Raw genomic sequence first — 72,089 nt, 5'->3', positions numbered from 1 at the left:
TTATGTGTTAGGATGCTCAACATGCAAATGAGCTGAGAAATCACAGAAGGAGCAAATATTTTACACCAGGCTTCCTCAACCTTGGCCCTTCAGATGTTTTGAGACTACAATTCCCATCATCCCTGACCACTGGCCCTGCTAGCTAGGGATCATGGGAGTTGTAAGCTAAAAACATCTGGAGGGCCGAGGTTGAGGAAGCCTGTTTTACACCATGCATAAATGTTTCTATGGGGGAAAGTTGCAAAGAAAAAACACACTGAAGCTTATCACAAGAGCAAAAAGTAAATCCTCCTGGACATGTCTCGGTACAGTCATTTTGATGTAATATTTATGTATGCAATTTGCCATCCTACCATCCTCTAGGCTAGCATGCAGTGAATGAACACACTCTCGATGGAAACTGGCAGGGCAGCTCCATGAACTATACCTGAGGCACACCTCAGACGGCATCCTTCAGCTTTGCCCTTCTGAACCTCTTGCTTCTTAAAAAAGTATAGGGAGAACAGTGCACATTCCAGCTGCAGAGAAAAGGAAGAAAACAAATAATAGTTAGAATTATAAGCCCAAACTTTTGTTCACTGTTCAGAAAACCCACCACTTCAAAAATAATCAGTATATATGGCAAAGGATGCCGACATCTCTTATTAATGGAACAGACTGGCTGCAACAATTTGATGACATAATGGAGCCATACTAATAAAACCCTAGATACTTTGTTGTGGGTGCAAATTAAGATACAGGAAGTAGCATTAATAGAATACTCATTGTTTGATTGGTGCATAGCTTCCAATTTGTCGGTGTTAATTTTGTGTATAATACTTTTCCATGTGTGCTCAGATGCTTTACATGAAGCTGATAATGTGTTACAATATTTAAAAACCAGCCCAGAAAAAAACAGTCTGCAATAATGCAATAGTTACAGCACAACAAATACTTAATATGATGCATAACTAATACAAGTGTTAGATAAAATTCCACTAAACAATTCATCAAAAAATATTAGAGCACCATTCAAAAATGGTTTGCAAATACAAAAGAGAAACAAAAATATTCCAACAGGAAGAGAAATACCTAATTAATACAGGTTATAGCAAAATCAATAATCATTAAACAAATTCACAGGACAAAGTGCATAATTAAGAACCATCAAGACTACATTAAAATCCAATATTGACTTGTCCCTTTCACAAACTCCATTCATATGCTCCACCTGACTATACCATCATATTATCATATTTTTATTGCTTTCACCAGGGAAAAATACAACTAACTTTCCTTGTCCGCTCACAGGAGGTTAACAAATTGGGAGATTAAATTTTCCATTTAGCACAAAACCAGGGTCCGGTTTGTGCTAAATGGAAAACCTATGATGTACAATGTGTAGCTGACACAAGTCTCAGGACTCTAGTCTGGGAAATCTGAAAAGCATTACTTATTCCATTCACACTGCTGGACAATTTTCTGTCTGTATGGCATCTTTTCCAAAAATTATTTCAGTACACTTCCGATCAGTTTTAACCTTCTGAAGTCTTAGTTGAGCAAAAGCGTGAGCATTATAGCTTCAAGCTTTTAAAATCTGATTTAAGGGCTGTTTATTTAAATCTGCCACCTCAAAAAAACCCAATCCTGTAGGAAATTTTGCAGAGGCATTTTAATCCAAGGACTGGAGGGGTATTGCAGAGATTCCACAGTCCCTATTGGGTTGCCATTAAACTCATATTCTGAGTGCTCTTCATTTTTTTCCCAGTTCACCTCAAAACCCATATCTGTCTAGGCACCAAAAGGTCTAAACCGCAGAGTTAAATACAGGAAGACTGTATACAACAAGGAGCGGCAACAAAGAAATAGACCCAGAGAGTCAGATGATGCAAGTCCATCAGTAATTGTTCCCACATGAGCCTTACTAGGTGTGTCTGCAGGTGTTTATTTTGAAGCTTCCCTTCGAGCAAAGGTGAAACAGTGTTTCCAGCCACCCTTGTTTTCCACGTTCCAGAACAGAAGTCTTTCAGCACCAGTATGTTTTGAAATGGGTTCACACCTCAAGTGCAGAGAAATCAAGCGGTGAATATGCATGTACGCATGCCAACTATAAGGCTTAACCTACCATGTGGCCAGAGGCTATATATATCCGGCGATCTGCACTACTGATAAATTGTACATTAAAAAATATTGATTCTCAGAAATACAACAGGAAGCTCTTCAATGTCATTCTAGTCCTCACATCTGAGAGTCCTCCACATATGAAACACAGTGAAATGGCAGAATGCACTAAACCAGAGCTAGCCAATTTGGTATCTTCATATGCTGGTAGACTACAACTCCCACCATCCACTGTCCAGGCTGATGGGAGTTGTAGTCCACAACCATTGGAAGGGCTCCACATTGGCTACCCCTTGAATAAACCATTTCAGAGTAAAGGTGTCCCTGCAAACAGAAAGCAAGTACTGCAACAAAAGGACTGAGCTAGAATCCTTATACTTAAGTTTCCTTCATACCAAGTTTTGTTTGTGTTTCATGTGGGGAAACATTCAAAAACTGTGCCCCTCACTGGAAGGTTTATACTTCAACCTATCTCCTCTGAAAATCTATCACTTCATTTTATTTTATATGTAGACCAAGACTAACAGGAGCTAGCAAAGAGAAAAGCAGAGCTGACAACTTCAAACGTTGTGAATCCAAGTTATTTTTCACCTTTCAGAAGGGATTGTTGTCTGAGAGATGAGGTGGTCTCACTCTACTTATTTACACCATAATTGTGCAGCCCCCACCATCAATCACACCATCACTTTCATCATTCTATTAGACATAATAATGTGTTTATGCTCCATATCAGATGCAAATGGGTTCTGCCCCAAAATCAGCATTTTGCACTATGTGCCAGCAGTTTTAAAACCGAGAAAGTTCACAGAGGCACTACCTTCAGGGTTGCACTCTATTGATAATGTCAGCACGACCAGCAATTACTGTTTTAATAAGCCCAAGCATTCCCATGTAGAATATTTGATTCCAGCTGCTTTGATCTACTACACAGCAGTGAGCAAACACTGCCCTGGAAAGGGTGGGCTGACTTGAAAAGCACATTCTGCTCCAGGAAGGACGTTATGACCAGATTAAAGCTACAAACCCACAGGCACAGCACATCCCATGAAACAAAAACACTGAGCAATTTCAATATTTCAAAACCACTAGGAGCTATAGTGTAACTGATTTGTTAGAAAGCGCAAATATTCCTTCCTTATTTGCTTTAGAGAGAGAAAACAAACAAAATACCTTTCGATTTTTTAAAACCTTTGTTTTAATAATTTTATTGCTGAAAGTCATACAGGTGACAGGCATTGTATATTTTCAGCAACAACACAGGAAAGATTTAAAAGAACAGTGGGGAGAACTAGAAAGCTTATACTTTTTTGTGTTATTTTTAAGTGCATAGTCAGTGCTGGAGGGTGATAAGTATGTTAAGATTCATACCATACACAACTGAAATAGAATTTAAACCTCGTGAATTTAAACATTTGCAACAGTTCCAGTTGGATTCACTTGCTCATTTTATTGCCAAGAGTTAGAAAAAGCCAGGAATCTGTCTACATTTATTCAGTATAAAGCACACAGTGATGGGAAATGTTTTAGACGTAATAAGGACACCAACCTGCCCACTAATGTTATGAATTCTTTTTATATAATGTCCAACAAGTTAACAGTTGTTTGACTATAAGTTTCAGAAATGTATTACTGCACGCAAGAACTAGGAATCACCGAGCGGTCTTCAAAAGTGGAAATAAGAGTAGCTAAAGCAAACATCATTTTTGTGCTTTTGTGAATTTGCTGCCAAACAGGATCTCAGGTGCAGGAAGACAGCTAAAGGTCTATTTCCATCTTCCCAACTTCAGATAACCCCACAAAGCCAATGAAATTTATGGTTAAACATAGTACTGACAATTGCTTTTTTGGGTGGGTGGGGGTGGTGTTTAGAGAGTATGTCCTGTTCATCGCCTATGAAAAGTGAAGGGAAATCTCATACATACTATCCTTTATTATCAAATGCCAAGAGAGTTTACAAAATATATTACGTAAAGGTAAAGGGACCCCTGACCATTAGGTCCAGTCGTGACCAACTCTAGGGTGTACAGCTTCCAGGTCATGTGGCCAGCATGACAAAGCCGCTTCTGGTGAAGTAGAGCAGCATACGGAAACGCCGTTTACCTTCCCGCTGTAGCAGTACCTATTTATCTACTTGCACTTTGATGTGCTTTCAAACTGCTAGGTTGACAACAGCATATATTCAAAGCAACAGTAACTCAAAACATCAATGCAATAACCGCAGTAGGAAAACTAACCAAATAATCATTAGAATTTCCACTTAAATTACAAAGATGTATTCTCCACCCCCACATACAGAGGACTGCTACTTCCTCCCCACTTTTTAAAACAACAAATCTTGCTCCTGTGCATTTAATGGTACCTGAACACATATGCTTAGCAGGCGATGCCTTTTTCCTAGCCCCTTATCTTCATGGCAAGAAAAGCATTGTGTGCTACATTTCTGTATGTCTAGGTACTGTTAAAGGAATCAGAGGAAGAACAGTAAAAAAATATGGCAGGCCAAGTAATGTTAGCAATCATGTATGGAAGACAGTGCACTACTATGGGAGCTGCCTGTCCGCAGATGGAAGCAGGGCACAGAGAATAAAAAAGGAGGTGAAGGACACAGAACAGAGTAAGGGGAGGGTGTCAACAGCACTTAGATGGCTGCTCTAATTCATCTTATTGTCAAAAATATAGAGGTTGCTTAATATCTTCACCTCAAAATGTAGCAGGTAATGGGAAAGACCTCTGTCTAAGATCCTAAAGAACCAGTGTCAGCCAAAGTAAATAAATACGGTACTAGGCTACATGAAAAATTAGGGAGTGATCTTCCTGTCTCGGTGTGGATGGAACAGGAGTATGACTTCCCCCTATTCATGTGCTACTCATTCAGAGTTATCAAATCACAGCAAGCACCACCACAACCACAACTCCAAGGTGCCACTGCTCAACACAGAGAACACACCAGTTGCCTGGAAAGAGGTTGGGAAATGTACCTCTGCGTACAGTGTTTTGAACAATACAGAACTAAGGCAATAACCCCTGAGAAGAAGCAAGTATCGCCGCCTGACTTCATTTACAGGAATCTGCCTTATTCCATGTCAGACTATTTGCCTACCTTGGCCACTATTTATTGTCTAGTCTGTCTGGCAACAGCTCCCCTGGATCTCTGGCAGAGGGAAATATTTTCTGTCACTAGCTATCTGATTCTTTTAACTCTTGAGCCATCAACACGTTGCCAATGGATGCCTCACGGCAATGTTAGGGTGATTGCCAGGCTCCCCTCCATGCCCAGTTGCTGAACAAAATGAGCTCTGTGGCTGCAATGATGTTTGCTTAGACCTTTATGTTGGGCCTACTCTGTCTGCATGGGTCTTCTTTCCAATAGCAATTGTGACCCCTCTCCAAGTTCTCTTTTGGCCAGTCAGGTTTATGTCTGGTATTGGGAATTCTGCCAAAGGGGGGGCATTGGAAGTGGGCTGTGGGTGGGAAAGGGTTAATAATAATAATAATTTATTATTTATACCCCGCCCATCTGGCTGGGTTTCCCCAGCCACTCTGGGCAGCTTCCAACAGAAAAATGAAATAAAATAATCTATTAAACATTAAAAGCCTCCCTAAACAGGGCTGCCTTCAGGTGTCTTCTAAAAATCTGGTAGCTGTTTTTCTCTTTGACATCTGATGGGAGGGCGTTCCACAGGACGGACGCCACCACCGAGAAGACCCTCTGCCTGGTTCCCTGCAACTTGGCTTCTCGCAACGAGGGAACCGCCAGAAGGCCCTCGGTACTGGACCTCAGTGTCCGGGCAGAACAATGAGGGTGAAGACACTCCTTCAGGTATACTGGACCAAGGCCATTTAGGGCTTTAAAGGTCAGCACCAACACTTTGAACTGTGCTCGCAAACATACTGGGAGCCAATGTACTGGGAGTTTGGCACTGTGTGCCTCTTTCGCTGTTAAAAATAAGACATGCACCCTACTTTCTCCCTCTATGTGATTTGAAACATATCCATGTTTATGTAGCAGAACATTTACTTTATTTGATATTTTGAATTGGGCAGGAAAAAGAAAATACATTACTGATGATTAGAGGAGCCTTCGGTGACAGGTCAGAGACAGGTTATAATGAGAGTATATAGCAGTGTCTCAACTCAAGGTATATCTGGATGAAACCAATTTGGCCTGGTTTGGAGGCTGAAACTCTGGTGGATGACCCATGCTGGAATACGAACAAGGGGAGTATCGCAGGTGGAGCCTCATCAACTTTAGATACCAAACACCTTCTGGGTTCTCTAGTCATGGTTGGACTGGAATGCAGGTTGGCAGCAACTACAGTTCTTCCTGAAGCAGAACGGTTGCTTTTCTTTTTAAGGAAAAAAAAATAGTGCTGGTACTCACCATGAAGTTGTTACAGTAAGTGCCACACTTTTAACATTTGGAGGGGGAAAGGTGTCAGTATTGCGTACCCTTGAGCACCCCTAGAGAAAGGCACTGTCCTGATGAGTCATTCCCTGAAGGTGCTGAACTGGGAACTTCTGTTCCACCTTGTGCCTTTTTATTTACTGAGTGCTAAACAGATTCAAATTGGATCCTGTTCCCTATCGCAGAGCAAAGGCATCCTGCTTATGGCAGGGATCCTCCTCCAATGAGAAATCTTTGTAATTGCTAAATTTAAAATATTCCTAGAAAAGGGTAAAACATGTCCTAGACAGGCAACTTTCAGGAGAGAACTACTGTACAGGGCCAGGTTGCTGATTTTCTCTCCATACCCAGGAGAGAAACCTAGGGCCCATCCAGACGGTCTATTTATTGAGCATATTTTATATCCAGTATTTACTGGGCAATAATTGTTATATGGGACCATGGGAAAGCAAAGCAACTGCTAAAAGAATGACATTCTTAACACCTTTATTCTTAATTAGGGTTGCCATATTGTGAAGATCAAAAAAGAGGTCGCATTTGTCGACTTGTAACTATGGATCGCTATGATGACTCTACCCATGAAAAAGAGGGTGTGTTCCTGGAAAAAGAGGACATATGGCAACCATATTCTTAATGTATTCCCCAGGAACTGTCACAGCGGAAACAAAGCAAGTTGACAGTTTTTTGGGGGGGGGGGACAGGGTACTTTCTTATCAAGACTTAATTCTAGTTCAGTAATTACTTTATCCTGCCAACCTAGCAGTTCGAAAGCACATCAAAATGCAAGTAGATAAATATAGCGGGAAGGTAAACTGTGTTTCCATGTGCTGCTCTGGTTTGCCAGAAGCGGCTTTGTCATGCTGGCCACATGACCTGGAAGCTATACGCCGGCTCCCTCGGCCAATAATGCGAGATGAGTGCGCAACCCCAGAGTCGGTCACGACTGGACCTAATGGTCAGGAGTCCCATTACCTTTACCTAATTACTTTGGGCATCTGTAAAATTAAAGTGTCAGCTTTTAGTCTCCATGCAACTAACCACGGCCGATATGAGGCTCAGCTTTCAATTCAGTATAGTACGCTTAATTCCCTTGTACAATAATAAAACTAAATTACATTTTTAATCGGTGTTATCATCAAATATATTTGTCAGAATTCTCATAATTAATTGCTGGTACTCTGAGTCCCTTTGCCTTTTTACTCTGGGTCCTTAGGGACCCTATGACAACATGGAGATATAAGTCGTCATTGCCATCTGATTTCACTGAAAGGGAACGAAATCAGCTTTATGGAGATTGGATAGCTACAGAAGGCTAAACAATTAGCACAGCACACTCTCATAGAAACTTTTTCCCTTGGGATCTTAAATGCTACCTACTTAAAAAGCTAAGGCTGGTATTCTAAACACCCTTACTAACATATAACCTCTACTGAACACAATGGGATTTATTACCAAATAAACAGCCATATAATTATACTGCAAGGATTGAGATTACTATATTCCTGCATATAAGACTACATTTTAACCCAGGGAAATCTTCTCAAAAGTCAGGGGTAGTCTTATATGCCAGGTCGTATTTCTTATATGGCGAGTATATCCCAAACTCTATATTTCAACTGGAAAAGTTGGGGGTTGTCTTATATGCCCAGTCATCTTATACGTCGGAATATACGGTATATATTTCAATGCCAGTAACATTGGGTATTATTTGCACTGAAATAATAATCTTAAAAAGATTAAATGAGATCTTTTACACACCAAGTAATATTTTTTAAAACCTCCCCGGTAACAATTTAAACTTTGCTCAGACGCTAATATAATAGCAAGGTAACAGCCTAGTTTCAAATGACCAAGTGAAGTATAACTATAGAAAACATTAAATTCAGTCCTGTACAGTTTTCAAGTAATCACAAAAAGAAACACAAGTCAAAAAACAGTTCATATAAGGTTGGCACATTTTCCAGCAGGTCTGCTGTGTTCTTTAATGGTTCTATGAAAGACAAAAATTCATAAAATTAAACTTTGTCCACCACACAAGGATGAACGGCATCACCTGACCATTTATGCACTGAAAGGTATTGAGACGCAAAGGTTCATAAATCACCTAGCAATGTTGTCCATTTTCCTGTTAAGCAACCTGAAGGTTGGAAAGTACAGAGCACACACTCCCCGAAAGCAGACGAATAATCTGAAACAGTGAAGGGGAATCTGTCCAGATGTTCTTCACTAGGACTCCCATCACTCTCAGGCAGCACAGCCAACAGCCACCGATGATGGGAGTTGTAGTCAGACAGCACCCCCATCCCTCATCTAGAGGATTTCAGAGAAACGTGGCAAAACCACTTGTGGATTGAACCCCTCCCCCGAAGCATTTCTGCTCCCCGCTATTATGCAGTGAGCAAACGCTAAGAGGCGGCCTTTGTGCCTTCAATAGTCGTGCAGAACGGAAAACGGCGGCATTTCCTCACTCTTGCTCAACAGGACAAGCAGCACCTGCCAAACCCCCCCCCACCCTTTTGCATGGCACAAAAACAACAAGAAAAGCAACGCTGCCATCCCAAATACGTTTGCTCCGGCGTAACTCTCCCCGAGTCCCCACCCCCACCCCGGCCCGTTCCCTCAGTGGCGCTGCTGTGCTTCCCACCGAGCCCGCGCTCCCCAACAGGCTCCGCAGAAACCGGCCGCCTGCAAGTCAACTTGAAACCGCACGCCAGGACTGCAGCAGTGGAGCCGGCCTCTCTAAGGCGCTGTTTGAGGTTGCCCTGGCAACCGGGCAGCACAAACGGGGCGGGTGGGGGGGGGAGAGAAAAAGAGAGAGAGAGCCCTTCGTTATTGGCTGAGGGGCAGCCCAGAAAGCTCCGCTTCACTAGCCGCAGAACTCAAGTAGACGTGGGGTGTTTTTTTTGCCTGCTGCACTGGGGCAATTAGCTCGGCTGAGGCGCTGCAGCTGCTGCCGCCTCTTGCTAAGCAGGGCCCGCCGTCCCCTCCGCCCCGTGCCCTCCCGACCAACGTCACCAGCAAAAATTATTAGAACATTATACCTATATTTGCACGGGGACCCCCTCACCCCCCTTGAGCCGGTGGTTCAGAGAGCAGCTGCCCCAGCGAGCGAGCGAGTGAGCGCCGCGTCCTAATCCCGCCGGGCTTCCCCCGCGCGCTCACCTCTCAAGGAGACGCCGCGTCCCGCTTTGTCCCCGGGCTGCTCTGAGGAGGAGCGGCGGCGGAGGAGGGAGAGAGGCGCACTTCTTCTGGCAGCGGGACGACCTCGACTGCGCTCCACTCGCTGGTACGCTGCGGCGGCGGCGGCGGCGGCAGGAGGAGCAGGAGGAGGCGCCACTCTTTCTCCCACGCTCTCCTTGCCTTCCCCGCCTCCCGTTCTCCTTCCAGGCGGGTCTCCTCCTTGCCAGTGCGCAGAAGCAGCGGCAGCGGCAGCGGCAGCGGCGGCCACTCATTGTGAGCGAGCGGCGAAGCCGGAGGACGCGAGAGCAACACACCTGGGGCGGATTAAGGAGGCGGACAGGGAAGGGAGTCCCGCCCGCGCTCCCGCGTTCAGCGCCGTAGCTTAAGCGTCGCTGCAGGCGCCTCGGAGGGAAGAGCAGGGCAGGCTGGAGCCCCACGCAGCTCACGGGCCTTTCCAACGGATCCAACCATAGCAACCCATTCCTAGGGGCAGAGGGGGTCTTCGGGCCACCCAAAATATTGAGGGCCCACGTTCCAAGTTGATGGGCATTGCCAATCAAGTGGGGTGCGCGCGCCGCATCATGGCCCCTCCCCAATATTTTATTCAAGTTGGCACTGCTGAGTCCAACGCAGACTTCCCCACCCCTCTGTTGGGCTCAAGATATTTTGTCCCAAGGGAAGAGGGCGCCCCCTTCAAGCCTGTGTGCTGGAGTTAAAGCTTCCAAGTGACCCTCATTGTCACTACGTACTGTATTTGGCAGCAAGTGACTTTTCAAATTGCTTTCTGTTATGCTGCCCATTAGAACCCATTAGCTGCTGCATTGCAAAGTGAGTAGATTTAAGTATGCAACTCACATGTGTGTGCGTGTGTTGCTTTACTCCAATTTGCTCCGGAACATCACTGATGGAGTGGGTGAAAACCCTGTCACTGCCCCCAAAAGTGATAGGGTGCAATGTAGAACCAAGGATCAAACGCCACCATTTTCCTCTTGTAAAGTTGCCACTGTATGCAGTGTTGCCAACTGAAGAGGACAAAAACAGTACCGTTTTGATCCTGTACTTTATCTCCATTTATTAATGGAATCCTATCAATTTTGAGACATGCTTGGGGATGACTTAATTATAACCTAGGCAAAGTTCATCTGCTCTCACAACTCTTGCTGCTCACAAAGAATAAAGTTAAGGTGCTGAATATTATCAGATGCATCACTTGACACAGCATATATGATATATGTTACCAGTCAGGGATTCATAATGAGTTTAGCTAGAATAATGAGCCCAAGAGAACACTGGAAATGTTCATGAGAAGAAGAGAAATTAAGCAAAAGATTTAATTGCCTTAGACCAGGCATCCCCAAACTGCAGCCCTCCAGATGTTTTGGCCCACAACTCCCATGATTCCTAGCTAACAGGACCAGTGGTTGGGGAAGATGGGAATTGTAGTCCAAAACATCTGGAGCGCCGAAGTTTGGGGATGCCTGCCTTAGACCATGTATAAAGTCACTGGGGCAGTACTGCAAAAGGAGAACTTAAAGGGAAGATGATTTATTTGCATTTTCTGTTTGTCACCCTTTGAACTTCAAGGTAGCTTGTAGCCTACTTTAGTATTCACGTTGGGCACATGGCAAGCCAGTGACCTCGTGTTGATTGATAAAACATCTCCCATCTTCATCTACTCACTGCAGAGGAAATTGAGTAGCAGTGAGAAAAATATTCCAAGTGGGTCGCCTCACATTACCAATCTTCTTTCTTCTTTCTTCTTCTTCTTCTTCTTCTTCTTCTTCTTCTTCTTCTTCTTCTTCTTCTTCTTCTTCTTCTTCTTCTTCTTCTTGTTTTTTGTGGTACCTCTGCTATCTAGTAAGCAATGTGAGGTGTTGTGTCTCCCATGTTGTTAATTGGCACAACGTGGAGAATAAAAAGGGTTCAACAGAGCTCAAACTTAAATGGATTGCTGTGGGGCAGACATCCTAAAAGGAATCTCTTCTTCAAGAATAGAAAAATGTCTGATTAACAGGTGTACAATCAAAACTTTGGTTGGTTAATCCCATCACTTAAAATCTGTAGCTGTAGCAATGAGTAATTATCAGCTGCCTGGCTAGCATTTTACCTCTGGAAGAATGTGTGGCTATACAGTAAGATGCATGGTGATAGAACACAAACAAATTGTCAGTACTTCTTCCTAGGATTAAAAAAAAGGTGGACAAACCTTCAGTAGCAGCTTCAAAAGCCACCTGCAATCACCTACACTAGTTGTGAACATCATGCCAAATAAGGATGATCTGTTAACCAGCATGGGAGAGAGAGAAAATAGCTGTCATGTGGCTAGCATCTGCTTCAAGGTCTGACACAACTGACACTGCTATAAAAGGAAAACATATTGCAAACCAATAAATGTGTTTGCTATCACCTCTTAAATAAGTAAAGATTGTAAACTCAGAGCTAAAAAGACAGATGGCACTTTGTTGGGCTCACAGTTAAATTCTCTCCGTCCTTTATTAATTACTTCCTACTCACACCTCTGAAGAACAATATTAATGGTGCAATGCACCATCTGGGAAAGTTAGAATGTAGCATGCCTCCCCTACCCGAAACTGAAATGGCCTTAAGCCAGTGTAAATTACTTATCCCAGCATACATCTCTGCTTACTCTGGGGTGACAAAAAGCCCTGCTAGTGTGAGTTACATCAAGTATAAAGGGCAAAAAGAGGACGAGGAGTGAGTGTTATTGGGGCAGGAAGAAGGATAAACAATCCTCCAATTATGCTATACAATATTCTAACTATTTTCATTTACTGGTCAGAGTTCATTGGCCACAGAGTAACTTACACCACCCCATGTGTATTTATAATTCACTCTGTATGAGTCAATGGGAAGGCACAAAATGAAGGCTGATATTGTGTGCGCCTGCACACACACATGACACCACCTGGCCAGAAGCAGTTAAGACACAACTTAACTTGCACAGGAGATACCCCAGCATATCTGCCTGAATAGCATTGCTCTTTCCATTGTTCTCCATTATTATTATTATTATTATTATTATTATTATTATTATTATTATTATTATTATTATTATTAGAATACAGCCCAGTACACCAGAGGGTTAACCTGTGGTCCTCTGGAAGTTGCTAGACTCTAATGTCCATCAACTCCAGCCAATATGGCCAGAAGTCAGGGATGATGAGAATTATAGCCCAGCAACATATGGAGGGCCAAAGATTCCCCTTACCCGCCCTAGGCTGTGTTCAGGATTGCAGTCCAAAATTAGCATTTTCATAAACTGTTTCACAGCCTGTCATCACTAGAATTCACAACTTTCAAACTGCTACTTCCTCTTTTAAGAGCTCTGGAAGTTGAGGGCTGTTTGTTTTCATACTAAGTGAACCAAAATAAGAGTGAGCATCTGGGGAAGAAGAAGACAAACACGATTATTTTTGATATAGGGAGGGAATAGCAATTCTGTTTCTTGTTTTTGTAGTATTGTACTGATTGTGAAGAATCAAGAAACCAACAAATTAGCAGAAAAACAATAGAAGTCTTTTTAAGATAGATAATAAATAACAAATACATAGCAACATCTGGTGTGTGTGTGTGTGTGTGTAGGAGATAGTTCATACAGTCATTTCTTTCTTTTGTGAAAAGTAACCACAGATTAATTTGGTTGTGAATAGTGACCATCATGGATGAACTAATACAGACAGAACTTCATATTGCACATATTGGACAAACACAGGAGGCTTCGGTGAGACATACTGGTTATGCGATAGCATGATTCCTTAATAATTTACAGCTTCTGCTGATCCTCCAGCTCTGAATACAGGTATGTTTTATTTAATACGAAACTTGATACCATTTAAACCAAAGAGTAGGAATCACTGTTTCAAAAAAATAGCCAAGTTCCTGAAAGGATGGCCTTTGCCTGTTTTGCTTCACATTGTTAGATCAGCCAGACATACATAAGACCCACCCCAATGTTATTGCACATTTTATGTCTCCTGCCACTGCCCCCCCCCCAAAAAATCCTTGGCTTTCCTGTAATTTTTTTTAAAAAGTATTTTTATTAAAGATTTCTTGGTTTACAAAAGTATGTGAAATGTCTCTTTTTTCAAGTTACATTTTCTACAGGTCAGTTTCATTTGTTGAGACATTGGTGTTACATTAGGAAGAAAAAGGGGGAAGAGGTGGAGGGGGCCATAGTGGGGGTGGGGTGGCAATGTTTCTATTTTACTTAATGTACGGTATGTATGGGGTTTTGTGTCAGCCTCGTTTGTGTAGGTACTCTTTGCTATTCACTTGTGTTCCTTTGGTGGTGAGAGAAGTAGGGGTTGGCCTAGGGTGAGGTTGCTTGTTTGTGATTGGCTGTGGTGAACTTTGTTTTCATGAGTGAGTGGGGTGGGCGGGCGCTTTGAATCAGGTAAGCCAATATTGATTCATATGCTTTTGCTGGATTCTTGTCATCTTGTTGGGCTGTGTTTGTGATAAAGGGGAGCCATACCAGGGCGAAGGCATCTTCTTCTCTTTGACCCCGTGTCATTTTCAGTTTATTGGTTAATTTTTCTAGTAAAGCTGTTTTCCATACTATCTGGTACCACTGGTCCATGCTTACTCCTGACAGGTCTCTCCAGTGTCTGGTTATGATGTTTCTGGTTGCTGAAAGTAGGTGGGTTATGAGTTCTTTGTGATGTAAGTGGGCATTATTGTCTTGGAAGATGTTTAGTAGAGCCAATTCTGGGGTGATTTCTAATACTTGCTTAGTTATTTTACATATTTCTTGTATGGCTGTTGTCCAGAATAGTTGGATTTTGGGGCATTCCCACCACTGAGCAGAGAAGTTCTGCAGGGGGCTTCTCCTGTTTGCTTGAACACCAGTGGAACACTTTGTGCAATTGGAGGGTCATGCTTTATCTGTGTCTCCAACCACACAGGGGGTTCTGTCTGCATTCAGATGAACATGAGGAGATGTCCTCTGCAGATATTCTCCATGGCCAGGGACTGAGTGCCCAAAGCAACGTAGGAGTGGATATTGCATGCACACCCTTGCCCATGTGTATGTTCAGACAGACACCTTATGGCAGATCATGCCCAGCATGAGGAGTCTCTAGAATGTAACTTTTTATCTAGAAAGCCATAAGCTTCTGGTAACAAAGGACAGTAGGCTCCCCTGTATAGCTGTCTCCCAGCTAAGGAATTTTTGCAGGTGTGAATTAGACACACAGAAATATTTATGTACCAGGAACAACCTGCTGAGACAAAGTCAAGTTGAATTACATCACTTCACTAGCAAAATATGAATCATGTTACAGAACAAAAACTTAAGATGAGTAGAATAGCTGTTTACACTCCGTGACCTTGAACAAGGAACGCTTCGTATACATTTTAAAATAGCAAACCTGGGCTTCCTGATAAAAGAATGGCTAGAATCAGAGACACAAACCTAACATCTGCTATAAGCAAGGTTAACAAGCTGTAGAGCAAATAAACTAAAATATTTGGCTCACTGCAGAGCCAAATACATTATTACAATATGAGAATATAAAATTGTTGCAATTTTGAGAATGCTGTATTTTGTTTCAAAATCTGCCTTTCAAAGTTGTAATTCTTTGTATGATGTTTGAAACAATTATTTTTGCTTTGAAGTAGTTTTGAATGTTAGCTCTTTTATTGTATAAACTGCAACTAATTTAGGGAATGAAACAAATCAATCATGTAATGATTTGACTATATATTTAAAGAGCTAAAAGGCACGTTGCTAGTATTAGTTTGAGGGTTGTTTGAAAACCCTCTACTAGTGCGAAATAAATCTGGTAAGCTGCAATTATCATGAGCCATGCTATGATTTTTTATATTCGCTGTGCAACGATGAACACTGGGTTTTGTTAGGTGTAGAAAATTCTCTTATTTATGTAAACTACTTAGAGATTGTTGCCTTCTGTTAAGTCGTTTATAAATTTTGTTAAAATAAATTTCAGTTGATTTCCACATTGAATTTGAGGCAATCAATAATTGTGCAGCCTAGATGTGCAAGAGAATCTGTGAATAAGATACTATTTGTGACTAAGAATTAAGACTAATGCACAATAATCCATTTAACTCCTCCTTTCCTCTGCTCTTACTAACAGTAGCCATTCCATCTGGTTACAATAGAGGGGCAGATTGAAGCAGAGCCTGCTTCATGTACCATTTAAAATACTGTACCTACTCCCAGGGCTTTTTTTCAGGGGGAACTCGCTAGGACTCAGTTCCATCACCTCTCAGCTAGACGCCATTGCCATTCAAAGAGAACAAAGGAGGTGCTCTTGGTGAGTTTCAGCACCTGTTTTTCTAGAAAAAGAGCACTCCCTACTTCATTTGGTTCCTCCTCTTCCTGAACTGTTCCCACTCAGGAAGGCCATTGCAAGAACTCTGTGACTTTAAGAAATGGTGGCCAACAGCACAATCCTAGCCATGTCTACACACCAGAAATAAATCCTTTTGAATTCAATGAGGCTTATGCCCAGGAATGTAGGATTAGGGTTGCAACTGAGTTTGCTTGTTACAACCTCATCCCTTTCTCCTTTTCTGTCAAGTCTTTTATATTTAAAAACCTGCTGGCATGTGCTGTTGATAGGGATCTTATAGAAGCTACCAGGGCCGTCTTAAGCACCACTGGCGCCCTGGGGCCATGGTGTGATGGATCCCTCCGGCGCCCCCCCCGCCCCATTTCCCAGCGCGGCGGGCGGGCAGGCGCATTGCGGCTGCCGAGGGTGCTGCTGCACGATGGGCAGGCGGGCTCAGCGCGCAGCGTTACTGCCGAGGGCGCTGCTGCGCAGAAGAGCAGCCGGTGAGTGGGCGGTCGCAGCTGCGATGCGCCCCCTGGAGGGCCAGTGCTGTGGCACCCTGCGCCACCCAGCCTGGCCGTAGGGCCGGCCCTGGAAGCTACTGTGGCCATGTTTCAATTAACAGTAATTTGGAAATATTTGGGGAAAGTGGCACACTAAATAGCTTTTAAATGTAAACATGTATAGGGTCTATGAGAATTTGGAAGAGCCAAAAGACAAGACAGTATTGACATTTATTTCATTTAAGAGTTCTCGGCTTCAGATAGCTATGGTTCTTTCCATAAGGATAAGAGACAAAGCAGTTTCACCCTCAAGCTGTGGATACAAACAGAAAGAAGTTTCTTTCAGATTGAATCTAATTCAGGAGGTGGGAAATTGTATATCAACATGACCCCTCTACTGCAATGTCAGTGGTCCCAGAGGGTTTTTGTTGTTGTTGCTAGCACCACTGTCTATTTTGTGCTTAAAATGGCACTTAATTACATCACCTAGTCAGTTAAAGCTTGCAGCTCTAGAAACAGCAAACAAATAATAGAAAATGTGAAGTTCCTTTTAGTTTTCAGAAATAGCTTTATTTGTGTATTTTTCATTACAGAGTTGGTGTGCTTCTTTCTGTACCATTGGCAATATTAGAATAAGTAATTAAAACAGATCTGAGTGGGAAAATGTGGCTGATAATAATAACAATGTCTGGATGTATGATATGCAGATCTTATTTCCTAAATGAATTAATAATACATTATTTAGAGATGGATCAGAACTAATAAAAATGCATCTGAGGCAAATGAATAGATACCAGGTAGTGAGCACTATTAAAAGAATTGCTTTAAGAGCAGTCCTAACATTAGGACTGACAGATTTTATGCCACAATTGCTTTATACCAGTGCTAGCACTCCCCAAAGTGCAAGTAGATAAATAGGTACCGCTCTGGCAGGAAGGTAAACGGCGTTTCCGTGCACTGCTCTGGTTTCGGTGTTCCGTTGCACCAGAAGCAGCTTAGTCATTCTGGCCACATGACCCAGAAAAACTGTCTGCGGACAAATGCTGGCTCCCTCAGCCTGTAAAGCGAGATGAGTGCCGCAACCCCAGAGTCATCTGCGACTGGACTTAACTGTCAGGGGTCCTTTACCTTATAGCAATGGGACAGCATGAGTTGCTATTGTGAAAGCTGATAATATTCTATATGTTTACATGTTTATTTCAATAAATGAAACCACAGCCAGACTGTGGCTGTTTTTTGCCTTAATGGGGAAACCTTTGACCATTGATGGACTCTGTGCCAGTAGCGGGTGGCATGGTGGCAACACTCAACTGGTCTCCCGTCAATCACAGTGCTGCTGCTTACCAAGATGTAGAAGAGGATGGGCAAGGCAGTGGGTGAGAGCAGCACCGTGCAAATGCACTGGCAGAGCCAATCCAGTACATTTGCACTGTGCCAATCTTTCAACCGCCTTGCCCCTCCCCCCTCTGCCTTCTGGTAAACAAGAGTGGTGAAACCATATGGAGGTCAAGGGAGCACTGTCCGCTGCTGCTCTGCACATGTGTTTAGACTCAAAGCTGATTCTCCTGCACATCTACAAAGTGTGCTGTTTTATTTACACCCTGAATCATTGATGTGCTACTACATAAATGCATTTGAAGTCTTCTGATACAAAAATATTCATTCCTGAAATTTCTGCTCTGTCGACATATCTGCAGTGACAGGCTGAGTTCCATGCTGAGATGAACAGCACACCATTAAAGTCCTATCAGCTGTGAAGTCAACAGGGAGTTAGTTGTGAGCTTTGGATTGCACATCAGTTTCAGCAGTTCTGATCTACCTGTGAAATGAAGCCCTCAGGGAATCATTCTGTGAATTTCCTGTATCTTTTGAGAAATCGGTGTCTGTTCAGCAATGAAACCATTTGCCTGAGTAGACTTTTTTCTGCAACAATATACTGTTCTGTTTTACTCACTTAGGCAGCAGTTCTGTGCACACTTATGTGGCAGTGAACTCAATGGGACTTACCTCTGGAAGATCACATCCTTTTAACTAGAGGTACTTGATACTGAATTTGGGGCTACTTGCATACAGAACTTGCATACAGAACATGTGTTCTGCCATTGAGTTATAGCCCCTATCCTTTTGGGATACCCCCTTTCTCTATTAGATTGTATTTATTTAGACTTATGTAATTTCTTGAAGTATAGTTCTAATTGTGAACACACACATATATATTCATATGATACTGCTGCCTATATACAGTAATGCCAAGCCATTCATCTCTCTATCCTGATTGGCAGAAGTTCTTGAGGTTTCCAGGCAAAAATGTTTCTCTGTATAACTAGGCCTTTAGCTGATTAACATTCTATGGCTTTTTAATGTTTGTGGGAGGAAGGTTATTGGTTTCTTTTCATTCTTGTTTTATGATGTACTGCATGTTATCATTTTGATTTGTGTGTGAGTGTGTGTGAACTGTCCTGTAATCTTTGGATAAAGGGCAGTATACTAAAACAAACGAACAATCTTTCGTACCCCTGCTAACAAGGGCTCTTTTAACTGGCTTAAACTTGGACTTGTATCTAGGGTTTTTTGTATGCAAAGCATGAACTCTACAATTAAGCTATAGCTTCTTTCATTGTGACCCAGCTGGTTCATCTGCAAAAAGAATGATCTGAAAGTCCCCTGGGCATGTAAGCATACTTGGAATGATGGATTCATCATTTCTGGTATCGTCAGAGAACATTCCATGAGAGCCAGTGTGGTGTAGTGGTTAAGAGCGGTAGACTCGTAATCTGGGGAACCGGGTTCGTGTCTCCGCTCCTCCACATGCAGCTGCTGGGTGACCTTGGGCTAGTCACACTTCTCTGAAGTCTCTCAGCCCCGCCCACCTCACAGGGTGTCTATTGTGGGGGAGGAGGGGAAAGGAGATTGTTAGCCGCTTTGAGGCTCCTTAGGGTAGTGATAAAGTGGGATATCAAATCCAAACTCTTCCACTGATTACCATGGATCCTGAATGCAGTTACAGATCAATGATTTCCTAATACAAGAATGAAATGGTTGTGTGTGGGGCGCGGGGGGGGGGGGGGAGTGAAATAAAAATATGTGTTGAGGAGTCTGAGAGCTCAGAGTATATACAGCACATCTTCCTAAAGACCACACTCCTGACATGGGATGTACAATGCAGCAACCAACAACAAACATCCCTGACAGATGGCAGCCCAGTCTCTCCTTAAATAATACCGTAATAAGCAGTTGATTATGATCCTTTCAAAGATATGTGACATTCGGTACTTGAAATCTCCATAATGGGGTATAATATAACTAGCCTTTAAAGTAAAAGAGGAATAAAACTACGGCATTTGAATGTATTCTTATGAAGCTATGGTGGTAAATGCCAGAATATAGCTGGCTTGTTGCCTGTAAAACATAAGCAGAAAGCTGGTCATTTTTGATAAGTTGTTGTGTCAGTCTATTCACATGGGACAGATGGCCTCCAGCAGATTCCAAGGCCAAGTTATATAACCATGCATCTATAAAGAAAATAACTGTTCTCTTTGAGGAATGGTCCACGTGGGAAACCTCCAGTGGCAAGAGGGAAGTTGGCTGGGGAATAAGAAATGAGTGTGTAGCACTCAGAAGCCTCAACGGCAGTTAGATGCTCAAGGCTATATGTTAGTACAACAGCAGCCTATTGCATATGAAGTGATATCTGAAGTCACTGTGTTTTCTGGGAATTCAGTTAAGCGCAGCAACCTTGGAAATAATGTCTCTGGCCACAGCCCAACTACTCATAATGAAATTCTCTGCATATATAAACCACCGATATATAGCAAGGATTTAGCTGCCTATTCAGATCACTAATCAAGGATTCTGTGCTTTGCTTAACTACTGAATGACTGTGGGGCTTACTTCTGAGCAAACATGCATAGGATCATGGCTCTGTACAAAATAGCCATAACAGTTTGAATGGGCAGAATGATGTCATCTCAGGTGGCAGATGCTGGGGTGCTATTCACCTTGAGCCCCCCCTAACCATTCCTTCCCATCGATGGGCAAAGCAGTGTGTGTCACATGGCCTTACCTGCAGCCCTAAACTAGCCTGCTGCCCTCAGGTACAGGAGAGGACACTCTTTTCAATAAGGCTGAAGAAAGAATCAGCTGTCAATCCAGTCAACGTCCCTATAGGAAACTGCCTTTGGCAGCTAAATGTCGACTTCCAGCCCTGTGTACAATCTGTGTTAGGAGAACACAATCTGTATTAGGGGTGGGCATGTTGCTGGACTCTCCACTTTAGTGAGTCTATTGTTTTAATGATACAAAACAGCATATAAAGAATCCTATTCATATTAATTGCAGTTGAGGGGGAATGGTCCTTCAGATCAGGACCATGATGCTGTGGAGGAAAGAGGCTCACTTACACAATATGGTACTATAGGCTACCTGTATTTATTTATTTATTTATTTATTTATTTATTTATTTATTTGCAATTCTCCTTGCGGACATTTGCGTATGTTTTCAATAAAATAAAGTTACCATCCTATATAAGGTAAAGGTAAAGGGACCCCTGACCATTAGGTCCAGTCGTGACCGACTCTGGGGTTGCGCACTCATCTCGCATTATTGGCCGAGGGAGCCGGCGTATAGCTTCCAGGTCATGTGGCCAGCATGACAAAGCCACTTCTGGTGAACCAGAGCAGCACACGGAAACGCCGTTTACCTTCCCGCTATAGCGGTTCCTATTTATCTACTTGCTTTTTGATGTGCTTTCGAACTGCTAGGTTGGCAGGAGCTGGGACCAAGCAACGGGAGCTCACCCCGTCACAGGGATTCGAACCGCCGACCTTCTGATCAGCAAGCCCTAGGCTCAGTGATTTAGCCCACAGCGCCACCTGGGTCCCACCATCCTATATATGTCTACTCAAAAGTAAGTCTCATTGAGCAGGTGTGGAGTAGGACCTGACTCAACCATGAAGCTTACCGGGCAACCAGTCAGTCTCAGCCTAACCTGCACAAGCAGTTTCTGAGCTCTGGGTGCAGTACTGCGCCTAAACTTTCAGATTAAAACTGCAGAGTGGAAGAAAAGGGAGGGCCTTTTTCTGCATGCCCACTTCCAGCCACACTCTGAAGACTGGAGAAGATACCCTCTTAAGAATAGTTACAGGTAGGTAGCCGTGTTGGTCTGATGCAATCAAAACAAAATAAAAAAATCCTTCCAGTAGCACCTTAGAGACCAACTAAGTTTGTCATAGGTATGAGCTTTCGTGTGCATGCACACTTCTTCAGATACCCTGAAGAAGAAGAAGAAGTGTGCATGCACACGAAAGCTCATACCTGTGACAAACTTAGTTGGTCTCTAAGGTGCTACTGGAAGGAATTTTTAAATTTTGTTTCCTCTTAAGAAGGCAGTCTTGAGAAGAGGACTAGACCATGTGAAAAATGAACATAAGATTTTAGCTGCAGGTCATTCATTTTCAGCTGTGCATTCTTGTTATAAAAAAAGCACACCTAGATGTTCCATTGTTGCGCCCATAACCTCTGTGTTTAAGGTGCCATTTACCGTAGCTCCTAGCTTTCATATCTATTTCTAACACTGCTGTTATAGTTCTTGTTTTTCCTATATATAGGGAAACCTCACTTACCTATGTATTTTTATTGATTTTTTTTATTGATTAAGGGGGTACAGCTGCCCCTCCCTGTCTCGTCCCGTCCTTGGGTAAGCTGATGTTCACACGTCCTTCCAATGCGTGCAAAACGAACTGCAACCTCGCCGCCCTAACTATGCGTCTGGCCGCCGGTCTACCCACAGCGCGGCCTCCCGCCCGCCATGGGGCGCTCTGTTTCTCCCTGCTTCTCGGCGCGCATGCCCGAACAGGACGCGTCTCCGCCTTGCTTTCGGAAGTGGAAGTCGGCCGCGCGCCGGGATGATGGGCGCCAGGGTGACCCGCGTGTTCAGCAAGTTCAACCTGGAGAGCCGAGCCCACCGGGAAATCGCCAAAGCCAAGCCCGTTCCAGCCCCGCGGCACCCGCAGCCTGCAGACCGTGAGTTAGCCTGAGCTGCCCTGTGGCGACTTTGCTCGGATGTAGCAAACGGGGGGTCCTTTTCTTTGCTGGGGGCCCTCCTTGCAAAGGGCGCGGCGGCCCTGGTGACATTGGGAGCGCCGTCTCCTTGGAAGCGGCCCTTTCTTCTTTCCAGCTGTGTTCCCGCGCCCTTCGCGCGGCCTACCGGCTTGATTTGCAAGCTGGGAGCTGTAGTCTCCCTGGACGGGTGGAGGAAACCAGCAGGATGTTTTCTTAATGTTTGCCAGCCTACAATTCCCATCAGCCCCAGCCGCCACGGCCAGCAATCGGGGAGTGATGGGAGCTGTAGTACATGGACGTCTGCAGAGCCAGGCAGTAAGCAAGGCAACTGGGAAGGCAAATGTACAGTAGACGTCTGTCAGGGGTTTTGATGGGTTTCTTGACCATCTTTCTGTTCACTATTAACTTAAATTAAAACAACGGGGGTGCAGATCAAATAGCTGCCGGTTTTGCAATAAATCCTGGTCTGCTATCAGATATTTATTTGATTCCATTTCTAACATGGCAAACTCTTAGTGTCTATGAGAATATCCGTGGGTACTAGATTACTTAGCCAGGATGCATGCCCCTTTCCTGAGAGCCCCTTAAAACAATAAATTGTGATTGCTGGAGATGCCTCCCTATTTGCTAGTGTGGGATAGTGGATAGAGTGTCAGATGGGGGAAATCCAGGTTCATATCCCCACCTAGCATAAATAGATGTTTCTTCAGATGCTGTTGGCCTATTCCAGGCATCCCCAAACTTTGGCCCTCCAGATGTTTTGGCCTACAACTCCCATGATCCCTAGCTAACAGGACCAGTGGTCAGGGATGATGGGAACTGTAGTTCAAAACATCTGGAGGGCTGAAGTTTGGGGGTGCCTGGCCTATTCAGTGTGGCCAACGTCCAGGGATTATGGGAGTTGTAGTCTTGACGATCACACATTCCTCACCCTTACTGTAGACAACAGAACACTGGCCTGGATGAACTGTTAATAATCTTGCACATTAGTGAGGAGAAATGGGAGCTTCAAAGCTAGTGCCAAAGCATTTTTCCTGAAGTGTACAGGAATATATATGTGTGTGTGTTGTGAAAGGAGGAGTGTATTAATTCAGGAGTATCCTTACATGCATTATGAACTATTCTCCTGAGGGTTGTAATGTTTTGCTTAAGCTGGGGTGGAGGGGAATTGAAATATATAACTTTAGAATGTGTTCTGTAATCTCTCCTTAGACACCGACAGATTCCAAGAAGAGATTAAGAGAAAAGATGACCACCTCCACACATTATTAAAGGATGTCTATGTTGAGTCCAAAGATCCAGTTATGCATGTGAGTCAGGCTATCTTGGAATATGCAGGTGCCAGTTAAGCACTTTAACACACCAGTGACAAGCATAGTCATAGTTTTAGTCCATGTAAAGTTAGGTCTCGTTTGCTCTCTTGGATTGTGTGTGTACATATTTTAAACTCTTTATGCAAACAAATTACAGTATAGTTATTATAAAAATGCAGGAAACACATTTACATCTATCTAGATATATTCCATGGGCCTCCTGAATAGCTCCCTATTTTACTGAATTAGCTGTTATTTGTGTTTTACAGTTTCCTTTGCCGTTCATTTTGTGTTCCTTTAAAAAAGTCTCTTGCATGCTAAGCGTAGGTATAAACCAGATATTATTTAATATTCTCCAGTGTACCGGTATTTTAGGATAGAGAGCAGAATCCTGTGCTATTTCCATGGGAAGAAGGTACTCTGGTTCTGAATTTTCTGGTTTGCAATGATACACTTAATGATACAATACCAATTGATATTTAATGGGCCTTATTTTTGATTTAACATGCATAAGATGGCACTGTCAATATGCCATTAGTTCCTAGACAAATCTATCTGAGATTTCTCAGGCTGCAATCCCAAACATACTTAATAGGAAGTGGGTTCCATTGAACTTGGAAGACTTAATTGCAAGTGAGCATGTTTAGGTAATGGACGAGTATCACGATCCTGTCCATGTTTATTCAGTGGCAAGTCATTCTGTGTTCAGTAGAACAAGTGTGTATTGGTTGGAAGGCTTGGGCTTGCATGTAAAACAAGAAGAGAAATTGTGTGGAGGAAGGAATCACATGCTTTTAGGCTTATTTTAATAGTGTGCTTAGTGCGAATAATTTTGTTTCAGGGTCTATAGTGGAGATAGGGAAACAGTGTCCTCCAAAGTTGGTGGGATCCAGCTCCATAAATTCAAGCCAGCATGGGCAACGGTCAGGGATTATAATAATTGTGGTCCCTCCAGATGTTATTGGGCCACAGGTGGGTTAGCCACCCCTGGTTGAGACTGACAGGTTGAGACGAACTCTGCAGGGTTTCAGGCATTCTGCCTGAGATAATCAGTAAAAACCATATCCTCTTGTCACAGCATTTTTTCATAGCAGCGTAGTGGGGTTGGAGAGCTGAAAATAATGCAGATACATTTCACATCTGGCAACCAATGCACCCCTTTGGTTTCAGATAATACATGGGTAGACGAGTCTAAAAAGCCCAGGACACAAATTTTCATGGCCCTCATTTACCAGAAGTAATGTTATTTAGCATTAACTTTGGAAGTGTACCCTCAATTCTGACCAAACTAAGCCTCCTAGAGCAAAATGTTTCCTATGAGCTAACAGAATCCTGAGCCAGCCGTTTAAAGCTATTAAAATCTGAAGAAAACAGTCCTTTCTGCCTGGCCCATGAAGGTCATCGAATCAGGCACCAGGCAAGCAAATAGAGAAGGTTAATTCCACAATTAAGTCTTGCTTTCAGAAAAGAAATGGGTTTAGAATGTTTTAGTTACATTCTGTTGAAAGGGGGAGTGTTAAAAGGCAGGGGTAGGCCACGTGGGGGCTTCCAGATAAGGACTGCAACTCTCATCAGTCCCAGCCAGCATTGCCAGTGACCAGGGATGATGGGAGTTGTAGTCCAACACTTTCTGGAAGTTCCCATGTTGTCTACCCCTGCCTTAACGGATGGAGCATGTGTAGCATGTACACTAAAACCTAACTTTTTAAAATAATTTCCCCCGCTGTAGGTAAAAAACAAAGGAGAAAGCCTTCCTTCTAAGCGAGAGGAACGCAGACCTACAAAAGTAGGCAATCTTGGACCCCTGGATATTCAGTCTGTTCCTAGAGGCAAAATCTCTGTAGTTGAAGTCTTGACCCTTCTCCATAATCATCTCCAGTCTCCGGAAACCTGGACTGCAGAGAAAATAGCAAAGGAATACTCATTAGAATTGAAGGATGTGACTGATCTCTTAACATTCTTCATCCCGTTTGCTGTGGAGATCTTTCCTCCTCAAGACAAAAAGCAGCTAAAGCCTAGATAAGAATGTCTGCCAAATCTTGACTGACCAAGCCGGTGTCTTCTTAATACTTCACATCTGATTCCCTCGCCACACATACACGCACACACATATACCTGTAAACTGTGTCTTATTTAAACGGTAACTGCATGCCGTTGTGAAGTAGGAGGCAAAATCTCAACAAAATCTGCAAATACACCCTAAGAATTCAAAAATCGGAAAATGTTGGCTGCGTGGGAGATCATCTGTTCTGAAGCAATTGTCTGTTACGCAGACCCCAGACAACAAAAATGCATTTTATCTGGATCTGATCTTCTTTGGTCTGAGCTCTGCAGAATCTCTTGCCCTCATCACATTCTGTAAATAGTTATAATTAAAGCAAAGCAGAGTTACAATGTCTTCTGAGAAATGAGTGTGTGTCTAGTTCCTGTGTCTGGTCAAAAGGGGAGGGGCAAAAGAGCAAATGGGGGAAATTGAGTTAGGGTAGGCATTCTTTTAATTTTGGCATAATTACGGAAGTTAGAAACAAATGGGTTTGGAACCAAAAACAATTTTGCTGTGTGTTACTGGCTGCAATTCTTTGTATTGAAGCCCTTGATAGCTGCTGCTGCTGCCCTTTGAATTCATGCCTTTTTGTTATTGGCCACATACCCATGAAGATCTGTATTGTCTGAACTTCTGTATTTTGTTCTATGCTTTACTGGAAATCTATATTGATTCAGATGGAATTGCATTAGTTCCTGTTTTGTTGCCTGGCTCTATTTCCTTTGTTTGACTGTGGGTTGCTAAGTATATTTAATATGCACCAGAAAATTGGCACTAAAATGACCAACAGCCTTCCCTGTGCATAATTTTCCTTTAGATGCTAAAAAAATAATAATGACATGCCCCCTAGACCTTTTCACAATTTCCTTATTAAAAAAAAAGTAAAAGGAATACCAGCAGTTACATCTTGGAAAGGCCCCTCTTCTGCAAAAGTATTAAAGGGAGAGGAAGCCTGTGTTCTGTATGGTGTTTGCTTGTAAGTAAACATCATGGTTCCCAGCCAGGGCATTTTCATTGGTTTTACCTCTCCTTTACGAATGTGTTTCAATGATACCACTCATATTGAGAATATCCAGGCTGTTGAGGAAGAAAGGAGATTTATGCTTCAGAGGAGACGGGAATAAAGGCAACTATAAAATGGGACAGGGGAAAGGAATGGGCGTTAGAGTGGAACAGCAGCTGTTGCAATATGGTAAGAACTGAAGAGGTAGCTTAAAAGACAGTGAAATAGGCAAGGGGAGAAAGAAGCCCACAGTCCTCCTGGCTAACTGCAGGGTATTTTTAAATGTGGCCATTAGCCTATAAGAAGAGTGGGGAACCCATTGTCCTTTAGAAGAAGCCGGCATGGCCAATGGTCAGATGTGGCGGAAGTTGTAGTCTAGTAACATCTGGAAGAGCTACCAGGTTCCCTATCCCTAGAGTTTGGGCTGAGGGAGTTTCTCAGGGAAGGTGGGCTTGCACAGGTAATATTAAAGGCCTCAAGTTATATGGGAGAGTCCCAACACAGCTCCTTCACACAGTTCGGTTGCACTGTGGGCTTCTCCCACATCACTTCTGTGACATGGGCAAGAAGCAAAGGCTACAGCAACTTGAAGCGTCACAAAGGTTTAGTTTAGAAGAAGCCCTAAGATGGCTGCCTCCAGGCAGCAGATCTTGGCTGACAAATTCACAAGACAGGAATTATTTATTTCCTATTGGGAAATGGGAGCTGGGGGTATTGCTTTTTGGATTTTCTGACTCATAGCAAAACATCTGCAACCGTCACTATATGGAGCATGCTGTTTTTCACTGCCAAAAATAGTTTTTTTGCCCCTCTTTGGAAATTGAAAACATTCAGCACCTTATATCTAAAATTAGCATCTCCAAAGAGATGAGGTGAGATCTGAAATTTGCAGAGCTAAACAATGTGAGAAAGAAAGCGCTCCTGTTTTTTCTCCCCTTGGTAGAGCGGAAGAGAGACTCCAGAAGCTGCAGTGAGCTGCAAATTGTGTTGGCGATAGCTGGACACCTTCCCTGTGAACGGCTATAATTGGCATTGTGAAAAAGAAAGTGGTAGCAGCTGGAATCTGCTCACACATAATGCAGGCCACACTCTAGAGAAGATAAAGAGCTGCTTTTTTAAAACAAAGGTTTGATGCCGGGGCTCTGATCCAATACACATTTACCTGGGAGTAAAGCCCATGGAATATAATGCTATGTTGCTTCTGAGTGTGCCATAGGTGTCTGAACTGAAGTGATAAAAGCCAAGGCTGTGAAACAGAATGAATATTACTCAAACCATACATTGCTCTTCCTAAAAAATGTTATTGCACAGGAAGCTGTCTTATATGGAGTCATACTTTGGTCCACCTAGCTCAATATTGTCTACAGTGATGGGAAGCAGTTCTCCAGGGTTTCAGGAAAGTGTCTCTCCCAGCTGTACCTGGAGATACCAGGAACTGAGCCTGGGATTTTCTGCATGCAAACCAGGTTCTATCCCACTGAGCCCCACCACCATCCCTTAATGTCAAATTAATCACACAAAGAATTGTGTTACAGGAGAGAGGACTAATTTGCCCTTCAGCACAGGCCTAACGAGATTGTGCAGTTTGTTTGTTTAAGAAAGTTGGGTAGCAATTGAATGCTTCTTAATTCCCCAGGCCCATGAAGTCTATAGAATAACCACAGTATTGCTGAAATGATATCTGTGGTTGTATTTACATACAGTGTTTGCTGCCTATGAGGTCTCAAACTGAATACACTTTCCTCAGGATGAATGTTAACACCATGTTTCAGACTTGGGTTATGTAGATAATGCATTCTGCTAATGCATTCAAGGACAGCCGCGTTTTCTGAAAGTCGAGAAAGTCAGAAGATCTATGATGATGGAAGGCAAAAGCTACAGACCCTTTTCTCTCCATGCTTATCTCCTTTCGTAGCTGAAAAATGTTTGTTGGGGGTCCACATGCAAACTTTCATTTAACTGAGGAATCAATAATGTGTGAGCAACCAAGTTCTGCCACAAAATATTTCTTGACTGAAATATAGCTTTGGCACCATTCCCCTTGCCTCTGACTGGAGGGGGACAAAAGGAGAACAATCTATTCTGACAGGAATCCATCTGGACTTCATTTATTTATTAAATTTACACCCAATACTTCCCAAAGGAGCCCAGAGCGTCTGGAGTACTTTCCATTTCCAGATTTTGGATACAAGACCACAATATTCAAGTATCTTAAAAATTGGTGTGGGCTACTTGTTATGGCTGCTTGTTATAGGTCAGGCATAGGCAATCTCGACCCTCCAGATGTTTTGGGACTACAACTCCCATCATCCCTAGCTAACAGGTCAGGGATGATGGGAGTTGTAGTCCCAAAACATCTGGAGGGCAGAGTTTACCTATGCCTGTTATAGGTCATGGGGGGGAAAAACTATAAGCAAAATGAAAATAGATGAATAGCTCTGTTCCACAAGAATTCACTGAGTAAGTTATATCAGTCCCTATGCTTCGTATTTGAGCAAAAGAACATAACTGGCTTGGTTTCCCTTATTCTTGTTCAATGCTCAGAGGAGAAACTGCAGCCTTCAGATTAATACCATGCAGTTAAGGGGCAGCTGGAGCGGGGGAGTTGGGAAACTCGGGAAAGCTCTGATCCTCCAGGACACCTGGCTGGTCCCCTTTTCTCTGGCATGGGAAGCCATGTGGGTGTCGTAAGCGTTGGAGAGACACACACACACCGATTCAGGAAAGGAGGTTCATTCTGTGATTTCCGAAAGCCCTTTCACATTTAATAGGTAAAGGTAATGGGACTCCTGACCATTAGGTCCAGTCGTGACCGAATCTGGGGTTGCGGTGCTCATCTCACGTTATTGGCCAAGGGAGCTGGCGTATAGCTTCCAGGTCATGTGGCCAGCATGACTAAGCCGCTTCTGGTGAACCAGAGCAGCACACGGATACGCCGTTTACCTTCCCGCTTGGAGCGGTACCTATTTATCTACTTGCACTTTGAGGTGCTTTCTAACTGCTAGGTTGGCAGGAGCTGGGACCGAGCAACGGGAGCTCACCCCGTTGCAGGGATTCGAACCACCGACCTTCTGATCGGCAAGCCCCTAGGCTCTGTGGTTTAACCCATTTAATACTTAATACATTTTTCTGAAATGACACCTAACCAAATCCAAACGTGCTTGCATCAGAGATTTTTGAAATGGCTTTCAATTACCTAACTTTAATTCTGTTTTTAAACATACAGATACAATATCAATGGCAAGTTTGCATGCCAGTATGGTGATGATTTCATCCTTAATCAAGCAATGCAGACAGGAATTTGTTGTTGTTGTTGTTATTATTATTATTATTATTATTATTATTATTACCCCACCCATTGGGCTGGGTTCCCCCAGCCACTCATAGACTACAGAAGCATGATGTCCATGCCATCCTACCATGTGGCTGATTGCTAGGAAGCATGTGCTGGGAGTCTGGGTTTTGGCTTGAAAGCAATGCTGCTGACCTGGAAGATGGAGCCTTCTGAATCTGAACATGCTGGGGATAGTTTGCATTTGGGAGCATGGGGAAATGGAACACGGACAATAGGATATTACCAATGGATCTGTCTGACTCTGAAGTACTGAAAAGTATCGGGGGGGGGGGTGTAATCCAAAAACCTTCTGAGGTAGGATAGGGATGAAGTCCGATCCTAATCTAAGTAGATTGTTACCAACCATCAGATTTCATAACCCACAGTATTACATAGAGAAGCTTTCCCAAATCAAAACTCTTCTCAGCAGGTTGCTTTTGGAAGCATGTGCTCTTGTTCAAAGCAATTCAGTGTCACATTTTGTGGAGCGAGGAAGAGCTGCACAAAGGAAAACAGCACACGTAGGTGGATTTTGTTGCATTGTGACACCAGCAATTAAGTTCAAATTTGCGTCGGTGCTGGGGTTTTCCCCCAAATAAAATACAACAGCCGAAATCAACTCGCAGGTGTATAAGGAAACCCAGAAGTCACAACTGTAAGAAACACTGCTCAGTCCTCCTTCGGGCTTCTGAAGCTTATTTTTGAACCTATTTTACATCTTTAAGGGTTAGAAAGTTGCTCTATTTTAAATAGACACTGAAGATGCTAAATTCTGGAGCCAACTCACCTGAATACTGCTCTGGCAATGTGTTAAGAAGTTAAAAGAGAAGTAGTGGGAAAATATATGAGGAATAGGGTGTACTGCTCCATTCTGCAAGTATTTATGTGACATTAGAGTGACTAATGGATGTAGGACTTTCCTTAACTGAAGAAAATGACATTTAAATAAACTAGTGCAGCCGAGTTCTCTGTTCACCACTACTATTCATGCAGGGATCCATGCTAGTGTGCTGGCTAAAGCTGGTTTGCAATCTATTTCTGTTTATGTGCAGTTTGCACTATAGATCAGCCTTAACAACCGGGGGGGTTGTCACCCCCTGTACTATCAAAGCAGAAAGGAAAAGGAAGCAGTTTTACAACAAATAGATACAGTTACAGATAGGTAGCCGTGCTGGTCTGAGTTGAAACAAAATAAAAAAAATCTTTCAGTAGCACCTTAAAGACCAACTAAGTTTTTATTTTGGTATGAGCTTTCGTGTGCATGCACACTTCTTCAGATACACTGAAACAGAAGTGACCAGACCCTTATGTATATTCAGAGGGTGGGGGGTGGGGGTGATGGGAATGGGTGATGGGCTGATAGGAGTGGTAAACCTGTTGATGACTGTTAACGACTGTTAATGACTGCAATTGGTCTTGCTGGGGGAGCAAGGGCTGAGGTGCTAAGGAAAACTTGATCATGTATAATGAGATAAGAATCCTATGTCTCTGTTCATTCCAGGTGGCTCCATGGTTTTAAGCTTGCTAATGAGTTGCAATTCAGCAACTTCTCTTTCCAGTCTGTTTCTGAAATTTTTCTGTAATAAAACAGCTGCTTTGAGATCTTGTATAGAATGTCCTGGGAGACTGAAGTGTTCTCCTACTGGTTTCTCTGTCTTGTGATTCCTGATGTCAGATTTATGTCCATTTATCCTTTGGTGTAGGGTTTGGCCTGTTTGTCCAATATAGAGAGCTGAAGGGCACTGTTGGCATTTGATGGCATACACAATGTTAGAAGATGAGCAATTAAATAGTCCTGAAATGGTATGTTGGATGTTGTTGGGGCCAGTAATGATGTTGTCCGGGTGTATGTGGCAGCAAAGTTGGCATCTGGGTTTATTGCAGGCTCTGGTACCAGTGTCCATGTTAAGTCTGGTGGTTGTATTATTGTGGGTGAGGAGTTGTTTAAGATTCGGTGGCTGTCTGTAGGCAATGAAAGGTCTTATCATACCATTATTATAAGCCATTATTTCCATGGAGACAATAAGTCGCCAACAGTCTACCATGCTCCAAAGCAAACAGAATGGTATTTATCTTGCTTTGCAGTTGTACGAGTGTGTGCCATCTGCCAGCTTTTTAAATACTATTTTATAGACGTTTTATTGAGTTGTGAACAAAGGTAGGAAGGTTGATTTATTGTGCAGCTCAGGTTTGGATGAAAATAATGTACAGTACATGAGTAGGAAGTTCATTGAAAGGTAATAAATTAGAACAAAGCACATGACAATGCCTTAAGAGAGTGGATAATGGTTCTTGCTTCAAAGGGATTGTTGTTGTATGTTCTGCTCATTTTTACAATGAAAATTAAGGAAGCGGCATGCAAACCTTTCCTCTTCTACCTTCCCTTTTGCTGCACGTGTTATCTAACTAATTGGTGCACACATGCCGCTAGCTCAGAAGCTGGTTCAAATCATCCACCAGTGAAGATCAGAAGCATCTTGAAGCTCCTCCTGTTTAAACTGCATCAGGGCAATACAGTATGTGCTTGGATCAGCAGTTCAGCCAAGGTGAAAAGAGGAAAGCAAGGAATCTCACCCTATCTTGAGATCAGCACTGGCTGTTGGTAGGGTAGAGGGCACAGAGACCATTTTGATGCTGTCAAAATGAAGCTCTGCTTATTGAAAGTACATGGGGGTAAAAAATGTAAGTATACAATTTCTGATATTGCATTAGTGACAGGATTTCTTTCGTCTTTCAAGATGATCAAAAGTGCAGGCTCCACATTAATACTTCTTTAACCTTCAAATTTCTGGAATATAATTGCAACGAGAGGCAAAGGTTAAAGTGTACATCTGTAACATATATTCACTGAATGAAGAAAACCAGACAAAACATTTTTGTCAGTTCCTGAAAATTCTGTGTTCTTAAGGGCAGGTTCACAAATATCTGGTGGTTCATCACTTGATGACCAGCAATGCCTTGAATGCATAAACAAGCCCTTATAGAAGAAACACCCAAGAATAGGTTTTCCATTTCATTTCACAAGACCTTCAACCAAGTGTGTTTACATACTGTACATAAACAGGTGTGAACTGGGTGGTGTTTTTATGAAGGGCAAGATAAAAATCCCCAAATAAAGGAATAAAATAAATAAATTAAATGCTATTTATTTATAGAACCAAGCAGCTACAATTGAATGTTTTGCTTTGCTTTTGATTCCAAGGATATCTAAAAGCCCACCTTGCTAGAAGACTGCAGTCTGTCCCTCATTCATTCATTTTGTGTCATTAGTTGGCTCAGTGATCAACTAAGCACCATTCAAAGTGCTCTTGGTAGGACTACCTACATTTGGAGTTCATGCTTTTTGGCAAATGTTTCTGCATTCTTTTTCAATGGATGGCACAGACTTGCATACGCTTCCATCTTAATAGTTTAAACAGAGAAGTCTGCCTTTGAGGCACTACTGTGATAATTAATTCACAATGCAACTAAGGATGCTGAGTTGCTCTGCCTATAAATACATATGCTTATTTAATGGATTCCATTCCTGCTGCCAGGTAATCTAGTTCTCCTTTCTATATTCCCAGGGTTGAATGCAGCTAAGTGTTTTGACTGTTGGCATGCATTTTAATGCATGTGATATCTTCTCCACGACCTTAGTGTTAATGCAAGCTATTTTAGCACATTATTATAAACGTGCTGCTATTTATAGTTAAAGCAAAACACATATTCTTGTAGAATCTCTCATTTAATTAAAATGGTATAAATGATTCACTCTCACAGTTAGTCATCCCTTTGACAAAGCTAAGAAAAACTGAAGGAGGATAGCATTCACCAAAATGTTAAGTATATTTGGCAAAATCTACACTTCCGACCTTGGTTGCCTTACGTCCTGATTTTCCTGGCCATAAAGTGGTTTCCACCCAGGCGCTTTTTCCAACTGCCGAATCCCAGCTATGTCCGTGAAATTCCGGACGTATGGCAACCCTAGTGGTGACAAGATATTAAGTTATACTCACTGCTTACAAATTAAAAATGAGCCAATAAGTTGGATCAGTTGGTATCCACCAAAGAGTTCAAATATGGATTTGCCTCCATGCTTCTAAGATATCAGAGCTTCACTAATATAAGAGGTAGAAAGTGGAGGTGCTTGAAATTTGGCTCTCAAGCCTAGGAGCATATCCTGCTTCTTTTTCAACATGCCACAGAATTATGGGATATACACATGCCCAGCCTGTTCCAATCTGAATCAAAGTGAACATCCAGCATGCTACGTGGGAAACAGGAAAGAACCACAGCAACGCATGGCCGGGGTCAGCTAGTGAATCATAAAGTTCCAAATCTCTCTCACGGGGGGTGGGGGTGGGTTTGGGGGTTTAGATCAAAGCTTTATATTATACCAAGCTCTGTATAAAATTATCATTTTGAATCCCTGTCTACTAAGAAGGTTCTTTATGAAAGATGCTGCTTCTCTTAAATAAGAAGTGTACTTTTGTGGCATGGGGCAAGAAAGGCAACTGCCTTGGGTGCATAGAATGCTGTCTTTGAACTCCAGCTGGCAAGGCTTTGTTGTTTAGAGCTGTGCCTACTCTACATTCACTGTTATCACTCAGGAAATAGGTACCAGCATATGCTGTCCCAGTTACCATGGTTTCCATGCAGACACAGTGCTGCTCAGAAAGGAAACAATTAAGCTTAATTTTATATTCACTACTTAAAACACTTTAGGCTTCACAATCTCCCCCATCTCTCCCCCCCCCACCTCGCAACCATCCCTCCACACAGGATTGCAATCTCTGTTACATATAGAAACATTGCCATGACTTGCTTGAATTTTCTACTTTTTCAAACAACAACCGCACAAACTTAATTCCCTGCCTTCTTCTCCAACAATCCCGAATGCAAAAAAAAAAAATGCTGTCACAAAGATTCCTTTATGAAGGATGGCTGAGTATTAGGAGCTGAAGCTTTAGAAAATTACAGGTTTCGACTCCCTGTGAAAGCTGATGGGATGCGTATTTCAGAGTGAGAGCTCAACAATATCTCCTAATCAGCAATAGGCTGCAATTGGCTCACAGGCAAGACAAAATTGCACGAAACTTCCATTAGCTCCAGGTCAAAACTGTAGCAAATTTACATTTAAAAGGCCGGTTTCCATTTCAGTTAGTAACAAAGCTATCCAGTATTCACACTAGCTGGTGCAGTGCAGTGTTTGCACGCTTCACAACAATTGTTGTCAGTGCTGAGATAATGCTGGTGCTTAGGACCAAGATAACTGGTAACAGGTTACACCTCTTCTAAGCATATTGCAGATGCTTAGAATGATTCCCAAAGTAGAAAATTGTAAAGCATTTTCTCCAAAGAATCAATATGCAGGCATGGGGTATGGCTGACACAGCGCCTAGAAAGATCAGGTAGCTTGGACTGTTTCGCAAAGCCCCACATCATACAAAACCATCTTCACACTGCTTCCCCCCCCCACTCCCACCCAATTTGGTAGATTGTGGATTAATGACTGTGGAAATAATGCTCACAGCTTTTCCATTGAAAGGATCCAATACAAATTTGCAAGGGAAACATCCCTATATCTTGGTCCTTGCCCTAAAAAGCAGTGAGGAAACCCTTGAATACAAGAGAACTGCATGCACACATGTGAAATCCTGGAAAACCACAATCTGAAGAAATGCACAATAAAAGCAATGCAAACATGGTTAAGATTTTAAAAAATGGGCAAAAAGCACCTTTAGAGCTAGGCATCATTCTAAGAATTTTGGCTATACCTAGGGCATCGTCCTTTTCATTATGACTGGAGGCAGTGGCAGAATATTGCTACACGGTAATTTAAGAGTTGTATTTTTCTCTCTGGGAGAGAGGGAAAGAAATATTATCTTGGCCATAGCAAAGGCATTTTCTTCTCACCTTGGTTGCCTGTAGGTTACTTCTAGAGGCACACCGAACAACAGTGTGAAAGAATTATCTCACCTTGGATGCCCACTGTAGTTTATTTTAAAAGGGCTAGTGTTTAGATCTTTCCCTAGGCTTCTGGTTCTCTCTATTAGGCAGAGCTTCTTCAAAAGGTACTAACAGGTGCCCAGGGGACCAGTGGCTTTTCTCTAAGATTTTCACACAGGAGTAGGCAAGGCAAAGCACACTTGTTTGGCATCCTGCAGGGACAACCCTGCAGACTACAGGAAATGAGGTAGCAAATGGAAATGGTAGGATTCTGAACTGTGCAACTTCAGACTGCCAGGGGGAAGATTCCAAGTGCTAAAAAGTTCTACGCATGTAATGGAACTAAAGCATCCGAGGGTGGGGGAATTTTTTGCTTAAACAGTTTCCCTCTGATATGCTAGCATTCCTTCCTCAGCATGAAAACATTAAAAAGAAAAGAAAATAGCATCCCGCTTATGGCTTAAAGCAATAGTCCTCTGCAATATGCAGGAACAGCTTCGTCCAAACTGAATGCCCTGAAGATGCTGCTGGACTACAACCAGCCCAATCATCATGAGGTCATTGGAGTTATAGTCTAACAGCACCTGAAGGCCACCAGGATTGGGGAAAGCTGATGTAGAATCTCTCAGAGGTTACCAGGTAGACATGCATTGGCTCAAGCAGTGGCATGCGGTCAGTGGACTAGGGTTCCCCTGGAACATGCTTCCCAAAGCTCGGGAAGCCTCTGCCCGGCTTAGTGAGGGAGATGTGATGCTTGGACAGCCCCCACCTTCCCAAAGCCTGCCAGTAGGGTCATGGGAGTTATAGTTCCATGATCCCATGCCCAGCTTTGGGAAGGAGGCTAGAGGGCTCCAACATCCTGTCAGAGCCCTGAACCCTCCTTTCCAAAGCCCGTGAAACTTCTACCCAGCTTAGGGAGGTGTGATGCTCTAGCGCCCAACATCAGAATGTCAAGATGTCACACATGTGACTCCCCCCCCCCAATAGTCCTCACAAGTTTGCATCTCTGGGCCTAACTTCCCCTACAAATAATTTCACTGCATGCAACTGACCTCAGGCATGAAAAGGGAGCTGCCACCTTTGGCCACAGTTGCCGTCTATTTTGTAAGTGGAGCTTCCTGAATTCAGAACCCACACCAGGAAAGTGGGGGAAGAAAACCAGGCTAACCTTATAACATTAACTTCAACATGCCCTCCATGCAGTGCAGTGCTCAAGCATGTCCTTTCACATCTCAAAGCATCAAACAGGATTTGGTGGTGGGTGGCCCCCGCAGGATATTGTGGAAGGGATTTGTGCACTTTTGTGCTCCTCCCTGGCCTGCTTTCTTGCTACCTACATTTGCATTGACATACACTTGGCCTGGTTTCTTCTGTTGCTATGGTGCCTAACTTTTTAAGGGCAGAAACCAACAAAACTTCATTGGGAAAAAGAGGCCGAGTTGTCAGAAGTTGATTAATAGGTCTTTTTCTGTGAGGACACTGCAAAGCGTTTGTACTCAGGCTTTCTGGCCATAATGAAAGCGAGTGCCTAATTCCCAGGGTACCGTGTTTGATTCTAGCACGGCAATTCCATTTAATTCACACTGCCTTGCTAAATTCATCTAATTTGAGGATTTGTTCCAATGTACTACAGAGCTCTTCCATCTACATTTCTGCCCAGTGTCGGTAAGGAGCATTCTGGTCTGAAGTTTAAATTTTCTGATTCACAGAGCAGTCGGTTGAACTCTTCCTGACAGCAAACTACTTGCTTGATTTACTGGAATGCATTCAAGCTATTATAAGAAAGCAGTTGCACAAATTTTTATCATCTCAAGAATCCTCCTGTTGCTATCTGAGAATTGTCACTACATCCGCAATATATTTTGAGATGCATGAATGTGCTGTAGGACACGCAATGGCAAAGCATCCGCAAAAGGTCTCAAGCTCAATCCCGGGCATATCCAGGTAATTCAAGTGTAGCTCATAAGGAGCAAGGTGGGCAACTGGTATGGTGCAATGTGAGGCGGCTGCCTACATATTATAAAGCCTTCTAGGAAAAGTTGACACCTGCAATAAAACCCACATCTTCTAGCATGAATGTTACTGTTCAGGATTCATGTAGCCAACAATGTCATCCTCTAGGATAGTATGATTTTAAGGACATATGAAAGAGCTACGGTACTGTATAGAAGTCTAGTACCAATACATGGATAAAGGCACAAGAAAAGGAAAACCTGTATCCAAAAATGATGCCAAGTCCTTAACTACACTGATATCCCACAGGAAGCCTATGAGGTCAGACACAGGTCAGACTTAGTCAAGCAAGTGAGCTAAATAATAATATTATGGTGGATGGGAGAGATACACATAGATAGGGCAAGTTCACTTGACTTCATGAACTCTATGGAGGAAAGAAGCATTACTTCTGCTTGGCTGATCCTGGACCAGCGGTCAGCAAACTTTTTCAGCAGGGGGCTGGTCCACTGTCCCTCAGACCTTGTGGGGGGCCGGACTATATTTTGAAAAAATATATGAACAAATTCATATGCCCCACAAATAACCCAGAGATGCATTTTAAATAAAAGGACACATTCTACTCATGTAAAAACATGCTGATTCCCAGACTGTCCGCGGGCCAGATTTAGAAGGTGATTGGGCCGCATCCGGCCCCCGAGCCTTAGTTTGGGGACCCCGGACCATTGTAACTTTTCTAAGTGTACATGCATTTATTAAACATGCTAATGGTCAATGATTGTTGATATCTTATCTGCAAGTCTAGAGCAAATCAGACCTGCCTACCATAATTTTATAAATAAAAATAGGAAAATAAGGCAGATAAAGATATATCAGATAGTTGAAGGTGGTATGATAGAAGGGTCACTTCTCTATGCTATACTGTCATCACCCGCAGTTCACATATTTTGTTCTGAACCTAGTTCAGGCTTCCTCAACCTTGGCCCTCCAGATGTTTTGAGACTTTAATTCCCATCATTCCTGACCACTGGCTAGGGATCATGGGAGTTGTAGGCCAAAAACATCTGGAGGGCTGAGGTTGAAGAAGCCTGACTTAGTTGCTAGAGTCATTATTTGTGATCACATTCACTTCCCTGTCTCGAGTGATCTCTGGAGTTGGGAGAGATCAGTCACTTACTTTATGCACACCTTTGGCAACATTTGGTGGCATCTATAAACACTTCTGCTAATTTCTGAGATTGCCCCAAACCTGGAGTGAAATAAGACTAACGTCTCCCTTTCCTCTAATTTTCTATGCATCCCAAAGAGAATGGCCATTTATCTCTTTCTCAAGCAGGACTGCGGGTTTTTCCAGACATCCTTTTTAGTGCACATTCATGATGATTTGCACTCTTGCTGCTATCAGGGTATCTTCAATACTACTGGTACCTGCAAGTGATTTGGGGAGGATGCACCACTTACTTTCCAATAGTGTATATCCTGTAATTTACTTACACAGAAAAAGATGTTGGTTCACTACATGCCTTTATGCCAATCTTTGTAATGTTTCAAGTGAAAGTTTAAGGGGTGTTTCTGAGTGGCTTTCCTTTATCAGTGGGTGACCCAATGGCATTATTGGAAGGATTCTAAGGTTGACTTTTGTTTTCTTTGTTTTCTAATCTCTGATTAGGTGCCATCTGGGCCAGTGAGGGGCAACCTTTTGAGCTTGGTGTGTCAAAATTCACCAAAACACCGAGCATAACTCGGGTGGTGTGTCACTTCGAGAAAAAAACTATAATTTTGTGATATTTATAGTTTAAATAACAAAAATGTATAATTGTAATATATAACTGTATTTAATAAACCAAAAACTAATTATTTAACCAAACCAAACCCAAAACCCCTTATTTATCACAAAGTGCCCAAAGTTGTTGAGCTTTTGCGGGGGAGCTGCTGACTGGGGGTGTGTGCAAAAGTTGTTTTGCTTTTGGGGGGGATGCCCCAAAGCTGCTGCACTTTGGGGGGGGGGAGAACAGAAATGAATGATGAATAATACCTTTGCTGGAACTAACACGCAGCACCGACATAGTCTGCCAAAGCGCAAAAAACCCCAGCACAGAACGGGTTAAAAAACGAACGCTGTTACACCCAAACATCGGCTGCCAAAGCACCAGAAAAAACAGCACAGAAAGGGTTAAAAACCAATCTCTGGCTACCAGCAGCAGCAGCAACAACAACAATAAAAGGATCCGGGTTTTAACAGCGGAGACAAGCTGTAGCGGGAGAAGGTGCGGGAGAACAAATGGGGGGGGGGGACAACAACAGCGCGAATGGGCCGATGGGGTGTGTGCCAGCAGTGAGGGCTCTGTGTGTCACATCTGACACGCGTGTCATAGGTTCGCCATCACTGATCTAGACAAACCGCAGATGGCGCTGTGGGTTAAACCACAGAGCCTAGGGCTTGCCGATCAGAAGGTTGGCGGTTCAAATCCCCGCGACAGGGTGAGCTCCCGTTGCTCGGTCCCAGCTCCTGCCAACCTAGCAGTTCGAAAGCACATCAAAGTGCAAGTAGATAAATAAGTACCACTCCGGTGGGAAGGTAAACGGCGTTTCTGTGTGCTGCTCTGGTTCGCCAGAAGCGCCTTTGTCATGCTGGCCACATGACCTGGAAGCTGTATGCTGGCTCCCTCGGCCAACAACGCGAGATGAGCGCTGCAACCCCAGAGTCGGTCACGACTGGACCTAATGGTCAGGGGTCCCTTTATCATTAGACAAACCAAATGCAGGGCATGATAACACATTATAAAATGCACAACCATTATTACTTTAGAATGTATTTTGCACACTTCAGCATACAAAGTGCTGTGTAATTCTTCTTTCATTCAAGGCCATGTTTTTAGATATTTGTTTCTCATTGGATTCTTCAGTTGTGAGAGGATCACAGCTGATTTTTCTGAAACGTTAACCATGAAATGCTTTAGAATAAACAGGGCAGTATTTAACTGCTCTTCTTAGACTTGCAAGTACCCTTCACGCTTTTAGAGTACTTTGGGAATAACAACAGATTTGCTACTCTGTGTGCATCATAACAACGTACATTGTGGGGAAGTTCCTCTTATCTGCTTCTTACTATTTAGCTGAGTGTTAGAACAACTTGAGAAAATGCCCTTCCTATTTGTGAAAGGCTCAGTTATTTCCATTTTCCTTTCTAGTATTACAAATTGAAAGCAGGACAAGGTCTTGAGTAGATTTCAGTTACAATAGGTTGGCCCAACAGAAGCCTTCATATAACTGCTATACTGTATGCTAATCAACAGGTTGATGATGGATCATCACTTTGTTGTGGTGAGTGGGCTTGCACATTGCGATGATCCTTGTGAGCAAAGCCATTGAGACTCTTGTACTCCCAGCAGGGTCACTTTGTCGAAGGGGAACTCCCCACCAGAGTAGAAATTATACTGTATATTGAACAGATGGAAAGCTCTTTCATCTGAGTAGGTTGAAAGCAAAGAGTTACCATAACTTTTGTCATAGAGCTTCAATATGCTGATGACAATGTAGTGTGTGCACACTCAGAGAATGACCTCCAAACCATCCTAAATAACTTCACAGAAATTTATGAAAAGCTTGGCCTATCACACAACACCCAAAAAAACAAGCACAAAATAACCCCTCTGCAGCACCACAAATCCAACTCAATGGTGTACCTTTGGAAAGTGTTGATCACTTCTCCTACCTGGGCAGTTATCTTTCCACAAGGGCCAACAATGATGCCAAAATTCATCATCGCCTGAGCTCTGCAAGTGCAGCTTTCTCCCGACTGAAGTGCAGAGTGTTTGAGGACCGGAACATTCACAGGGGAAACAAAATGCTTGTTTACAAAGCTATTATGCTACTAACCTTATTGTATGCTTGTGAAACATGAACCACTTATAAAAGCCATTTCCAATTCCTTGAAATATTCCATCAACAATGTCTCTGAAAAACTTTACACATCACTTGGGAAGAAAGGCGAACTAATGCCAGTGTACTGGAAGAAGCAAAGATTACCAGTGTCAAAGCAATGATTTTTCAACATCAACTTTGTTGGACTGGTCATGTTGTTCGGATGCTTGATTATTGTCTTCCAAAGCAACTACTCTATTCCAAACTTAAAAATGGAAAGTGTAACACTGGTGGTCAACAAAAAGAGGTTTAAAAACTTTCTGAAGGGAAATCTAAAAAAAATGTAGTATAAACACTGACAACTGGGAAACACTGGCCTGCGAGCGCTCCAATTGGAGAACAGTCTTTAGCAAAGATGTCATGGACTTTGAAGATGCTCAAACTCAGGACAAAAGGGAGAAATGTGCTAAGAGGAAAGCACGTTTGGCAAACCCTCACTGTGATCAACTTCCAGCCGGAAACCTATGTCCCCACTGTGGAAAGACGTGTGGATTCAGAATTGACCTACACAGTCACTTACAGACTCACTGTTAAGACCATGTTCGTAGAAGACAATCTTACTTTGGGTGATCACAAAAGAAGAGAAGCAGCAGCTAAACATGTGTTGGGCTACCCTGTCTGCTGGCAAGCTCTTCCTAATACTGTTGCATGATGCAACAATATCATTGGGCAGTTGTTTTATGCCATAATAAGCATAACCTTATATTAATACATTATGTTCAGGGAACAGGGAAAAACTAAAAATGAAAGGCCGTGATCTATAAATGTCCATGGGCAACAAAGCATAGTTCTAGAACCACTGCTTTGAAGAGAAGCGGCTGGAGAAGTGGAATTAAATCTATATTGCAACACCACATCGTGCAGAGAGTAGGGCTACTGAGCACACTGCAGAACACACTGCATTATTTTAACACCAGTCAGTATTATTAAAGGATATCTGAAAGCCATCAGAATAGCACAGTAGGTAGAGCATGAGACTCTTGATCTAATGGGTCATGGGTTTGAGCCCTGTGTTGGGCAAAAGATTCCTGCATTGCAGCGAGTTGGACTTGATGATCCCCTTCCAACCATAGGAGCCAACTTCTAGGGGCCAATGTCCCGTCGCCAGCCCCCCACCCCAATTGATAAGCACTGCCATTCAAATATTGGGTGGCAGCCACATCTTGTGATCAATATTTTATTCAAGTTGGCACCCCTGCTTCCAACTTTCCAATTCTATGCTTCTGTGATTCTGCGGCCCTGTCTGGGTTGTGTGTCCCTTTACTACCATGCATAGATGCCAACTCTCTAGGGGCCTGGGAGCACCCACAAAATTCCCCATGAAGGGGCCGGACACCCACAAATTTTGGTGCCAGGGCCATGCACACTGCAATCACAGGGCCAAGTAGGCACTCCTGCTACCATGCCCTATTTTTAACTCACAACTGAGATACTGAGATCCCTTCCTATCTTGGCCATATCGCTACTGGGTTAGTGGGCAAAGCTATGACCATAAGGCCAGTTCTTCTGAGCGAGAAAATTACAATTAACAACTTTTTAAAAAAACGTTTATGTACTTCCAAAAACACTGGCTGGTTTTTTTGTTTTGTTTTGTTCGCTAAGCCATGATAGAAACCACCCCAGGCCCCAGCAGTCAGGTGGGAGCCTCCACCACGCTTGGGGTTTCTCTGGCTGCCGACAGGCAAGAGACCCTTCGTCGTCCTTCCTTCCTTCCGATGGCTGTTCTCTCTTGGGCACCTTCCTTCCCCCTCCCCTCCACGGCAGAAAAAGCCAGCGGGGCTCCGGCTCCGCTTCTCGCGACACCGAGCCGGCCGCTCTTCTGCGCCAGAGGCAGCTTTTACAGCTGCGGCAAGAAGAGGCCCGCACGCCTCGGAAAGAGCCTCGCGCCGTCCAGAGAAGACGCTCGCTCCCCTCGGAGAGAGAGAGAGAGCCAAAGAGCGCCGGCTCGCTTGCGCGCGACGCTCGAGCGCCCCGCCAGCCTCCGCCCACCCGGGCCCTTGGCTCCTCCCCGGGAGCTGGCGACGCCGGCGGCTCGTTCATCTCGCCCAGGAGCGAGGCTGGGGCGGGCGGGGGAGCGGGCAGGTTCCTTCTGCCTTCCGCGAGCAGCTGTCTCGGCCGGATAGGCTCGCGGAGCGAATGGGGCGGCTGCGCTGAGATGGGGTCGGCGGCTGCGTGGGTGGATGGGAGTGGGGGGAAAGGCGGGCTGGGCTGAGGGGTAAAGCCAGCCAGAGAGAGAGAGAGAGAGAGAGAGAGGGAGACCCCGCTTCAGCTTGCAGGCGATGCTCCTCACTTGCTGCCTTGGCCGTCTCCTCCTCCCCGAGGCTTGGAAGCTTTTGTTCTTCTCTCCACTTTGGGGCAGAGGCGAAGTGCCGCAGCCGCCGACACCTTTGTCGTCCGCCAGGAAAGTTCCCGGAGGCAGCCCTCGACTCGTGCGTCCGCCTGCCCAGGACCGGGGCTTGTTATTGTTGTTTTGAGGTGAGGTTAAATCTCAGAGGGAAGAGGAGGAGGAGGTTGGATGGGCAGGAGCAGATGGAGCCGCGTGTGGCTCCCTGGAGTGGGGCTGCAAACGGAGCGAGTGCGAGGGGCTCAAGGCTGCGAAACCTCGCCGCGATTCGGAGAGCCTCTGGAGATGCCGGACTTGGGATCTAGTCCTCCTCCCCCTCCTCGCTCCCGACTTCATCTCTAAGAGCACATGCTGCTAGGGGGTAGTGGAGGGGAGGTTGGATGTGATCTAGATACTCCTTCATCACCTTAAAGGGTGGATCTCTCCCCGCAGCTCTTTCAGTGCATTCCTGAGAGGGGGGGGAGTAGAGATGGGGATGCACGTTGGTGATGGTGAGTGTGAAATGAAGGGACCGTTGGATTTACCAGTGTGTGTGTATGCACACACAGGGTGCCAACTTGAATAGAATTTGTGTGTTGGGGGGGGGGTAAGCCCTGCTTTGCATAATTACAAGACGTGGTGCATGCACACCGGTTGAATGGCAATGCCCATCAACTTGGGGTGGTGGTGGCCCCCTCTAATATTTTATTGGGGGGGCGGTGCGTGAAGAGATCTCAGCCCTTAGGAGTTGGCTCCTATGTGTGTGTGTGTGTGTGTGTGTGTGTGTGTGTGTGTGTGTGTGTGTGTGGTGCTATATGGATGAATGCATGTTGTTTTGCAAGGTGCCAGAGCACTTTTTAAAAACCAGGAACCCAAATTAGGACCAGATGGGATTCCATTGCCTTAATTTATAAAATTAGAGGTCTGCAGTAAATCCTAGATGTATTGAGGACTGACGCCTCAGACTTCAGCTTTGGCCGTTAATTAATTAATTCCTGCTAAACCCTCCCTGTCTCAAATTAAACTCTGCCTAAAACTCCAAGGGCAACTGCAACATCCTTGGCAGTGATTAAAGAATTGGTGTGTTTAAGTTCTATTCTAGAAGTCATTTGGGCATAGTAGTTGTTCCTTAATACACTTTTACTATCTTCTGTTGCTACAGTCAGAGTTATTAGAACCAGAGTGGTAGGAAATTGCATGATTCAGATTTAAACTACACAACCCCCCCCCCCAGTGTGTCCTCCATGTTGGTATTCTGATTACAGAACCAAGGTATTTAGAAGTGAAATACAAACTTACTGTATGTGGTGGGTTAATAAGGGCTTTCAAACTTCACATACTTATGCTGGCTTTCCTGAAGTGGTGAAATATTGAATCCTGGTTAAAAGGAGAGGAAGTCCTTCACTTCTGAACAGATGAGGTCCCTTAACCACATTTTAAAAAGCTGTTAAAAAGAGCTATAACAGAACAGTTTTATATTATATTATATTACACACACATACAGCATACCGGTATGTATGTTGCACCATAACCTGAAGTTCTTTGGGCAGCTACCGGTACAATAAATAAGGAGCAGGGTTTTTTTATTGAACAGTGTTCAGTGGGAATTACTCCAGTGTAAGTGTGTAACCTGGGAGTAAGTCTCACTGAGGTTATGCATGTATGGACATTAATATGTGTTAAGTTGATCTTGTTTTTCTCCCTTTCAGTTTCTGACAGTTAATTCTGGGTTGTCTTTCTAGATTATGGCCATGCAATCTGATTATTGAAAGGGGTCTGTTTTTGTAGTCATTTGTCGGTAAATGTGAGGGGGGGTTGGCAACTGCTTATACGGGTGAAATATGTATATTTTAGGAGTGCTGTAATTCAGGTAGGTGGTGAAGGCTCCCTGCCATCTTGTAAGGGAAAGTAAATTCACAGCTAAAATGTAAATGGTTGATTTGCTGGTAACTTCAGAACCAGGGTACTTCAGCTGAATTCAACAGGACATAGAATTTGATGTGCTTCAGTCTAACCTCATGAATGTTTACTTGCGAGCCCTATTTAGACCCATGGGATGTATGTTTCCTGGAAGTATGTCTTGCAGTGTAGCTCTAGCTGGTGTCCATGCTACTGTATGTAATATTAGGACATTTGAATTGTTCTATATTTCCTTATTGCAAAGCTCTTTTCTGGTGCCAGAGTGGTTTGTGATGCCAGAATGAATGGAGTTCAAATGTACACTACTTGCATTTCACCACCTGTACGTTAGTTATTTCTTAGAGCATGTTTCTGCCTGAATTCATCCTTGGAGAGTTGAAATTCTACTGCAGCTTACTAATGCTGTAAATTCTGCAACGACTAAGGCTACATTTAACAGGTAGGCTCTTTGATTAGGCAAACTAGTGAGCTCTGTATAGTATACCTTTTCTGCCTTAATGCTTTTGTATGGGTAATAACTTTTAGGAAAAGAGTTTACTCGCATTCTTAGTACTGAGATACTACATGGAGATAAATAAAAGGCAACTTGTGAAAGCTTGCAACTTGTGACAATATTACTTTTTGCAGAACTGTATTTTAATTTAAAGCATCCCACCAGAGTTTCTAACTCACCAAATCAGGTGCAGCTTACTAGCCATGTGACCTCAGGGAGGCAACAAAACATGGTGGGTTTTATCAAGCACTTGGTAGGATGCCTGTGTGGCTGCTAGGCTGCACTAGGCCTTGTGGATTGCTTTGTCCTGAAGACTGCAGTGTGCATTCCCAAGAGGAATGTGGAAAGGTTATTCTCTTCAACTTTTTTAAAATTGTTTTCTTAAGTTTCCAGGCTGCAGAGTTCATGACAAACTTGTGTACCGTAGTAAAGAGAGAATAAGGCACTGATATAGTGTAGATTACTGCATTAAAACCACTTTTGAAGTGCTCTCTGGATGGGATTACTTCCAAACAAATAGCTATGGAATTACAGCCTTTTTTTTTCATAGATTGGGGAGGCTGTGTCTGGATCTCTCTTTAATAAATGAGATAGATATTTCCAACGTTACTTTGAAAAGCCATGTAGTGTCCCTACAGCATAATATATCTTTCCCTGTTGCACACATTCCAAATAATGCTTGTTGCTCTGAGAGATGCAGGGGCGTACGAAGTGGGAGGCGGAGGGGGTGGGCCACCCCGGGTTTGTGTGTGTGTGTGTGTGTGACAAGATGCCCCCTGCCTCCTCCCAGCTGTAGAGCGGCCGAGGGCACGCACAGTCAGTACGGGCGCTGCTCTCGCGGCGTCCGTACGGGCTGCTGCTCTTGTGCGCCATCTATATGGGCTGCCTCTTGCATGGCGACCGTATGGGCTGCCACGCGCGTGCACCCTGTATGGGATGCTACACATGCACAGTCCATACGGATGTCACACATTTGTCACCGGGCGGTTCCTCCGGCACTGGACAGATGGGCAAGTTACTAAAGTGCATGACAGCATTTCATCCTATGTACAAGTGCCAGTAGAACATTGTTAAATTTGGAAATGTTACTTCTTTAAATCATTCAGTAGCACTTTTATATATCACGGTTATTTTAGCAACGTGAGCAAGAATCTGAAATCTTAAGTGGGACCTTACTCCCATGTGAGGTGTTTTGGATTGAGATATGAAGATCTAGTTCAGCTGAATGCTTGTCCCAGTTGCCATGACTTCATTGTAGGTTGTTCAGTGAGTTGTTTCTGACTTGATGATGCAGTATTAAAACGGTTAATTTTAACTGGTAGAAGGACAGGGCTAGCATGATCCCAGTCTGTGTTACTGTGCTATTAGAGTAGCCTTAGGTAAAGATCCCATGAACTAGCAATCTTAAACTAAAAACTGTGGCTAAGATTTCAGTCCATATACTTTTACTGCAGTAAATGATTTGTCAATACTGTATATAACATGGACATAAATATCCCAGGTTTCCCATTGTTCAGTTCGGAGAAGTAGAAGAACTGTTGTTGCTTAAGTATTGTCTTTGTTAATGCTCCACTTTAGCCTCTCTGCTGATCAAAAGAATGCAATTGGGGTTCAGATGAGCTGCACTATATCAATGGTGCGTTTACTGACTGTAGCAATGTTGTGATGTATGGGTATGACCAAATCAGTGGCTTTTCAGAAATCAGAATTCTGCACATCAATCTGTAGTCTGTCCAGAGTTAGCATTCAAAGAATGGCCTGGGGGCTTATGGCACTGTCACAAAATTAAAGTTAAGCACATCTGTGCTGGTCAGTGGTTTGGGTGGGAGTCAGCACAGAACATGAAAGAGATATAGATCTACAATAAATGAGTCCTGTAATTTTCTAGGGATCTCTTTTCCATGAGAGTTTATACTTCGGTAAAGAAGTGCAAACATTCCTACAATAAGTCTGGCTACGAGTCTCAAAGTATATTCCTTGCTAGTGTTTAACAAGCCATTTGCTTTTCATCACTATTTTCTCCTGAAAATTATAGGATCCCTCACCTCGTACAGATATATGTAAGGTAGTCATAACTTTGCCCCCACTTTGGGGCTGTGTCGCTGCAATAAAATAAAAATAAACTCTTGGTTTCCCAATACCAAAAAAGAGGAAGCTTACACACACAGGAGATGCACAAAAACATTTCGGGCAACATTTAAACCAGAAATGGGAACCCATGGCCTCCTGGCATTCTTGGACTCTAACTTGCATCACCCTGACTTTTTGGCAAGTGGGCTGGCATTGTTGGAGTTAGAGTCCAACAGCCTTAGGCGCTAACATCTAAAAGCAATATGCTGAGTATTCAACTCAGCAGTTGTCTGAACAGTAATATGCAGATTTTCTCAAAACTACCAAATTTTCACCCACAACCTTTTATCTTGGAAACATCCCCGGTGCTTGTCTTAGTAGCTTCTGTATATGGGCCAAACATTCACTTTCATTCTCAAAAAGGAGACCCTTGCGCAACACTCATTTATTTTGAGTTTATTTAGCTTGTGCAGGAGAACTTCCAGGACGACTACACTCTTTGCCAGTACTTTGGCTGTTAACAAGTGCATATTCAGAGATTCAAGTGTTGAGTACCATGAGTATTCAAACTTGTGTCCATTAACCTGCTTATTTCGTACAGTGGCCAAATTTTAGCATTCATCAGTGGATAAATGTTTTTTTAAACAAGGTAGTTGTCTTTTAGTCTATGGAATTAAGGTGAAACTCTCAATGGCTTAAGAGGCCCTCAGGTCTTTTAAGTTAATAAAGTTTATAACCTTTCCAGACTTCCTGTTATGGACTGTATAGCTGGCAGCTTGATTTGTGAAATGCAGAATAATTAACCATCCAGAAGTCTTAAAGATAAAGCACACTTGGGCTGCAAGCCTGAATCTCATTATATGTATATTAAATTATACTGGAATCGGCAAGGTTTACACATAACAGAATTTAGCACTCCAGTCCTAAAATGTGGGCCAACAAATTAAAATGCATTCTCCTTGACATTTTAGATTTCGAAGTGTGGGTGCTTTTTTTTTAAAAAAAGGTTATTTACAGCACTTGGATTCTGAGGTTACATAATACAGCAGAGGACTGTACCATATGCTTGGGTGAATTATTGATTCACCTCTATGACCTTATTAATGCAACCTTTTTGGTTTAAGGCTTAATTCTTCTCTGCTCCAATTGTGTTCTAGAACTTTGTGCTGCCTAAGAATCTGTGGCTTTTTGACGCATCGGTTCAAGCATGGGATGGCTGAACCTGGGAAGAAGGAATAGATTTTGTTCCTATGCTGGGTTTGAAAACTATACAGCTGCAGGGGTAATTTTTTTTTCTGGTGGGGCAGGAGAGATGAGAGTTGCTTCTTAAGGAGTAGGAAATCTAATACCGACTCAGTAGAAAAAGACTTCATGATTCCGTTTGGCTTTTGAAATGGATACTATGCTGTGAAGTTATAATATTACTAGTGCTTTTAGCATGGAGCTTAGTAATTCAGCCACAAAACTGCTATGATGTGGAACGGGATTCCAGATCCTTCATTTTTGCCTCTTAGAGCAAGCTTGCTTTCTCCTGCACTGGAGGGTAAGGACCTGAACCAATGGCTTCAAGTTACAAGGAAGGAGATTCTGACAAAACATCAGGAATGACTTTATGATTCTAAGAGCTTATTTGACAGTGGAACAGACTCCAGAAGGTGGTGGACTCTCCTTCCTTGGAGGTTTCGAAGCAGAGGTTGGACGATCATCTGCTATTGATGCTTAAACTGAGATTCCTGCATTGCAGGAGATTGAACTAGATGACCCTTGGGGTCGCTCCCAGCTCTACAATTCTATGATCCATGATAACAACTTTAGTAAAAGAACCAGTCTAGTGTTCATATGACATTTATTTTTATGTTTTGGAGGAGTGTCTAATCTTGCAGCCACCTCCTGCAGCCTGCAATGGTGCAGTCTAGGAGCAATTTTACTATGCAATAAGCTTTTTGTCTAGAGAGTTTCTCAGTAACTTATAATTGAAATAAATTGTAAATTATCCTAAATGGTACTAAATCCCTTAATGTAGCTGAATAGTTTAAAATACTTCTGCAAGAACAAATAAGTTGTGAGCTACTCTTCCATGAAATTATCTTTAGCCAATTTTAGATTTTGTGTGTTTTACAAAAATGGCACAATAGCAATCAAGAGTAGGTTAGCTCCAGCTTTTTTGTGGAACAAAGGCTTATCACCAGCTCTACCCAAATACTATTTTAGCACCCTTATGCAGAATATGCTGGTTAGCTTTGCTAACATGTTTTATGCTATAAGATTTACTGCCCAAAAATGTACTCTGAGTAGCTTCAGGCAGTCAAAGGAAGTGTTAGAAAGGAGCACAGGTGAGTTGTACCTTCTCTCATGCTTGCTTAAACCATCTGAAGCTGAGACTATGCACCTGCACCTATAGGATGATGATCAGATCACACAAACACACACTTATCTCATCATGAAAGATGGTGTGGGCTCACTTACAGATGTCTTAAACGAGAGCCAGTATGGATTTTCCAATCACTGCTGTTAGTTTGGAACACTATGACTGGCATGTTTAGTTACAATTTTCTGCAGCTGACTCACAGTGTGTGCTATAGAGCAAGCTCCCGCACCATCCTGAACCTATGGTGATGGTGTGGAACTTTCTTGCCCTCTGCCCAGAGGCTCTGAATAATCCTAGCCAATGACGATTCCTTACATTGTCAAATAGCTTTCAAAATTTGCTTCCATATTTTTTTCCATTGCTTGAGATAATGGCTCTAGTAAACCTTTTAAGCACCATCTCCCAGTTTATTGTTTTCCTTCCTGACTCCTATGCTTTTTTATTATTTGTCACAGAGCTTTCTATATTTTATTTAATGTTGCATTAAGGTTATGCAGCATTATGGTGTGATTTCTAAGTGTTAGGCGACACCTAGGATTTCCCCTTCCTGAATGGAGGGGGCTTCCTTCCACGGAATGAGGGTTAGGTTCACAAACTGGGTGCTTCTGTGAGTAGAAGCACTTTCATGAAGCAAAAATGTTGGATATCATCTAAAATGCTGAATGTGTACTTACACTGGTTTTTCTTGTCTTAAGATAAAAAATTGGGAATAGGCTACAATGAGCAATGCAGATTAAGTAAGGACACTCAGAGGCAAACGTATTTGCATCCTGCTACTAACTAAATTGCTTTCAGCCTGAGTGTTTGAAAGTGTGTTTCAATATCCATATCCACATTCTGCTGCTACTGCTTCTGCAATCATAACTAGTACTGGATGTGGAGTGACAATTTTCCAGTGACAGAAATGTCACTAAAAGAAAAGGAGAATGAAATCCACACTGAAATGTAAAGGCGAAGTCTAGCATTTGGAATGCTGTAAAGTGCAGGTGAGGGATTTATTCGCATTGCATTTTAAATCACAACTATTGAAAAATAAAAGCTTGATAGTCAGACCTTCTGACATCTACACCAGCCAGGACATAAGGGGTCAGTCAAAGCTCCACCCACATGAACACGATAAAAATGGGATAACATAGGGAAATTTTACAGTGCCAGATTATCACAGAATTTAGAAGGTAGATTCCTGAGGTGCAAAGCGTAAGATCTATTAAGAACATGATAACCACCACAAATGAGCATAGGAATGATGGGTTTCAATACCTGGTCTGGTCTGGAATGAAGCAGGTGAAAAGGAAGTGCATTTGGTTATATGAACTTAAAGGAAGTAGACAATAAATGTAAATAAAAAGTGAAGGTGTTCTAGGGAGAGCCAGGGAGCTCTTTCCTGTCAAGGGCTGGATTTGCTAGGGGAAAATTATTATTCAGGGGTTGCATGCCACCAAAGGGAAGGATTCTTTTAACCCTCTCTGCCAAACCCTTTTCACTTTCCCTCTTAGTTTCATTAGGAACAGATTATTGTTGCCAGAAATCTGAGCTGATCACTTGTGTTGGCTCTCCCCCTCCCTGCACCTCTCCGTTTCTGATTTTGCTCTCCTGGTTTCCCCATCCTTTCCTCTGGGTGCTATTCCCACCCAAGTCTGCATGAAAGCCAAGGACCACATGCTCCCTGTCTCTGGGCCAGGGCAAGGAAAGTGACAGAAGATGGCATAGAAAAGGAGAAGAGCCTGCAAAAGCAACTGGATTCAGAGAAGGGTATAATGGTCGGGTTGGGCATTTTGTGTGTGTGGCTGATAGCAGTATCTGTCCTGACTGTGCCAAGCACAGCTACAGATGGCATAAATGAGGAATGCTGGAGAGAAACGAAGGAGCTGAAAGCAGATAAACACACATGGAAAGTGGGAACGTGTGTGGGAGAGCTGTACAGATCCAAATCTGAAATAACAGTGAAACTAAGACTCTGAGACCAAGAGATTTGAGACTCCTTTTTCTTTACGTGGCAGCCTCCATACTACATGGCCAACTGCTTTTGAAACTGAGGGAGTTTCAAAAGCAGGTTATGACAGACTTGTTCAAAGAAAACAGACCCTTGTGCAAGCCTAATTAGTCCATTTTATCCCAAGTATGACCTGGAGAGCATTTGTTCTGTGTAATGCACTTAATTCCTCATTTGCCGAGCAACTTGTCCAATCGTAGCCCATTGAAACAAGTGGGAAAGAGTTTCAAAAGTTTTGCTTTGTTAAATTGCATTATTGTAACCTTTTTTCTACATCAAACTGAGGGCAGACACCTCCAAATCTTTTGCTGATTAGTGTGTCTGTTGCCTAGTGTGCGTGTCTGGCAGAGACGGGTGTGCAAAATACTAAACTGGTAGCTATTTGATATTTCAGTTGATATTTCAGTTGTGGACTGATCATAATAAGCATTTTATATCTAAAAAAAATCCAGGCTCTCTCCCCAATTATTTATAGCTAGCCACACTATTTGTTTTATTAGCGTGATTAATTACGTTAGTGACTTTGCATGAGTGGTAGTATAAATTCCTTTGTAGTCTATTTCTGGTGTAGATAGGAACATGGTTGTAAAACTTAGAAGCCTGTAGCCAGATGGATTAAAGTGTTGCTAAGGAAACAGACTTGGAAATGAAGTGGCAGCAGACTGTCCACAGAACATCATGCTGTTTGGAACTGGTATTTTAGGTTCATGCAGATAGTTAAAAAAGAAGAATGAAATACTAATTTCCTGACTTTTTGAAAATACCATGTTAATTTTTATTGCTCATTAATGTATACAATGGACTCTGCATGCTTTCCCTGTATCACAAAAAGTGAGAAGTCTACAGCAGTTTGAAGGGCACTCCAGTGGTTGGCTTCATCTAGGTACAAATGTGGTCCATCACCTGATTAACTTAAGCAGTGATACTGGTTCCAGTTAAATGTTTCTCAGGACTTGAGTGTTGAGTTGAAGAGCAGTGATAGTCAGAATGTTAACACAATTTAATTCATCTTGAAAATACAAGTGACGTTTGGATCTGTTTAGCAACGTTGGAAGATAGCGACTTGCTCAAGGAAACTTTGTGTCTTGCCAAAGGATGGGTAACAGCTAAATTATACATTTTTTTAAAAAAAGGAGGGCTCAACCATTGCATATTTTTTGCTCCCAGCAGTCTTAGACACAATCTGAAACCTGTTTAGCACCTAAGAGAGCCTAATATGTATTTCTGCTACTTTCTCCCAGGTTCCATCTTCAGGCTGACTAAATGCAGATTACGTGAGTTCATTGTCAACTGACATTTGTCTCCCTTGCTTGGTTTACCACCAAGCTTGATGAAATGTTCTAGAGCTTAAAAAGCTTGCGCACTATTTTGTGTCATTTTGGGTTGATTATCAGGCAAATATTTCCTCAAAATAGTGTGCCAGCGTTTGAGCTTGGGCCAATGTGGCTTATGGGAATCTTTCCTGTAAGCCAACATGCCTACCTTTGCTATTCAAAAGGTGTTTCTTCCTTCTCAGATGATTCCTTGTATATGCAGGGGCAAAGCAAAACGACTCGATGCCTCTTTGGGGAATATAGTTGAAGAAGGCCTTTAAGCAGGGAAGTTGCATACAGTACCAGGAAGAAAGCCTGGCCTTTTGTTACAGTTTTATTTTTTATGTTAACTCCTATTCTGCTCAAGAGCTAACTTTATTTACTTTTAAATCATTTGGGAAATGCTTTTGGTATTAACACGAGGTGGCATTCAGCCCCATGCTCTTTCAGTCATTTCATCTGAGCGAGGGTTGCTGCTTGCCAGGTGAAACGACCTCCCCTATCCTCCCTCTGCACTCTGTTCTGGGGTTCTTCGGCCTCTCCTCCCCAGCTTGACAAATTGCTGGGGGGAAGAGAGCGGGGAAAGCCCTGTCGTGTAAGGTGGAAGTCCTTGCTATTGGGGTTGGCTAAGTGAATCACGATCCCTGTATTTTCAACTGCACCAAAGCTGTTTTTTTTTCTTCATTGGGTTTGGGGGCTGAGGTTTTCCCCACCCCCCATTGCTTAGTACTGGCACTGCTACCAAGTTTTATTTTTCTATTTTTTTCATTTTTGCTTATCTGGAATTTTCATAGACTGAAAATCATTATTCTGTGGAATTTACTTCCAAGCATATGTTCTGAGGATTGCATTTTTATTCATGTCAAGCAGGTGTTTCCTGTGAACCTACTTGGCTGCTCTGGAGTAAATGGGCTGTGGATCATAGCCACATTATGCCGATGCTGAATTGCCGGGTGTGAATTCAGCAGTTCTGAGAATGCTCACATGCATTCTCAGGTGACAGCCCCCAAACTGCACTGTTCCACACTATAGATCTATAAAATCTATACATTTTATATATTTATAGTCCCACTATGACCTGGACTGTAGATTTCACAGATCTATAGGCCAAGACAGTGTAGCTACATATAATGGTTGCCACCATGAATATGATACAGACATCAGTGCCGTCCAACCAGCATTCAGGTCTGGGGCCTTTGGCCAATGCCTGATTTGGTTGATTGTTGGGACCGGGCTCAGGGGCGTACCCAGGATCAAAACTAGGGGGGCAACGGCGGGGCCAATGGGAGGGGCCACAAAGTGGAAATGTGGGCAGGGCTACGGAGCCCAGGTGAAATTGACTCCGGTCTCACCTAGGCACCGTGAAGCTTTTTGCAGTCGGAGGTGCCGGGGCTCCGCTGACAGCATGCAGCCAAGGCGCTCGCTCTGGCCCACTGGGCTGCCCCCAGTGCACTATGGCCAGGACCCCGGCGGAGCGCGCAGCCGTGGGCAAGAGCGGCGCTGCCGGCGGGGCTGGTGGGCAGAGGCGGAGCACAGCCCAGCGGAGCGCAAGTTCGGCGTTCCCGCCCACCGCGCCGCGCCCTCCAGCTTCCCGTCACGCTCTCTGGTTCCCCGCTGTGCTTGGCCTTGCCGGAGGGCGCAACGGGGAGCTGGAGGGAGGACGCGGTGCAGCGGGCGGAATGCCGAACTCTCACTCCACCGAGCTGTGCCTCTGCCCACCAGCCCCGCCGGCAGCGCCGCTCTCGCGCACGGCTGCACCGTCCCTGCTTCTAGGGGAGGCAGCTGCCCCCCCCCCTGCGCTGGGTACGCCCATGACCGGGCTTGCTTTGATTTGCTCTGCCTATAAAGCTTGAGAATCAACTAAGACTGCAGTCCTTTAATAGCTTACCTGACACTAAGACCCATTTAACTTCTGATTCTTAACGCCTTGTGAAGATGTACATTGTACGTTAAACTATGATGTTTAAAGACAAGTAGTGAATTATATATTTCCAGTACTACTGATAGGAATAATTGTTTGAGTCTAGTACAGAAAGTACAGTGGACGCTCGGGTTGCGAACGTGATCCGTGCGGGAGGTACATTCGCAACCTGCAGCATTCGCAACCCGCAGCGCCACATCTGCGCACGCGCACATCACGATTCGGCACTTCTGTGCATGCGCAAAGCGCAATTTAGCGAGCGCTGAAACCTGGAAGTAACCCGTTTGGGTGCTTCCAGGTTTAGCACGGTGCGCAATCTGAAAAGACACAACCTGAAGCGTCTGTAACCCAAGGTATGACTATATATGACATGCTGTCTTGATGTTTTATTAACATTTAGCCTATGATTGCAGGCAATGCTTTAGAGCAGTGCATAAGCCCATTTCACATGCTAGCACCTTTTTCACCAGCGTAGTGATCATTATCTTCCTTCATGATATTGTCCATAAGCATCTGGGTTGGAAGAACAGCCAGTGGGGATGGACTTTTAATGGTAACAGCTCTTACTAGAATAGATTGAACCAACTTCTTTAGGAATTACTGAAGATGTTGGCTGTAGGGGAAGCTCATCTAAGTTCTGGCAGTGCTGAATGCTTGCTAGCAGTCATATCTCATTCAATTGGCACATTGGACTAGTCTGTGAGATACAATTGCAATTTGTTGCTGATATTTACTTGCCTTTGTTCAGCAGAACAGCAATGATAAATCTTTATTGGTAATTACAGCATGTCATCTGTCCAACAATCTTTAACTTCATTTGAGCCACAAGTATTGGTCTGTCAGTGGGAATCTTAAATCATTGAATTAATGCTGAAACAAATGAAAGAGCTGCCCAAGCTGATAAGTTTTTGAAAGAGAAAATCAAATGGTGTTTATCTCCTTGAGAATGCAGTTTTCCTCCCATTAAAATTTTATTTTATTTTTTAATATAATCTCTTCCTTCATATATTGGATGTATGTAATAATGTCATTTACTTACCGTAGGTCACAAAACTGGGGGGACGGGGACCTCTAAGATAACTTCATGACCCCTTTGAATAAGAGCCTTCCTAAGTACCCAATTTAATTTTGTTTTTATGGTTACATAAATAATAGCAGTGAAAGGCCTGGTATAGGGTGCAACTGACTGCTCTTACAATCCATCAACTCAATTTTAAAAAACCAGCACCAGATTAACATTTTTTATCCCAGGTAAACAGCATCTTGTTCATGAAGTATAAAAGAACATACAAATTGTTTTAAGTTGACAGGTTGAAACAAGTTGCTAGCTATCACTTCCTTCATTTTATCTGAATCTAATCATAATGAAGTCCAGCCATTATATAGGGGGAAATGTGTGGGAATGCCTTAGATACCTGCAACTTGGTGGTCTTTGGACTGCCACTTAGACTGCAACCCTGACCCTGCTTACCTGGGAGTAAGTCCCACAGAATACAGTAGGACCAACTTCTGAGTAAACATGATTAGGATTCTGCTGAAACTCGACTTCATCTTTACTGAAGATTTTGGTAAAGGTTTTACTTTGATTTTTACTGCAGATTCATGTGTTATGGGACATTGTACCATTGCTGAAATAGGGCCTACATTTTTAAGGCTATGCTTGCACACTGCGGCTTTTACTGCAAAAGCATAGTTGTGATAAAAAGTCCCTCTTCCTTACTGCTGCACTAAGTCATTGGTACCAAAACTATTTCCCCCATGGACCACTCGGAATTTGCTGAGTGTTTTGGAGGACCACTTAATCATTTTTCTGCCTGTTGTAGCAATTGCAATGAACTGTATATGGACCACAGTTTGGAAACCCCTGCCCTAACTGATTCTTCATTCTCCAGGAGTGAGGTGAATTTCTAGACCTTCTCCCTCCCCTAGTGCTACTACATTAATTCACATGAACTTTAGTTCAGTTGAGCTTACAGACCACCTATGCTTCAAAAGTCAAACACTACACTGAACTGGGACATCCTTGAGAATAATCTCAGCAATATATGCCAAGTCTCTACCGGTAGTTTCTTCACTTAACCTGCTGGTTATTTTTACTGACTTGCCCAATATATGTTACAAAGAACTGAAGCACATAAGCAGAAACGGCTTCCCCTGTTTTCTGTTATCTTTTATTCTTCACCTGAATTATTTGTTCCTGTCGTGCTACCTTTTACATCACTCCCCTGTGGGCTACTGCTGTTACCGTCTTTCCTCGCTTCTTGCTGTATTATTTGAGTCATAGGCCTTTATGGGCTTCGTTGCCAGAGATTTTTTAATGCAACTCATTGCAACTAAAAATAGCACAAATTTCATTTCTCTTGCTATCGTAGATTGCATATTTAAGCTTTTTTTCAGGGGGTGGGGTGGGGAGAAAAGGATAGTCTTGGTTGAAATATACCTAAAATGGTTTGTTAAATCTCACTAAAGTTTAGAGATGTCTTGCCATTGTCCTGGTGTTTATGCCACAGTTAATTATTAACATTAGGACATACTCCCATCAGCATTGATATCAAAGCTGGGTGAAATCTGATAGAAAGGTGTGTGTGTATATGTGCAAGTGGTTAATTGCGGCTCACAGTCATTTGTAACTGCGGCTTTGGAAATGGGTTTTACTTCAACCTAGCTGTAAAGAGGGCATGCAAAGTGCTGGGCAAGGAAGCACTTGTGAAAGGGGCATCTAACAAGCCCTGTGGGCAAAATAAATCACTTGGCATCACTGTAACATCAAGCCAAGTCCCCAATCCTGCTGTAGACCATCAAATTAGCTACCCTTCATGTGGTTTGTATGTTCCCATTAGACTACTACTAACATTTACATTGCAGCTAAATGGAAGTATATTTGACAGTAGATAAATACATGCACCACCTTTCTTTGAAAGCCACATGAGTATCTGTTTTCCCCACAATACACAAGGGCCTACCTTGTTTCTACTCTACAACACTACCTGCTTATCTAGGGAGGAGTAGGGGTGACCATCAAGTGGATTCCCTAAAGTGTCATGTACATTTATTGTCCTTCTGTTGGTATACCTAGAAAATCTGTCAAAACCAAAACCAAACACACACCAAAGTCTTCTTAATGGAAGCATAAGCACATTTGTTACTCTTCTCTAGTACTGTATATTTCTGCATATAAGACTACTTTTTAACCCAGGAAAATTTTCTCAAAAGTCAGGGGTCGTCTTATACGCCAGGTCGTATTTCTTATACGATGAGTATATCCCAAACTCTATATTTTAACTGGAAAAGTTGGGGGTCATCTTATACGCCCAGTTATAAGCCGGAATATACGGTACTCCAATCAACATCCGTAAAGAGCATAGCCTGTTCCTAGAGAAAGAGATGACTATTGGACTTCAACTGACTTGCCAAAATTTTGTTAACATTATTTAGTTATAACATTTATATATCACTTGATTATTGGCAGTTTACAAGAAGGAATATAAAACGATCACTAAAAATTTACAACTGTAATTTAAAACTTACAAAGTTAAGATCACAATAGAATAGACTGAAATGAATTAATACTCACACAGGCTTTCTAAACATCTCCTACTCGCAGCAGAAACTTGTCTGAAGAAAGTTGTGCTGCAAAGGGGTTCCTGCTCATAAATTATGTCTGACTGTGCCTTTGTAACTCTTAACTGTTCCAAGGTTGACAGAAACAGAATCTCACAGGACAGTGCAGTAGGAAAGAGAGGTTACTATGTACTTTTTTCTGGTACTCTTGGGTCTACTTATACAGCTCTTCTGATCATATCCATACGCAGCATTGCATCCTCCCTTGATTTCTGTAGTAGATGCTTCCCCACCCCAACTTTGTCTTCAGTATGCTTTAACACTAAGCAAAAGCAACAGCATTATACTCACCTCTAACATTCTAATTCCTGCTTGATTTTTCAGACCAAAGCACTGCCATGAAGGGTGAAGCTTTACTTTCCCCCTGCTGGATCTGTAACTACGGTTTGGGGCATGGCCATGGATCATGACACCACCCTTTTATGCTAAAATGCCTTGAAGCCTCTTTATCTCTCCCTTGCATTCTGCTCTGTGGGAAGTGATGTTTTTTTCTGCAATGCTGACGTCTGCTCATTCTGGGACATTCAATGCAACTTTTATTGTCTATGAAAATATGTACGCAAATATCACCACCCCATCCTTCTTGGTTCGTAGTGGCACAACACAGCCACTGAAATATCACTTGGGTGCCATGGTTATCACTGAGGTAACTACTCTGACAACCAACACTACAACTGCCCATCCATTGCAATCAGCCTCCAAGAGCTTAAGCCTGCCACTCCAGGTAATTCTTTCTGCTGCCATGATATTTATACTCCTCGTTTCTTTCCTTGGCAACCTTGTCGTCTGCCTAATGGTCTATCAGAAGACTGCAATGCGATCGGCTATTAACATTCTCCTAGCTAGCCTGGCTTTTGCAGACATGTTGCTTGCTGTGCTGAACATGCCTTTTGCTCTGATAACTGTCATCACGACCCGGTGGGTTTTTGGGAATATCTTCTGCAGAGTCTCGGCCATGTTTTTCTGGCTATTTGTCATCGAAGGGGTGGCCATTCTGCTTATCATTAGCATTGACAGGTTCCTTATAATAGTTCAGAGGCAGGATAAGCTGAATCCATACCGTGCAAAGTTCCTCATTGCTGTCTCATGGGCTGCAGCCTTCGTAGTTGCTTTCCCGCTTTCTATGGGAAACCCCAACCTGCTACCTTCCAGAGCACCTCAGTGTGTGTTTGGCTACACAACGAGCCCTGGCTACCGTGCCTATGTGATACTGGTGGTACTGATTTCGTTTTTTATCCCATTCTTGGTGATGTTGTATTCTTTTATGGGCATCCTCAACACTGTACGGCACAACGCAGTTCGCATCCACAGCCACCCAGATAGCATATGCCTCAGCCAAGCTAGCAAACTTGGTCTCATGAGCCTTCAGAGACCCTTTCAGATGAACATTGATATGAGCTTTAAAACTCGTGCCTTCACCACCATATTGATTTTGTTCATTGTCTTCATAATCTGCTTGGCGCCCTTCACCACCTACAGCCTTATTGCCACATTCAACAGCCACTTCGATCAGAAGCACAACTTCTTTCAGATAAGCGCTTGGCTCCTTTGGCTCTGCTACCTCAAGTCTGCCCTGAACCCATTGATTTACTACTGGAGGATCAAGAAATTTCATGATGCATGCTTAGACTTGATGCCGAAGTACTTCAAGTTTCTGCCACAGCTACCTGGTCACACCAGAAGACGTATCCGGCCTAGCGCAGTATATGTGTGTGGGGAGCACCGGTCGGTTGTGTGAAACTTGCAGCAAAGGGACACTTGTTCTTTTTCTGATGTACGTCCATTTTGGTGGATTGAAATACAGTGGCTTCTTTAGCTGCCATGTTTGTAACTTTAGTACGTATTCCAGCTGCCATGTGCAATTTCAAGAGAGAGAGATCATATTTGCTACTGGCGTATATGACTAAACGAAGATATTGGCTACAAACCCAAAAAGCTCCGTGTGCACAAAGGAAGAATAATGCAGACAGAGATTTCTGTTTGCCACAGCTGCTTCCACTGCTGCAGTTTAGGTTCCTCCTTCAGCAGATACAACAGCAGCAATGAAAACCTCAAAGAAAACTCCTGCTATGTGCAGTTTTCCCCCTTGCACACATGTGTAGCTTTCTGTGGATTGTGGCCACTTCCTACAGCTTTCTGCAGTGGAGAGGGAAACTTATTTGAATTATTTCTCAAGTTTGATGCTCATGACTGCAGGTCCACTTAATTGTAGATGTTTTTAATGCTGCTATTTTATGGTACATTGGGCTGAACACTTACTTTTTTAAAAAATAAATGATGTTACTGTTTTATGCCAACATAGGCCACATATCCACTATATATTTACAGCAGTATCATACCACTTTAAACAGTCATGGCTTCCTCCAAATAATCCTGGGAACTGTAGTTTGTTAGGGGTGCTGACAGTTGTTAAGAGATCCCTATTCCTTTCACAGAGTTACAATTCCCACACCTCCCAGGGAAGAGGGGTTGATTGTTAAACCACTCTGGAAATTGTATCTCTGTGAGGGAAATAGGGATCTCCTAACAACTCACAGCACCCTTAATCAACATTAATCCCCAGGATTCATTGAAGGAAGGTATGATTCTTTAAAGGGATGCAGGTGGCGCTGTGGATTAAACCACAGAGCCTAGGGCTTGCCAATCAGAAGATCGGCGGTTCGAATCCCTGTGACGGGGTGAGCTCCCGTTGCTCGGTCCCAGCTCCTGCCAACCTAGCAGTTCGAAAGCACGTCAAAGTGCAAGTAGATAAATAGGTACCACTCCGGCGGGAAGGTAAATGGCGTTTCCGTGTGCTGCTCTGGTTCGCCAGAAGCGGCTTTGTCATGCTGGCCACATGACCTGGAAGCTGTATGCCGGCTCCCTCGGCCAACAACGCGAGATGAGCGCCACAAGCCCAGAGTCGGTCATAACTGGACCTAATGGTCATGGGTCCTTTACCTTTAAGACTCTCTAAAGTGGTTTGATACTGCTTTAAATGTATAGTGCAGATGGGACTATAGCAGAGCCAAAAGGTGTCTATTTAATTTAACATTTCCAAGAGTTGTAGTGATATTCAAAATAGATTCTACTTATCTTCGTGCACTTTAAAAAGAACTGTATAGGGGTGTTTTGTTTTTGTGTGTTTTCTTTCTTCCCGCAAGGGTTTAGTTTTTTCATCCAACTTTTGTAGTGTTTCAGTAAACAATCTTTTAAGAAACGTTGTTTTCAGAAGGATAGATCTGCAAACACTGAGTTTATCTGGATCTCAGAGGCTCAGTGCATGTCGCTCTAAGTGAGGCTATACATAAACACATTCATTGCAGTCCAGCAGAAGTTAAACATGCTTAGGTCTCATTGAAACCATAACATTAAAATCCACGGATTTTAGTAGCTTAAGCACATGGGATTTTGTTTGGGGTCCTATTGATTTCAATGGGATATACGCATCTTTTACATTTCTATGATTTTTACCTGTTCTGTGTCACAGGCTGAGCCCTGACCAAGAACAATTGATGCCGTATTGCATTTTTTAAAGTATACAGATTTCAGGATCCAAAGAGCTACTTTAGGTATATACCCTTGGCATGCCCAATGGAATCTCCCATTATTCCTTTGGAATTCCAAGCCGCTAAATCCATGTCACAAATTGTTTCTGAAACTGCCCTTACTTTCAAGACAGATTTGTGGTGCAGTTGCTTGAGAAACATTAGAACAACTCTCCTTTGTGCCTGTGGAACTAGTTGTATGGTCTTTTGGATCAAAAAGGAAACAATACTAACTTTTACTCATAAAGTGACCAGACCTCCACAAGGCATAAATAAAAACTGTTAATATATTGGGAGCTATTATTAATGCACTGATTTCTTCTGAATGAGAGGTTTTTTGGAGGAGGGAATTCTTTTAAAAAGCTTTAGATAGTGAGAGTAAGCAGGGGTTTCATACTGCCACAGGCATTAATAAGTTATCTTACTATTATCAACCAGATTTAATTCGTCTCCCTCTTTCTTCGGTCAAGCAATTTTGTAGGGTTGCATCAGTTACCAGCTTTACTTGTCTTTGTGTTAGCCCTGCAAACATCAGTTCCTATTTGAGAAAATATTAAAAAAAATAAAGAAAATTATGTTAGGAATTACTCGAGAATACTTGCATGCAATCTGTTAAATGAACTTAAGGATGCCAATATATTAAGTCTACAATCAGTTCTACTGTAGTTTACAAGAGGGCTGGATATGTTTTTGCTGGGGTTCTTTTTAACCCAGTTGATTTCTTCACTGGCAGCAAATGACATAACTGAAAACCACTATTTGGTCATAGGGTTGCAAGACTCAATAGAGGACAGGACTTCTGTGCCTTTAATTGCCCTGCTCTATTTTGTGTCTGGAAACCTTAAAGAGAAACCAGCAGGCAATTGGCTTGGAAATTAAACAAAGGGTCTGCTGGTTTCTCTTTAAGGTTTCCAGACTCAAAAGAGAGCAGGGCAATTAAAGGCACAGAAGTCCTGTCCTCTATTGAGTCTGGCAACCCTATTTGGTCATATAGGAAGAAGCAATGCTGTTCCTCTGAAAATTAAGTATATATTTTTTAAAAAAGTTGTGTTATGGAAGAACATTTCATAGACTGAGGTGTGTGTGTGCTGTTGATGCTATTTTACTTAACTTAATTTTACTGCAGGGAGAATTCATTGCCTCCCATTAAATCTATTACTAAATGTTATCACTCTCTAACAAAGGAACTTGTCAATGCTGTCAGTAACCAGTGCCATTGTTCTGTCTTCCAAAGGAAAGCAACATAAGCCTCCTTTATGTGGTAACTGAAAGGGACCCTTAAAGGGGGCAGCAAGGATGTGCTACTGATCCTGCTTCTTAATATCTACAAGTTAACCTTGAATATCTGAGCTGGGCGAGCTCTACAACATGTAGACATTTAGGCCTAAAAGCTTCCATAGAAGCTGGAAACCTATTCACACAGAACTAAACACACAGGCTTCCCTAGCTTGGACATTCGTGCTTAGTGCAGAGAACCACATACTGTGGGAGTCCTGTAATAGGTTGGCCATCTTCATGTGCTTAACATTTGAATGGCGGCTATCAATGCAATAAAATATAAAGCTCCAAAATAGGGAGGGGAGAGATATCAGAATTTGTAGGGCAAATGTTTTTCATGTATTTCTGGAGAGCAAATGTTCTAGAAGTTATAGCAGCAGTTATATGCGGGAAAACAATCTTCCTCCTAGTAGGGCATTTATTTATTTTTTAGTTGTATCAGACTATATACTCTATACAGTGCCTGAGGGATCGGGTCTCGCACCTCCCTATGTAATGCAACCATGTGCATTGTATTATCTACAGAGGCAAACACTGGCCTCACTTTTCTATCTTATTTTCTTAATGCCAGGTTAGAGTAATAGTTCAACACAGCCAGCATATCTTCATACATCGTAAGACAGTCTGGGCATCTCATCCTTTAAAATTGTGGGGTGGTTCTTACATGAAATGGCAGTGTAAGGTATACTCTGGTGTAAATTGGTACTTCTGTTCCTGTGACTGGAAAAGTAAAAGTAGAATGGATTTAAGTTTGACCAAATAACTTCACTAATTGACTACAGTGCACACAAAAATGCTGAAAGGTTTAGACCTTGACATGCGCGGGGAATATTTCTCCTTAAAATTTTTGCATTCAGAAAATAGCTTTCCTATGATGATAAGGCTTTCCTTTGTATACAGGATGATTCTGTAAACAACAAGCATTCTTGAAGCATGAGCCTGTTGTGTTGACTTGGAAGCAAGTCTCACAACATGCAATGGGTCTTGCTCCCAGGTTATGTGCCTAGGATTGCAGATCTGCCTTCAGCCAGCATGTCTTGCTGCACTAGGTGGAGAGGATATGGCATATGGCTATGCTTATGCTGTACAACTGTTAATTTACTTTGCAACAGAAATTAGTATCTGATGCAGTATATGACAACTTGACTTTTTTAATGGCTTGGAAGTAAAGAAGAAAAATCCTGTTTCAACAAAAAGGTTGGAAGCAAGAGGTGACTAGACAAAATCTCTCTCTCTCTCTCTCTCTCTCTCTCTCCCTCTCCCTCTCCCTCTCCCTCTCCCTCTCCCTCTCCCTCTCACCTGCTCCTCTGGTCTTTGTTCTCTGGATTTTTTTTATTGTGCTGCACTTGGAATAGGTAAATATTAAAAAGTTCTTTGTATGCTAGGAAAGCTATTAACATGAAATGGTGTGTTAAAGGGAAACGTGAGCACCTGTGATTTTAAAATGTGATATTGTGATATAGCACCATTGGCTCTGTTACTTTTCACATGCTGTTTTAGAACAGTGCCTTGTTATTTTGGGATGAATTTCTATATCCTCTTACACTTGAGAAGCTTTCACTCCTACTGGTAATCAGCTGCACACATGCATATATTTACACTTCTCTAAAGTTTACACCCATGTTTACAGAAGTCATTTTGTATGCATTTCAGAAGGTAACAGTGAAGTAGAGATCCCCCCACCTCCAAGAAAATAATATGTAAATCATGCCATTAATAAATTCTGGGTAAGAACTTTTACCATTTGTTTATTTTTCAAACACATATTTGCTTGAAGTTCCTCCTTTTTGTGATGGGGAAACAAAAAAGGGAGGAGATTGCAGTAGGAAGATCAAACTGAATGTGATTTTTAAAAATATATATTTATAGTTGTCTAAACTACTTGTCAAAACTGTCATGGTTGTACAAACCTGTTGCTAAAGGGGGTTTTCACTGCAAATTACTGAGGGACATTGTACATGCCTTGAGGGGATTTACTACTTTGTGTAACCTATTTTGTTTGTACAGAGCATAACAGTGGTGTTTTTTCTCTTTCCCTTCTGTTCTGTATTTTTATATATATTTTTAAAATGAATTTATGCATAAGTAGCTGCCCGAGTTTGATATTCTTTCATATATTTACCACCTACAGTTCATGGAACACTGCCCTCACAGAAAGATGTATTAGTTTATTTTTGCTATATGGCAACTAAGCCAATATTATGCACTAGTTGCAGGTGAAAAAGCTATGAATTTCTAAAATCTGTTACTTTTTAGAATTAATATTGGTTGTCAATGAAATGAAATGGTTTGACTTTCCTTTCCTTTTTCTTCTTCTTCACAAAGCCAGTATGGATAGGGACACCTCAGATGTAGAGTTCTAAACTAAAGGTGAAGCGTGTATGATGTACATATATTTTCCATGGAAATAACAAAAAAACAAAGGGGGGGAATGAACTTTGTCTAGCAGTCCAGAAGGAGCCTGCTAATGTTAACAAATCATGTCTATTCTTGAAATGCTGACCTATTAAAAATGTTTTCATAACAATTCAGTTTTTGTGTTTTGTTAGAAAAATCAGAGGCATCGTTTTAGAGCCTTTTGAAGACTGGTGTCTAATATAAGAATTACTGATCTTTCATCTTTCAAATATAGCAGTAAAAAACTGCACAAAAGATTGCAATGTGTCAGGTGGGTGGAAAAGACAAGTGGCAGTATGCATAAAAATTACCCCCCAAAAAGCAATAAAAATGCTTTTTTTAAAAAAAAAAATCCAAATCCAGGCGCTCTTATTTTCATGTAGATTTCCTGTTCAAGTCCCCAAGAGAATCTTTTTGCCACACAGTGGAGTTGTCCTAGGTGCTGAAAAGAACGGGCAGTTCCGGGTGGTGTTGAGCTCTATGGGGTACTTCATACACTAGAAAAGTATCTAATAATAATAATAATAATAATAATAATAATAATAATAATAATAAATAATTGTTATTTATAACCCCCCATCTGGCTGGGTTAAATAAACATAAGAAGTTTCCTTACATCAGATCACACTATTGGTATGTCTAGCAGCTCTACCTGAGTTTAGCCTGTGGGCAGCAGTTCACCAGGATGCCAGGCAAAGGTTTTTCCCATTACCACCTCCTTTTACTTGGAGATACTGGGGACTGAACCTGGGATCTTTACAGAGCATCTCGGCTGATGCAGTAGCATAAAAGAAATGATTTATAAACCAGGACAAACATTTTTATAAGTGGTCTCAGCAGTGCTGCTTAGAAACATCGTAGAAAAGGGTGCAGGATTCCTCCTTAAAGGGGATAATTGATTGTGCATTAACCAGAAGACTTAACAGGAATTTGTATATTTCATCATGGTCACAGCGTTTCACTAACAATTCCAAGTGGCTCCATGTCCACAGTCTTTGGAAGATTTTAGAGTGCAAGAGCTTGCCATTCAGCTAGCTGTAGCTGAGTAATTAAAAATTGTTCAAAGTAAACAGAATCTCTGCCAGAGGCATTTGTATCACGTTGTGTGATTCATTTTCTACACAAAACAATGACCTTTATGACTCACTCAACTTTCTGTTTGTGCTACTTTCTTCTCCTGAATACCAGAAAAGATAAGAGCTATTCTGTAATGTGAGGTAGCCAAGATTCCACTGGGATTCAACAGCCATTTGTAAAATTTAAGAACAAAAGAAGAGTCTGTTGGATTAGGCCAGAGGTCCATCTAGTCCAGCATCCGATTCTCACAGTGGTCAACCAGATGCCTATGAGAAGGGCATAAGTACAGCTGCACTCTCCACTTGCAATTTCTAGCAACTGGCATTTGTAGGCATACAATGTCTGGTACCGTAGGCAACACACAGCCATTGATCGCCTCATCCTCCAGGGATGCATCTAAACCCCTTCCAAGTTTCTGGTTAGCACCATATCTTATAGTGAATTCTATAATTTAAATATATACACTGCATGAAGAATCACTTCCTTTTGTTGTGAATCTCCCACTGTTTAGCTTTGTTGGATAACCTTGGGTTCTAGTATTATAAAAGAGACAAAGATGGAACCTCTCTTTAACCATTTCCCCCACAATTTTAGCATGTTTCCCTTTCCTTTCCTTCCCTTTTTCCTAAGCTTAAAAGTCCCAAGTGTTGCAACGTTTCCTCATGGGAGAGTTGTTCTAGTGCCCTATGATAATTTTGCTTGCCCTTTTACAGCTTTACAAATATCCTTTGTGAGATACCAGAATTGTATGCAAAATTCAAAATGTGGCCACACAAAACGTTTGTGTAAGTTTGAAAATGGACCCTTTCCTTACGATCCATATTATGGAATCACCTTTTTCACAGCTGCTGCACACCAGATCGACGTCTTCATTGAACTATCAGCAGTGCTCTGTTTTCTGCTCAGTCACTGCCAATTCAGATGCTATTAGTGAAATCAGGAATTTTTGTTCCAAAGTACATCACTTTGCATTTGTTTGTACCGAATCGCATATTAAATGTCTTTAGCAGGCATACCCAAACTTCGGCCCTCCAGATGTTTTGGACTACAATTCTCATCATCCCTGACCCACTGGTCCTGTTAGCTAGGGATCATGGGAGTTGTAGGCCAAAACATCTGGAGGGCCGCAGTTTGGGGATGCCTGGTCTTTAGCAAACTTGGTCAAGTCACTGCTATATAAAATATGAACCTAATAAACCCCCTCCCTTTTTAAGTAAGTGGGGTGTATCTCAATTTTTCCATGGATGTTAGTTCTGTCTCATTCCATGCTTAACTAATTTCCTCGATTACTGTTGCTCCACCTCTTTACTAGATTACTCTTTCTTTTTAATAAATCATTTGAAAACCACGTGGTTAACTTCTGCAGTTTACGGATTTGTGCAGCTTATTTCTCACTGCATACCGTATTTTAGGTTTGCTTGGCACATTTTAATGACATAACATTGCAAACAGAGGAAGTTATAGTCAATTTCCTCCTAATGTGGAGCTGAAGACCTTTCTTGTTGCTGTTGCTCATGGGAGGTTGATTCTACACTGATCCTAATAAGCACTCTCTGAGGAATTCATTATTTTGAAACCCATGCCTAATAAGAGATGTTTTGTGCTTTTGAAGTTCAAACTAATTTCCACAAAGGCCGCCATCGCTAAGCAACAGATTCTGTTTGGTGCCTCTGGAGGGCAAAGGCTACAGTGCCTATATGATGTGAATCATAGTTAAAGAGACCATAAAGTGGCACTAGGCTGTTCTAGTAAGGGAGGATAAATCATCCTACAGTGCTCTAAAACCACTACAAATGATAAGAATACCAGTGAAGATGTCACTTAAAAATAAATAAACAGTCTTATTGTTGCCTGGGAAATTGCCATTGGTTGAGTTAATGTGATGTCATGGGAATAGTCATGAATATTCTGCTAAATGGGGAAAACGAGTCAACAAATTATTACAATAGATTACTATTATCTATTGACTTTATAGCACATCTTTTCTCCCCAAGGAGCCCAGGGTGGTCATCAGATACACAATTTAAAAACAAGAACAAAACAAAAAATATTATAAAACTGTTAAATCATTATAAAAACAATTACAATTTAAAACATCTGAAAGTAGTTACAGTTAAAAAACCTTTCATTCAATGGCAGCGACATCAACAAGGCCTCACCTGCCTATCATAGGTTCCAATATGGCTGGTATTGGGGAAGAGGGTTAGAGCAGGCATAGGCAAACTCGGCCCTCCAGATGTTTTGGGACTACAACTCCCATGATCCCTAGCTAACAGGACCAGTGGTCAGGGTTGATGGGAGTTTCAGTCCCCAAACATCTGGGGGGCCGAGTTTGCCCATTCCTGGGTTAGTGAGACTTCACATAGGATCAATGAATGAGTGTACTTGTTGAGAAGAAAAGGAGAGGAGTCTAATTTCCAGGATGTAATTGTCAGATTGACATTGAAACATTTACATCGTTAATCTACAATGCACAGAAGCCAACACTGTGTGAGTAGACTTCACTCGTGCAATGGGACTTCTCCTTGCTTTTCTCCCATTTAGTCCAGCATCTTGTTCTGGCCAGCCAAATGTCTGTGGGAAAGCAGATTTTGTGGGTACATGGAGCCTGCAGAGGGGAGTAAAGGAAGATGACTCAAAGTCATATCTATCTGCACATGACAGCACAGGATACAACGCAATATCTTTATTTTTAAGATAATCTTGATTGCTAAGGTAATTTTCAAGGAGATTATTAGGTCTTTTTCTGGCACAGGAAAGGTTCCCTTTCAACTCAGCAAATCAACCACGGAGAAAAATGCTGCTAAAATTTGTTGACTGGATGAATGAACCTTCTGCAATCAGCCATTGCACATAAGGACACTAAATATAGTCTATGCTAAAGAACACCCCGGGTTTGAAATATTTTGAAATCTGGAGCTATTTGTACCCAGCACTGTGCTAAATAAAGCGAAAGCACTGCTGACAAATCTCAGCGAAGTATTATTTATATCTGGCTGATTCTGACAGAGTGCCAGAAAAGATGAATATCTAGGTGACCTTTTGGAAAATGTAACAAGCTGTCATCAAAACTGGCACTAATTGACAGTCTCAACAGGCAGAACACTCAGCAACTCGGCTAGCTCTAGAGCACAAGTTAAACAAAGGTGCTGATGTGGAGACTGCAAGGACTTTGAGTGGCTTTACATCTCCAGGTGTTCTGTGCCAGTTTTGAAAGTAAGTCAAAACTTAACATTCCCACAGAAAACCTGGTTGCACTGCCAGAACCACAGGGGAAACACAATTAACTCTTCAGGAAAATGGGAACATGCCTAACTGAAAAGCTGGCTAAGCTTAAACAACTCGGATTTTAATGGATGTGAAAGCTCAATCCTAAAAGTCATCATTTTCTGTGCCTGGTCAAACAGCGGCATGCTCTACTCTAGCAAAGGCAAGAGCCCACACTGACAAATGTTGTTTGAGAAGTCATTTACCAATTCTCTTAATGCAAGTGGGGGAATTTGCACTTGATTGTCCTGGATATATGCTAGAATTAAACAGTAAATTGCAAGAACTCGGGCCAGGCCAGGAGGAAGATGAATTTCAAGTAAATCTTCAAAATGTTTTATTTATGTAATGAAGAATTCAAATAGGAATCAATTCCAGTATAATAGGCAAATAAAAATAAATTCCAGTGAAAAAATCCCAGGACAAGGCCTTGTTTCGACAATTCTTCAAGGC

General features: G+C 42.6%; 3 protein-coding genes across 6 annotated transcripts in view; 2 read left to right on the top strand and 1 right to left on the bottom strand.

The window, feature by feature from the left end:
* The window catches only part of KLHL32 (kelch like family member 32), a 77,068-nt gene extending 67,191 nt beyond the window's left edge, over positions 1-9,877 (bottom strand). For all 4 annotated transcript variants that reach the window (XR_004692223.2, XM_035109348.2, XM_060272607.1 and 1 more), the window contains exons 1-2: positions 9,668-9,877; positions 428-518 (exon numbers count right to left, since the gene is read on the bottom strand). Coding sequence is in view for 3 of the 4 variants with exons in the window: in XM_035109348.2 (XP_034965239.1) it covers positions 428-450 (23 nt within the window). In the remaining variant the exon portion in view is untranslated. The remainder of the gene's footprint in view (positions 1-427; positions 519-9,667) is intronic.
* Positions 9,878-22,387: 12,510 nt separating this feature from the next.
* On the top strand, positions 22,388-26,606 carry NDUFAF4 (NADH:ubiquinone oxidoreductase complex assembly factor 4). The gene is made up of 3 exons (XM_035109358.2): positions 22,388-22,527; positions 23,779-23,876; positions 25,609-26,606. Exons 1-3 carry the CDS (start codon positions 22,410-22,412, stop codon positions 25,900-25,902), a joined length of 510 nt encoding a protein of 169 aa, XP_034965249.1. The 5' UTR covers positions 22,388-22,409; the 3' UTR covers positions 25,903-26,606.
* A 17,530-nt stretch (positions 26,607-44,136) lies between these two features.
* On the top strand, positions 44,137-64,447 carry GPR63 (G protein-coupled receptor 63). The gene is made up of 2 exons (XM_035109359.2): positions 44,137-44,543; positions 60,415-64,447. The coding sequence occupies exon 2, from the start codon at positions 60,572-60,574 to the stop codon at positions 61,826-61,828; it is 1,257 nt and encodes a 418-aa protein (XP_034965250.1). The 5' UTR covers positions 44,137-44,543; positions 60,415-60,571; the 3' UTR covers positions 61,829-64,447.
* Positions 64,448-72,089: the final 7,642 nt, after the last annotated feature.

The sequence above is a fragment of the Zootoca vivipara genome, chromosome 3 (genome assembly GCF_963506605.1).
Source record: "Zootoca vivipara chromosome 3, rZooViv1.1, whole genome shotgun sequence".
NCBI lineage: Eukaryota > Metazoa > Chordata > Lepidosauria > Squamata > Lacertidae > Zootoca > Zootoca vivipara.
The sequence above is the reverse complement of the archived record's forward strand: the minus strand, read 5'-3'. Positions and strand labels throughout refer to the sequence as shown.

Bases quoted from the DNA above. Each gene is read 5' to 3' on its own strand.
- NDUFAF4 (XM_035109358.2), top strand. From the start codon at position 22,410: ATGATGGGCGCCAGGGTGACCCGCGTGTTCAGCAAGTTCAACCTGGAG. The intron at 22,528-23,778 runs GTGAGTTAGCCT...ATCTCTCCTTAG, and splicing joins GCACCCGCAGCCTGCAGACC to ACACCGACAGATTCCAAGAA. The intron at 23,877-25,608 runs GTGAGTCAGGCT...CCCCCGCTGTAG, and splicing joins CCAAAGATCCAGTTATGCAT to GTAAAAAACAAAGGAGAAAG.
- GPR63 (XM_035109359.2), top strand. From the start codon at position 60,572: ATGTTTTTTTCTGCAATGCTGACGTCTGCTCATTCTGGGACATTCAAT.